This window comes from Mirounga angustirostris, unplaced genomic scaffold (assembly GCF_029215605.1).
Source record: "Mirounga angustirostris isolate CCGP_5_RB_7025 unplaced genomic scaffold, mMirAng1.0.hap1 SCAF_9, whole genome shotgun sequence".
NCBI lineage: Eukaryota > Metazoa > Chordata > Mammalia > Carnivora > Phocidae > Mirounga > Mirounga angustirostris.
The window spans coordinates 125,536,995-125,609,083 of record NW_026991717.1 but is presented as its reverse complement, the minus strand read 5'-3'; the positions used below and the strand labels follow the sequence as shown (position 1 = coordinate 125,609,083).

The window sequence follows — 72,089 nt, the reverse complement described above, 5'->3', positions numbered from 1 at the left end:
TTTGAACCTCATAAACCAGTAATCTTGTTGTCAGTATTTCAAGGATTCTTGAAAGACTCATTAAGTAGATGTTTGGGGAGTAGTTGGCAAAGAAAATAGAGATGTGCATAGGATAACAGAGATTCATGTTTCAGTTCAAACAAGAGTTATAAAACATTAGTTTAAAGGCATTGTTGTAGTGTAGTGTAAATGTAGTGTAAATGAAAGAGATATGAAAATGGAAATAACAAATCATTATGTTCCTTAAACCTCAATGCATTTTTTAATAATATTTCTTTTTAACCCACTGAGCCACCCAGGCACCCCATGATTTATTAACCTTAAAAATGAAATCGTCAGTTATTTAACCAGTAAAAATGGGTTTATTTGGATATAGCAGAGAATCGCAATTTAGGAAAAGCAAGCTATGGCAAAACTATAGGCACATCTGGAGAACAAAGTTCAGGAATATTCTCTTACAGAGGTAAGGGGGCATTGGGAATGCTGTTACAAACAAAAACTCCCCTGGAGTAAACGGAGAGAGCTCGAATTGGAGTGGCTTTTCATTGGTTGGGTTGTGACAGTCTCTCATTGGCCGGGCTGGTCCTGGGGGAGGAGAAAAACATTTCTTCCTCTAGATGGGGTAGTGAAGTAGCTAAAATAGTACCCTTTGCAATGCATGTCTCTTCCAAGGTATGAGGTCTGTGATTTTGGCATGGTAGACCTCGGGAGAGCCCCCCCTCCTGGCTTCCCGACTCCCCTTTAAAAAGAAGCTTCCTTTCATTATTTTTCACAGATTAAATCACAGTATCTCTTAGTAGAGTTTTATGAAATAAAACATAAAAGGGCAGAAGGAGTTGTTTTGTCCATCTCAGCCTATGAATAATAATGCCATTGGCTAGAAATGCCGGGGGCACTCCGTTAACTCCCCAGAAATAGCCCCTCTTTATTTATTTATTTATTTTATTTTGTTCAGTTAGAATATGGACTCAGAAACAAACTGAGGGTTCCAGAGGGGAGGGGGTGGGGGGAGGGGCTAGCCTGGTGATGGGTATTAAAGAGGGCATGTACTGCATGGAGCACTGGGTGTTATATGCAAACAATGAATCATGGAACACTACATCAAAAACTAATGATGTGGGGCGCCTGGGTGGCTCAGTCGTTAAGCGTCTGCCTTCGGCTCAGGTCATGATCCCAGGATCCTGGAATTGAGCCCCGCATCAGGTCCCTGCTCTGCGGGAAGCCTGCTTCTCCCTCTCCCACTCCCTCTGCTTGTGTTCCCTCTCTCGCTGTGTCTCTCTGTCAAATAAATAAAATCTTTATAAAAAAAAAAACTAATGATGTAATGTATGGTGATTAACATAACATAATAAAAAAATAAAAATAAATAAAAAGTAAAAACAGAATTAGGTCCTGAAAAAAAAAGAAGAAAAGAATACATCATTAGTTTTTTATGCAGTGTTCAACTACCTTCTTTCCATACCAATGACTGGATGGACCTTCGCTGGTCTTTCTTATTATAATTGAAAGTTGCCGTTCAGCAACAATCATCAGGAAGATTTGACAAAATAAATGCTTATTATTTCTCAGATTTGGAAATTACATAGCACACCAGGGGCCACACAGTGAGGTTGTGAGGGTTGAGAGAGAGAGGGAAAGAGAGAGAATTACAAAGGTTTCCAGGGTTCTGCTTTTATTGAGGTTGAGGATGGGGGTCGAGGATTTCATAAGTTCACTCTTTATTGGTGAGTTGTTTTGAGGGAAAATGTTTTGAGGACATGTGGTTTGGAATGGTGAAATAGTGGACTGAAGTAATAACCAACTTTGGAGCTAATTACCATCTGCATGGGTTGATGGAAGAGGTAAGGGGAAGCAAGGGACATCACTGAGATAGTTTTCAGAAAGGACAGAACATGCTAAATCATTAGAAATGTTCAAGTAAAAATATATTTGAGTAGATCTTTTTGGACATCATCATTTTTGATGATTATTGCCATGGAAACCTCTAGTGTATTGATGAAGCAAAGGTAATGAACTATAAGGTGTATTACTTAAAATAGGCCCATTTATGCCATATGCTAACAGGAAAGAAAGAAAAAGAATGAGAGAGAGTGAGAGAAAGAAAAAGAAAAATAGCCCCCAAATTTCAGTGGCTTAACATAATAAATGTTTAGTTCTCACTCACACTGCATACCCAACATAGATCAGTGAGAGACCCTTCTCTGGTCTATGGCTCAAGGTCTTAGGCTGATGAAATTCCAATATCATACAACTTCACCATTTAGAACACAAAGCCTCAAACTTTCCTGTGTCAGGGGAAGAGACAACTTAAAGAATCCTAACATCTTGCTTATGCTTTGCTGCAGAGGTGAAATGTGTCACTTAAACTTCCAGTCCAATGTCCAGAAGTAGTTATATGGCCCTGCCTAATGGAAAGGTGGCTGGGAAATGCCAGAAAAGCACATGGATTCTCAGGGGACAAAACAATAATAGCTCTACCACAAGAAATAAGGGAAATGAATTTATGAATAACTAACATAAAGTTGTCGCTAGGGCTATGGAAATAATGAGATAACTTGTGATGAGACTGATGGTTAAGGAAAGAAGAGTCACATTTCCTACAGGAAGGACAGCCAAGGAAGGGAGTAGAAACAGAAAAATATGAAGTGGTGCACTTAGGAGAGACTCCGCTCAAGGATGTCAGAAAAAAGAAAGTTTCTAACAATGGGAGGGTTTCAGCAATGTCAAATGCAGTTAAGGAATAAAATTGTAAAAAGACAGAGAGGAGGCCTTTGGATCTCTCACCTGTAAGTTGAGGGGAAATATTTTAAAAGAAAACATTGAGAAGAGTCTTGAAGATGACATATGTATTTCAGACCACAGAGAAATACATGGTGGCAAGGAAGTGAAGACAGTGAATATAGTTTTCATTTTCTCTTGGTAAATACCCACAACAAATCCCAACAATCTTAGTCCTTAGATAAATGTCTTCACTTCTCTTGAATTCAATTGTGTTCTATAAAATGAGTAAGAGCTTACTTCTGTGCTAGCTTTCAACTCCAGAAGTAATAACACTAATAATAGCAGCAGCAACTATTTATTGTCAACCGTGTATTATGCTTTCCATGTGCTAACTGATACATAATTACATTCATATTTTATTTCTTTTTTTAAAAGATTTTATTTATTTATTTGAGAGAGAGAGAGCTCAAGCAGGGGAGGAGCAGAGGGAGAGGGAGAAACAGACACCCCATCGGAGCACAGAGCCCAACATGGGACATGGACCTATGTGGCCTGATCTCAGGACCCCAAGATCATGACCTCAGACACCCAACTGACTGAGCCACTCAGGCATCCCACATTCTTATTTTAAAAAGAGACTCATGAGATTTATATTAAATGACTTGTCCAAAGTCACACATTTATTATGTGGATGTTTGGATTACAGCCCAAGTTTGTCTACTTCAAAGTCATACATTTCTTTATCCATAATTGATGGCAGATTAGGTGCATGGCATAGATAAATTCTACCTCTATCGTTATCATATATTTGAATTATGATATCCTTTTTTATAAGTTGTCAAAATCTGGGTGATTGAACAACTACTTATAAAACATGTTTATTAGCAGATCAATGATAAACTCTACCATTTGACTCTGTCCCCTCCAAAGTTTCAATTAATGACTTTGATCAGCACAGGTTAGCATTGATAAGTGGCTATTAAATCTAGTCACTCTGTCTGTGAAGGGTGACTTAACAAAATTTTTAAGTCTAGGACTTATTGAAGCTGCATAAGTAGAAAGCAGAGTTGACCGACTTAACATTTCTGCTGAAAAAGACCCAGGGATTTAGTTGACTGCAAGCTCAGGACAGCCAACACAATCATGTACTGCTATTTATACTGATGTGACCAAATGCGTGGATAAAACCAAGTTAAAGGGTGTGGACAAACCCATTGAATGTATGTGAACTGAATAGAAAATACTTGGACTTAAAATACTAGGCATTGGAAGCCACATCACATGGAAAAAGACTAAAGACACTGAGGATATTTCATTTGGCAAAGATAAAGCTCAAAGAGTTGAATTTTCATTTTATCTTGGTAAATACCCACAAATCCCAACAACCTTAGTCCTTAGATAAATGTCTTCAATTCTCTTGAATTCAGTTGTGTGTTCTATAAAATGAACAAGAGCTTAATTCTGTGCTTGCTTTCAACTCCAGAAGTAATAACACTAGTAATAGCAGCAGCAATGACAATAATAACAACTAACTATTTATTAATAGTTAATAGAAGAACTTCTACTATGGTAGAAGAACTACCATAAGAAGATATTGCAAAAATTAGAAAATGTCTTCGTTTATTGAGCTTAAGAAGGCATTTTGTAACTTTCAACATCAGTCTTCTTTCTGTCCTCTGGAGTTAGATAAAATAAATCAGATGTGTAAATTATAGCTACCCAATGGAAATGAGCTGCCATTAAAATAACCAAAGTTTTTTAGAGTGTGATATAAATAAAATGACTATTTTATTTCTTTTCCAAACTAGGTCACTTTGGAGAGCAAAAAGGGTGTTATTAATAATTGTACTGAAAATACACCTAGACTTTCTCAGGAAAACTAGAATTCTCTATCTTAATGAAATTTCACAGCCACTTTATATGGTACATATGATTGCAATTATTAGCCTCTCTTTTTAAAGATGAGAAATCTGAGGTAAGAATTTACCCAAGATCACACTGTTACATGTGTCCATCAGAATTCAAATCTGACTCCAATGTCTAGGCTGTTCCATGTGGCAGCTCAAAAATTATAGCCTTCTTGGTAATACAATCTTTTCCTAGGGAATTATTTTCCTGAAGTCTGGAAATCACCCTTTTTAGAAAAAAAAAAGTGGTAGAAATTTTCACATTCTACAGAGGATTAGGTTTGAAAAATGCCACATTTTATGAGTTATGTCTAAGATGGGATTGTGTCAGCTTTAAGTACCAACTTGGCTGGGCTAGAGTCCCCAGATAGTCAATCATATAGTAATCTAGGTATTTCTGTAATGGTATTCTATAGATGTGATTAAAGCCCATAATCGGTTGCCTTTAAGTAAGAGAGATTACTCTAGATAAACTGGGGGTTGGGGGGCTGATTCAAACAGTTGGAAGATCTTAGTACAAAACTGAGACTTTCCAGAAGAAATTCTACTTGTAGGCTGAAATTTCAGCTCATTCCAAGACTTCCAGACTGTAAGTCCTGTCTTACAGATTTCAGACTTACCTAGTCAGCCCCACTGTCATATAGTTACTTGCTGGCAATAAATCTCTTAATATATATTTTCTATGGGTTCTCTTTCTCTGGTTGATACAGAGGCCATATACTCAAACTAGTGGAAGCAGTGAGGGTTCAGAAACAGAAATTAGTGAAGTTTCCTCCTGGTAGGTAAATGAAGTGATCAAAGGCAAGGCAGTCTGTGGTCAAGATTCAAGCACCAGTTAGGTGAAGGGACAGTCTCTAGTCTCCAGAGACAGAACTACTAGGAATAAGCTTTAGATGGCTGCCCTCATGCAGGGACTGAGGAAGATGGTCTCCATCTCCACCCAAAGTTCCTTGCCCTCATCACATCAGTAACATAGGCTAGACTTTCATCTGCTCACCCTTCCTTCCTTCCTTCCTGTGGACTCTTTAAAGCTTCTAGATCCTACTTTGCTACTTTGAGAGCAGGCCAGCAGTACAGGGGATTCAACATCTTTAGGGAGCAGTACTCAGCCAACAAGGGACAGGTGCTGGCACATTTGTCCCTCACTTCTTGGGAATGATAACTCAGAGACTTGTGTTTTACATGGACTCCCAGAAATTCCCAGAAATTAATGATAAGCACAGTATAAATAGGATCTGCCCTGATGAATCTTTCATTTAATTTTTCAGAAGCCTTCAATGAGGTTTCAAGGTCATGTCCTCTACGATATAAAATCCTAGAGCTGGAAAGCATCTCAAAGGCCACTTCTTCTCTTTCCCTTTTAGCCTCTAGTTTCTCCACATTCCCACAGTGGTGGCTTGATTATTCATGAAGGTTTTATTGGTCAGTCACTTTCCCAGTTCACTCCCCAATGCCTCTGCCAGCGCTTCCTTATTTTTCACTACAAAACAAACAAAATTATCTGTAATTGCATTCATATCTCCAAATCTGCTTCTCATAAAACTCAAGACAAAGAAAAGATGGGTTAGTAGAACAAAATTCTGGAATGAAAAGAGAATAGAAGTGCTCTGGTACAAGGAAGTCATAGAGAAGAATTCATAGCCATTAAGATGACACTGCTCTGAGGAATGGACATGGGCATTTTCCATCATATATTTCCTTACTCAAGGTAGCAGGTGCATATTCCTTCCATTTATTGATAGTGCTTAGTACTAATACTATTTTCAGTTCTGCAATGGAAAATATGAAAGTCCTGTAATCTGCTCCCATGAGTCAGTCCTGAGAGGGTTTCTCTCTACTGAGAGTATACCTGTAGGGTTTTTCCTTCTGTCAGGGTTTGGAAAAGAAGGAATCAGTCAACCAAGAGTGACCTGTGGTGGGAGCAACACAAGGGATGCATTCTATGGGTATGAAGCCTGGTCCTCAAGTAGTTTTCTTCTTTTTGAGAGAAAATATTGAAATACATCTATCAACATTGATCTTTATGGTACCTAAATAAATGCTACACTATTTGGAAATAAAATAGATTCACCAGCAGGTATAATTAAGGAAATCTCATTGGGGGAATCAGAAATTGAGGAAGGCCATGAAGGTGCACAGAATTTGGACTGACAGAGGAGAAGCTAGAACATTCCAGTTTCCTGTAAACACAGAAACTTGAAGACTGGCAGTCAAAAGAGCCAGTGATTTCTCTCATCTTCTCATCCCTCAATATCCAGCCAGATCTATTCTTAATCCCGCCATCAACCTCCAAAATGGAACTGCTCTTGGGGCGCCTCGGTGGCTCAGTAGTTAAGCATCTGCCTTCGGCTCAGGTCATGATCCCGGGGTCCTGAGATTGAGCCCCGCATCAGGCTCCCTGTTCAGCGGGAAGCCTGCTTCTCCCTCGCCTGCTCCCTTGCTTGTGTTCCCTCTCTCGCTGTGTGTCTCTCTGTCAAATAAATAAAGAAAATCTTCAAAATGGAGCTGCTCTTACCCCAGAAGAGCATCTATCTAGCCATATTATATTTTAAGTGCTTACTTTGTTTTAAACATAAGCATGGATATAGAAACCAAGGTCCAGATTTGTTACCTCAAAAAGGAATAAGATGAAATGTCTATGGGGTATTTTCCATTGTCTTGGTTTTCAATTTAATATGACTAAAGGACCATGGTTGCTCTTTATTTAGGAACCAGACGTGGAAATGAGAGATTCCTCTTCCAGCGTCAGCTAACTGCTAATCCAGGAGGAATTTGTCTGATTTGTAAACTCTTAACATAACAGTTAACAAATATGACTTGAGCATTTATTTCACAGAATTATTTTTTTTTTAAGATTTTATTTATTTATTTGACAGAGAGAGACATAGTGAGAGAGGGAACACAAGCAAGGGGGGTTGGGAGGGGGAGAAGCAGGCTTCCCGCGGAGCAGAGAGCCAGATGTGGGACTCGATCCCAGGACCCTGGGGCCATGACCTGAGCCGAAGGCAGTTGCTTAACAACTGAGCTACCCAGGCACCCCAGAATTAATTTTTGATACCTTTTCATTTCTGTCTTTTAGCTCCAGGGTTTGTACCTATGTAATTGTATATTGTTTTATCTTGATCAACTATCAGCAAACTCTTTCTAGCTTAAATAATCAGAAAAAGGGGAGGTTTGCTTTCCTGGGTAGCCCGAGTTATATTCCCATCTATACTCACAAAACCCAATAAATTAGTTTGTTATTATTAAACTACACTGAGCTATAATAGGATAAAAATGAATATAAAAGTATTCATATTTTCCTGATTTTTTTCTAAGAATTCTTCAAAAGTTCATAGAATTTGTGAATAATACTCTTCAATAGGGAAGCAAGTCATTTCTACATTACATATTTTTTTTAAAAATATGAGTTGCTCTTATGAGGTTGTATTTATTCATTAATATTTTCACTTTATTTTCCTTTAAGAGAAATCTTGGTGGAAATTAATCCCTGATGACAGGTCCCTGAAATTCAGGTAATGATTAATAATGATGAGAATCACTCTGGAGACCTTATATTGCTCATTCCATCAAGGGCTAAAATGAACTCAGGTCTCAGCTGTCTGGCTAATAATTCCATTCACTGATGGTTCTACAAACTACAGTTCCTAGGTCAAATCCCACTTACTGCCTATTTTGTTAGGATAAATGAACTAAGAATTTTTGGTTAAGGAATTTAAAGGATTAAAATTAAAGGAAGATGGTGCTTCATGACATATGAGAATTATAAGACACTCTGACTTCAGTGACCATAAATAAAATTTTCTTAGAACACAGCAATATTCATTTATTCATGTATGGTCTATGGCTGTTTTGGTTCTGCAACAGCAAAGTTGAGTATTTGTGACACAGAACATACAACTTGAAAAGCCTAAAATATTTACTCTCTGGCCCTTTACTAAAAAAGCTTGAAGACCTTGTTGTAGTGTAAGGAGCACTGAATTTGAACTAAATTCATGAGATCTTAGGCCTAGTCCTTGATCTGTTACATGCTAGACATGTAACTTTTGAGAAAGTCTTTAATCCTAGCAAGACTTATAATTCTTATTCATAAAGTGAGATGAATAGGAATGTGGAATGTAGGGAGAGCATAATGAAAGTGCATGTTAAACTGTAAAACAATGTAAAATGGAGGATAATATTCAATTAGGCACAGGCCTCCATTCGTGCCAAGCAATTCAAGCAATGATCATTTGGCCAAGACTTTTCAAAAGATGTATTTAATTTTAGAAAAGCAATTTGGATGGGGGGAAAAAAAGTAGAAGAGAAAATTTTACAGATTACAAATTCAATTCATTAATCCATCTAGCAGAAGTAAACTCACTACTTTTTTGATCTTTTCAAGGAATTTGCCATCAACTTATGGAGTGAAATGTGTATAAAGATGAGTTTCACCTTTTCACTTCAAATAGGACAGATATATGTGTGCATACAGACTATGAGACTGTGCATGTTTTAATATATGCAGATAAATGTACAAGAGGAAGAGTATCAAGGGGACCCACTTGTCCTTGATGCCTCAACTGGCCTTGTGAAATAATGAAATTTCTCCAATTAATAAAACTGTCAGTTCGAAAACAACCAGGTTGGAAATAAATCACAGGAAGATTCCTTTTACAGCAGAGGGCTGAGGGCAGGTCTGTATGTCTTTAAGTGGGTACTTAATTCTGTGTGTAAAGACAATTGAAGGAAGCTCCAGGAAGCCTGGCTGCTGGACCCTCAGGCAGCCTGCTGGCAAGAGGCAGACAGGCAGTTCAGGCATTCCTCATACAATCACAGCCTTTCCGGTGACATTCCACTTTGCAAAATGATGCCACTTTTGTCAATGAGCCAAGTTCCCAGCTCAAGAGCACCAGTCTACTTTGAACAAAGGGAATCATCTGGGGCAGGCCTGTTTTGATAGCCTGCCTGGCTCCTGGGGTGGCTCAGGTCCAAGGGAGGATGTGGACCACAATGCCTTTGAGTCGGATCCTTGGGGGGGGTCATAAAGGTAAAAAAAGATAAAGACAAGAGGATAAGTGTCTCCTGGGTTGGCTATAAACCCAAGGCAAAATTGCAGGATCAAGGACTCATCAGTGGGTCAGAGGTGACCCCTAGTGGGGTCTGCAGCTTTCTTCTGCTCAGTTAAAATAATCTCTGTGGTAATATATCTCAGGTGCTGTTTGATGAAGGCAAAAACAAGTGGGGGGGGGAGGGAAGAGAAAAAAATTAGAAATCAGTGAAGTAAGAGGTGGAAAAGAAAGAAAAAAAAAAAAGCTGAAGAGACATAATACAAAAGAGAAAGAAGGAACCCAAAGCAACACAAAGAAAAAGAAAGTCTATAACTGACCCTTTGAGAATTTTTGTTTGCCTTGGTGAAGGAGACATTGATTACTACCACAGAAATAAATAAGATCATCTCACTCTTCAATTTAAAATCTCCTAAGAGCCTGCCACTGAACTTCAAAGTGGAACTCACACCCTTGTGCAAAGCCTGCATGGCCTTGTGTGGCCCAGCCATCTCTCTCTCCAACCCTATCTTAATCTCTGTCCTCCTTGGTTACTAACAACACCAACTACTTTTAGGTTCCTCCAACAAGTAGGCACTTTCTTGCCTTAGGGTCTTGGTGTTCACTGCTCCCTCTGTCTGGAATCATCCCACACTGGCTCCATCTTGTCATTCTGTCTTGGCTTGAATGTCACCCACTCAGCGAGTGCTTCATTGTCGACCCAAAATGAAGCAGTGGTCCTCCCCCACCTCCATCCTTACATATTATGTTATGTCACATTATATTATATATTATATTAATTGCAATATGTTATTTCAAATGTAATGTATATCAATTGTGATTTATTGTACCAATTATATTGTATCAATTATAATACATGATGATTATATTATAAATAAAAATATACAATTTATGTTTATCTAATACTCTCACATAGATGGATTGAATTTTAAGTTTATTATTTGTCTTTTCCACTGGAATGAAAACTCTGAGGGCAGGGCCCTACAGCATGCCTATCATATAGCTGGTGTTCAGTATTCATTTGTTGGATGGATGATTGAATGAATTGCTCATGTAGACATTTTTAAAGGCTGGAGGTAGAAATGGTTTAGAGGTATTTTGTTCCAACCCTTTCTATATATATTTTCCTGCTGAAGAAACTAAAACCCTTAGAACTTAAGTGGCTTATACAAAGTCATACAGTTTATCTGTGGCAAAGATAGGCAGAACCCAATACCTTACAATATTCTTTTGATTAAGTACTGAGTTTTCAATTCCGGAAGTGACACCAGATGAGTCATTCTTTACAAAGAGAAACATGTTGCTGTGTAAGGATAAAGCTCAAGAAAGCTATGATGCACTTTGTATCCTCTCTCTAGATAGAATATAAAAGAAAAGAAAGGATGTTTAGCCAAAAGGAATTGAGACTTATATTTCTTTGTTATTTTAGACAGGATTTGCTAAATGAAGATGTCAGAAAATGACTGATGGCATGACTCTCAAATAAGTGGGTTCCAGGAGACTGGGTTCTTCTTTGTAGAGTCAGGAAGGACTACCCTTACATCAGCACATCTAAGTGGATGGAAAGACAGTATCTTGCTCTGAAAATTCTGTCATTTTAATAGGCTAAACTGTAGACATAATGAATAGATCCTCCATTTATCAAGTTGGCAAAATACTGACTCATGTTAAGGAAATTGGAACATCAAATGGCTGGGCTTCCCATTAACATTGAGGTTACCCATGCACAGCTAACTTACTTATTGTATCACAGTCCTGGAAACCAGAAGTCCGAGATCAAGACATGGGTAGAGTTGGTTCCTTGTGAGAGCTGTGGAAAATCAACAACAACAAAACACTTGTTCCATGTCTCTCTAGCTTCTGGCGGTCTGCTGGAAATTGTTGGCATTCCTTGGTTTATAGAAGCATAACCTTGATCTATGCCTTCAGCTTCACATGGCATTCTTCCCGTGTGCATGCCTGTTTCTAAATTTCCCCTTTTTGTGAGACCACCAGTCATATTAGTTTCAGACGCCTTTTAATGGTCTCAAATTAACTAGTCATATCTTGAATAACCCTATTTCCAAAGAAGGCCACATTCTGAGGTACTGGGTGCTAGGACTTCAATATATAAATTTTGGGGAGACACAATTCTACTCATAAAACAAGGTTGGTTTTAACGGCTCTCAGACTGACTAACACAGACTGACATCTCACTAGGAAGTTGCACTTACTTGTGAAGGTGGTAGGCTCACAAGTGAAGGGTAAGACTCCCCTTAACAAATCATTGATTTTAAGCCCACCAAATTTTCTACTATACCAAATTACCTTTATATTATAGACAACAATTCCAATAACTTCACTGAGCGTCTGCCTTTGGCCAGATACTGTGTGTAGGCATGAGAAATCCAGCCAATGACCAAAAATAATTTATAATTAAGTAGGATGCAGGGTGTCATCCAATTCCTTGCGTCTGACTAAATATATAAGTACAACCCACATTTTGGGGGATTATGAGGATGCCTGGGTAGCTCAGTTGGTTAAGCATCTGACTCTTGATTTCAGCTTAGGTCATGATCTCAGGGTCATGGGATTGAGCCCCCTGTAAGGCTCTGCACTCAGCATGGAGTCTGCTTGTCCTTCTCCCTCTGCTCTTCCCCCCACTCCCTCCCTCTCTCTGTCTCTAAAATAAATAAAACCTTTAAAAAATACTTGGGGGAGGGGCACCTGGGTGGCTCAGTCATTAAGTGTCTGCCTTCGCCTCAGGTCATGGTCCGGGGGTCCTGGGATCGAGCCCCGCATCGGGCTCCTGGCTCGGCAGGAAGCGTGCTTTTCCCTCTCTGACTCCCCCTGCTTGTCTTCCCTCTCTTGCTGTGTCTCTCTCTGTCAAATAAATAAATAAAATCTTAAAAAAAAAAAATACTTGGGGGAGGCTATGTTTACAACAAGTCTTTCAAAGTGGAAGTGTGTGTGAGAAAGTGTTCAGAGAAGAGGTAATGCATGAGCTGAATATTTGGGTAATAGAATAAACTGTGTCGTTTCTTTTGGAATTTTTAAATCTATTGAGGAATACAATACAAACACAATACAAATAAATTGAGAAATAATTTTCAGTTTTCACCAAAAATATGAAGTCAAGTGATCTTTAGTGTTTCAGCTCATTGTAGAGTAACTGTCAGAGTGACCTTGTATTTGGAAATCATGCGTTACATTTGTACAGTTTTCTGAGTCTGAAGTATCCAGTGTGCACGTCTCTGAAGCTGCTGCTGGCTAGGGTTTGTTATATTACTAAACCTGTTTTGCTCCTGTTCACTAAAAGTCTTTTCAACACTTAATATGCATTTATATCTAAAATCTCCCCTTTCCCTTTAGTGGAAACAGTGGAGTGTAATCCTGCAGGGAGACTGTTAAGGTTTAACCCGTATCACAAACATGTTTTATCTGGTCTAGCACACACTATAGAGCCCGGAAAGCTCTCAGCCATTTGTCTCTGTAGGCAGTTTGGAGTATTGAAGTAATAGGCCATCACTGGGTCACAAAGCAACAAAGAACACACCTCATCGGGATTCATAGATGCGTTTCAAAACCCTCAAGGTGCAAGCAAATATGGCCTAGTTATTTGAGATAACTCCAGAAGGCCTATGGAATGTTTTATAAGTATGTCAGGATTGAGTATGTATGAGAAAGAGCTCACACTGAGTTTCTTGAATCATATAGAGGCAGATGTGCGAACGACGGATAGTGTCATCCTAAAGGTAGAAGTCCTAGGGCTGCTCTTTACTTCTTTGGCACACAAGGCCAGTCATTTAATAATTCGAGTCGACTGTTCTCATCAATGAATTGAAGAGTGTGAACTAAATCTGTTTTCCAAAAGTTACCTTCCTCCAACAACCACATATGTTATTCCCACCTCCTGCCCAATAGGTATCAAAAATGGAAAAAAAAAGTTATCAAGTTCTAAATATTCATTTATTTATTTATTGGGTTGTAAGCTATATATTTAAGTTTTATTTTATTTTTTAAAGATTTTATTTATTAATTTATTTGGCGGGGAGAGAGCAGAGGGAAAGGGACAAGTAGACTCTGCACTGAGCAGGGAGCCCAATGTGGGGCTGGATCCCACCACCCTGAAATCATGACCTGAGTGAAAATCAAGAGTCTGGCACTTAACCGCCTGAGCCACCCAGGCGCCCCTAAGTTTTATTTTGAATAAAAAACCATATGGCTATCAATCAGAACTATTTGCTGAGCTCAAAATTGCTAGTATAAGGAGTATTACCATATGGAGTTCTATGATTTCAGTCAAAAGTAAAAACATCTTGTTAGCTTATATCATTGTCAGGGTTTTTGAAATATTGCAGAGTTTTATGGGCCCCGTGGATTTTAAGAACCAGCTAGGGATCCCTAGGATTAAATGATCTCTGTGGTCCTTTCCTTTATACCCAAAGATTCTGGAGTTATTTTCATGTTCCTGGTAAAGAAAATGAGAGGAAAAATAAATGTCAACTATTGTCTTGAGAAGTGGATCATGTATAGCACTCTCCATAGGTACCTTGGCCAGTGATATTATTTCTGGGCTTCTTACTACTGGAACGAGGTTTATATTAGGACATTAGGAGGCCACCTTCATGGTATAATTGGAGAAATTATAGTCAAATTACTCCACATTCAAAAAATCTTTATCCTTCAGAATGGTACAGGGAACTCAACATCCATTTTTTCCCCCAGAGATCAATGCTTTAGAGTGAAGCTATTAGCATATTCCTCTTGGATCATTTTTTAAATACCAAAATATTTTAATTTTCATGACACATTAACTATTCATCAACCTAAAGGTAGTTATGAAGCATCTATTGGGAGCCAGACTGGATTGGAACCAGAAACAAGTGTCTTCATCCATGCCTTCAGGGAGTTTACAATCTACTGATATTTGTAGATCAGCCAAGTGATAAGACATTAAGGAACAGAAAGAAGGAGGATGGTGAGGGAAGTGATTTGAGTTCCTAATGAAGAAGAGCTGTGAAAGGAAGTCAACTAGGAATGGGCTGGAGTGAAAGGGGCAGGGAAGTCATGACCAGGGAAATAAAAGAGTAGAAAGTGGGGACAACAGAGGCCAAGGACTGGAAACCAAACCAGGTGGACCCAGTAGGTCCAGAAGTGCTCATGATCAGTGCCTCTATATTACTTCTGAAGGCATCTGAATATTACTTATTCTCTTGTGCTAGGTTGTCACTGTTCCCTCGACGCAAGTGCAAGTCTCATAGATCCGCTGGCTGGAGCACACACTGCCAAAAGAGTGGTTCAATTAAGGAAATAACTTCAGATGTTTAATGAAATAAGCATTCTTTCTCCGTAATCCATTCAATGCACGTTCATGGAATTGTGTCCCCTGGAAGTTTTATCCACCTTACAGATTCAACCACGGTGTCTAGATGCTTATGTTATAAATCTAGAGAAGGCAAGCGACAAATTGCCTCATTTTCTCCTCCACTGGATGTGTTCAGAATTAACTAGGACTCTAGAAAATGAAGAGGCAGCATGGTTTAGTGAGGGGAAAAGGGTTTTGGATGAAAGTGAGGCCATCTCTGCCTTCATCTTTCCTCTGCCAGCAGATTATTGCCCAAGTTTTGAAAAAAGCAAGTTAATATCTATGGGCTTTAGTTTCTTTTCTGAAAACTGAAAGCGCTGAAGTCAGATTTCTAAGGACACATCGAGCTCTATCATTCTATAACACTAGTTATCTGAGCTCATAAATATTCCCAAGCATTTATGAAGGACCTCTTTGCCCGTGCAAGTATGCTAGGAATTATATCAAAACAGTCAGATAAAAATTTTCAAAAATCTCTGCTTCCCTGCATTCTAGGAATTTATTCCACATTGTCAGTGTCTATCAAAGTATACATATCGCAAGGTGAGACAGTTGCAGAGTCTACACTGATTAAATTCAGCTAACTATGAATCATTACAATGCACATAATATAGTTTCAAAAATGTGTGAGTTAGGAAAGTGGAAATGTTCCCTGGAATGATGTGCTAGGACAAGGTGGCAATTGAGAAAGTCATTCTCTTTAACCCCGTCACTCGGAGAGTAATGGTATGGAGGGATGTACATTCAAGAGCTGCTTTCACGAAGGTAAGACTTGCTGGTAGGAGAGGAACTTTTGTTAGGAGAGTGTATGGTCCTTGGAAGTGAACATAGAACATCCAGTCAAATGGCAGCAAGAATGTTTTCCGACAGGAATCGATGAGGCTAACATGAAGTAAAACAGAAACCATAATGGTTACTTCCAGTGTTATCATCGCATTAAGAACTGAAATTGAGAAGATAATTCTAGTTTTCAGATGACCCCCCATGGTCCTTAATGTCTGATTTCAAAGTGACTTGGATACATTACAAGAGAAACCACCTACCGAAGAAATTTTTTGACATAATACCTGATCTATAATATAACAAATTAACAAAAAATTAAATAATTAAAATAATACAGAATAGTACAAAGAAGAATGCAAAAATTTTCAAGCAATTGTCTTTCTGAAATCACAAAAAACTTCTCTATCTGAAATCAGCAAATGGAAAATAGAAAATCTAAAAATGTAATTTTGTGGTACACAACCTATAGTAAGAGTGAAGTCTAACTCCTCTGCTTGCTTGTTACATAGAAGATATGGCTGTCTCTATATTTGTGTATGTGTATAAATATGTATGCATATGCATCTAAGTTTATGCATACATGCATACACACACCTACTGTCAGTATGCATAATCTATGTCATGGCCCTACAGATTTGATGGGAAACTAAATATTCTAGGAAAAAGGTGTTCCAAAAAAAGTAGAGAGAATTATAGGGACAATTTCATGGATTAAGAAAAGTCCTAAGGAAAAAGAAAATACAGTTAGTCCTTGAATAACACAGTTTGAACAGTGTCAATTTACTTATAATGCAGATTTTTTTCCGATAAATGCAATACAATACTATAAATGTATTTTCCTTATGCTTTTCTTAATAACATTTTCTTTTTTCTAACTGACTTTATTGAAAGAATATAGTATATAATACATACAACATACAGAATATGTGTCTATTGACTGTTTATGTTATAGGTAAGTCTTCTGGTCAACAGCAGTCTCTTCGTAATTAAGTTTCTGGGGGATCAAAGGTTACACATGGGCTTTTTTTTTTTTTTTTAAGATTTTTATTTATTTGACAGAGAGAGATATAGCGAGAGAGGGAACACAAGCAGGGGGAGTGGAGAGGGAGAAGCAGGCCTCCTGCCAAGCAGGGAGCCCGATGTGGGGCTCGATCTCAGGACCCTGAGATCATGACCTGAGCCGAAGGCAGACGCTTAACGACTGAGCCACCCAGGCGCCCCTATACATGGGTTTTTGACTGCACAGAGCTAGTGTCGCTAACTCCCACTTTGTTCAAGGGTCAACTGTATATGGTTTCCTTGAGATGTCTTTTTTCTAATTTAATAATTCAACTTGTTTCAATAAACAATACCTCATGAATATAAGCAAAATGACTTGAAAGAAAGGATTTGAAGAAAGACCAGAGGAAAGTGTTAATTGAACTAAAATAAGAGATTTTGAACAGAGAAGTGTTCTATAGTGAGCTCACTTCTTTATAAAAGCTGTAGTATTCTCTTCCAGGCAATGGGGCAAAGGCACTTAGAGTTTCATCTGCTCAGAACTCTTCCTTCCTTGGGGATTAGCAGTCTCTTCACTTTGAGGAAGTTCTCCCAGTTCTAAATATGTGAGAATAGGGGGTGCTCATCCATACAAGATGTACCATGAACTCAAGTGGACTTTTGAATGAAAGTGGGCTAATCAGAATTGGTTTCAAGGATTTTCTTAGATGGGGTTAAAGGAAGAGGACAATATCTGCTGGTGACCATCAGAGACTAAGCATCAAAACTTCGGGGGGGGGGTGTGGTCCTCCGTGTATTTATAAAGCTAGAGTTTTGGACCATCAGTCCAGGTGTTGGTCACCATGATGAAATGTACACCACAAGGAGCCTTATTTATTTATTGTTTTATCACTGTCTTCAATGATTCTCTGCCTAATATTCATTGCCCTCCCCTTGACGATACTGTAAGCAGAACATAGCTCCATGACTTTATGCCAATTTTGATGAGTCTGCCTGAGTCCTATTTGGAAGTTATTCTGTGTTAATATTCTCTCTATGCTTTTCTCTTTGATCTTAAGTCTCATTTGACCCATAGCCTCTTCTCTCCCATCCCCTCCAGTTTTAGGACAGATGATAAAGGATTGGAGAAAGAGACTAACGCCTTTTTTCTTTAATTGGTGTTGTTGTTATTCACTCTTGGCTGGTAACATCCTCCTGGGGCACAAGTGTGGGTTGTGTTCAGGCCACGGCACAGGTCAGGTCAAGCGGTCCTCTAAGGTGAGATACCAGCCTATTGCTTCAGCCTATTGCTTCACAGACAGGAAGATCTTGTATCTCTCCCCTGCTAAACTGTGGGAGTGAAGGGTACACTATCTTCACTTTTTTTTTTTTCCTTTCCAGCACAAGCTATTCTTCTCTGGTTCATATATAAATCTGCTACTTTGGTTCATATACCAAACTCTTGAGGACTTTTGACATATTCTTCTAAAAATTCTGCCTCTGAGCTCATGGTGGTAGCACTAGGTCGGTCTCCAGGCTTCTGAATTCAGCAAGCACACAGCTTTAGAGATATGCCAATACACAACTACGATAATTTTCCTGCTGCTTGATAATACCAGTTTCATGAGGATGTGTGTGGTGACTTCAGGTTTGTGGCTTCAGCATGGAATCTGTGAAAATGAAAGAAGCCCATCTACAGAGGGAGCAGATTAAGCTAAACCACAGAGAAAATCAGGGGTGAGAGAAAGAGTGAATCTGGCTTGAGTTTTTATATCTCTTGTTCTGATTGTTTAGGACTAGCTTTACCTCGAACTTCCCAGGTGAGGTTGTATGAGGCAGGAATTTTTCCTTTCTGCTTCAGTAAATTTGTGTCTTTTAAGATAACTTTATATATTTCTTTCTGAGATATTATTTAAGTGTGATTTTATCCCGCATAGAACTAACATCAGATTAAAGAAAATGAGAGAGAGAGAGAGAACCAATATCCCCGGAAGTATAAATAGATTTTGACATGATGATTTCAATTTGGGACCAGAGCTTAGTATCTCTTCTTTTTAAAGCTTCTTGGTTTTTCTGTTTTTGTTTGTTTGTTTGTTTGTTTTTAACATATAGTGTATTATTTGTTTCAGAGATACAGGTCTGTGATGTTTTTTCTGAAGTAGAAAAATACTCAAGTATACTCTATCTTAGTAAATTTATATTTAACAATGGGTGTGTTCACAATATTTTATGGATAAAAAATTATAACTATCTTAGGGAGCCTGGCTGGCTTAGTTGGTGGAGCACGCAATTCTTGATCTTGAGTCATGAGTTCGAGGGAGCCCCAGGTTATGTGTAGAGATTACTAAAAAAATTTTAAAAATTAAAAATTAAAAAAAATATGTAGGAGAGCCTAGGTGGCTCAGTTGGTTAGGCGTCTGCTTTCAGTTCAGGTCATGATCCCAGGGCCTTGGGGTTGGGGTCCTGGGGTCGCACCCCACATTGGGCTCTCTGCTCAGTGGGAATGCCTGCTTCTCCCTCTCCCTCTGCTTCTCCCCCTCCCTCTGCTTCTCCCCCTGCTTGTGCTTTCTCAAATAAATAAATAAAATCTTAAAAAATATGTAATATATTTTCTATTAATAGCTGAAGCTAATAAATTATAAGGTTTCCATTTGTTTTAACACCCCCCCAACACACACACACACACACACACACACAGAAATCAAATACATCCACTTAGAGATCAGAAAGGATATTCTAGGTCACAAAACCATCATTGGATAAAATATACTTCAACATTCTTAAAGCATTCAGGGCAGTTAGTTATGTAGTCTGGTGTAGGGGGGTCTCCAGACCGCTGCCTTTTGTTCCATTAAATATATCAAAGAGTTTGCATACATTCAAATAGAGTTGGAGCAGGAAAGAAGGAGGAAAAACATTTTTCTCCTTATAATGTGAAACATCACTTTGTCCTAATAAATACAGATAGTATTTTGAAAGCCTGACCCCATTACATTGTGTTTAGTTTCACACATTTCCCAGATTCCAAGCTGTGGTGCAGAAGACTCCACAGTGCCCCTTGTTAGTTGTGAACACTCAAGTCCTAGAAGATTCTGTAGCATTCACATGGTGAATGTGTCCACAGATTTTTATCCCTGAAATATTTATTCAAATTTTAAATCAAGTGATCTAATGGACTGAAAACAAATGCTTTGAAAACAAAACAAAATGTAGTTCTATGTTAGAAAGACTACAAGTTTGATGCTTAAAGCTGTCTAAGACCATGGGGAAATCCAGCAACAGCTTCAAACCTCCTCTGAGGTTGTGTGGGCCATCGGACTCTCTCCCTATTGCATTGTGTTTGACTCCATAAGGGACCCTACTCAGCTATGAATGGCAAATTCTCATTTCTTCCTTCTTATCCCTCCATCCTTGTCTATACACACAGACAGCAGCTGATTACTTTGAAAATCCCAATCTAAAGCAAAGTAGATACTTCTTACCCTGAAGAGGACTGTATTTTCTGCTACCACAATCTATGCCACAAATATTTTTCCTCTCAAAGACAATTTGATTTCCCTTTGCTTCTGAGTTCCATTATGCTGACAAAAAAATCAAGCCTCTTTGAGGCTAAATCTTAAAAGTAATTGGTAATCTCCTCACTACGAATAATGTGACTAGATTTGCAATTTGGAGAAATCTGCTTATCAGGACACAAAAAAACCCAAACTATAAAACAATCCCAGGATTTTTTTTTTTAAGCAAAACACTTTTTCCTCACATTAAAAAGTTAAATCTAGCCACATAAAAGTGTTCTCATGGGTGATGGAGAAGTTAGGATACAGAGGTCATGCTTGGTTCCATGAGAGATGGGAAGTTAAAGTAAATAATACATGTAGAAATTTAGTGCTTAAAAGCTTTCTCATGGAAATATAAGGTGGCCTGTGCTCTGGGTCACAACCCTTTCTTTAATGGATCTATTAGTAAGACAAGGAATGCATTGTTACTGGGCGATGTACCTATTCGTAAAAAAAAAAAAAAAGTCTAGGGGAGGAAAATAAATTGCTTTTTATTTGATCCTCAAATCAAAGTAATGTTAATGATGGAAAAGGTCTTTGAGATCACAAAGTTTAACACCTTCCCTCTACAAATATTAAAAGTCAGCCCCAGAGAAGGGAGCTGTCTCTCTGTAAGGCTAGTTAAGTCCATCTAACTAGTAATATCACTTTTCCTTAAGACTCCTACCAAGTATGGATATATAGATAGATAGATAGATCATTTCTTCTTTTTTTTTTTTTTTTTAAGATTTTATTTATTTATTCATTAGAGACAGAGAGAGAGAGGCAGAGGGAGAAGCAGGCTCCCAAGGAGCAGAGAGCCCGATGCGGGACTCGATCCCAGGACCCTGAGATCATGACCTGAGCCGAAGGCAGACGCTTAACCATCTGAGCCACCCAGGCTCCCCGATCATTTCTTCTTTATCCACTCATCTGTTGATGAACACTTGGGTTGCTTCTGTATCTTGGCTATTGTAAATAATTGTAAATAATTTGCAATAAACATGGTGGGGGGCCTAAATCTTTTTGAATTAGTGTTTTTGTTTTCTTAGGCTAAGTACCCAGTAGTGGAATTACGGGATCATATGGTAATTCTATTTTTAATTTTTTTTGAGGACCCTCCATACTGTTTTCCACAGTGGCAATACCAAATTTGCATTCACATCAAGAGGGCACAAGGGTTCCTTTTTCTCCACATCCTTGCCAGCACTTGTTATTTCTTGTGTTTTTTATTTTAGGCATTCTGGCAGGTGTCAAATGATATCTCATTGTGTTTTTTATTTGCATTTCCCTGATGATTAGTGATTTGAGCATGTTTTCATGTGTCTGTTGGCTATCTGTATGTCTTTTTTGGAAAAATGTCTATTTAGGTCCTCTACCCATTTTTAAATGGATTATTTTGGTTTTTTTGTTGTTGAGTTGCATAAGTCCTTTATATATTTTGGATATTAACCTATTAATTGGAAATATCACTTACAAATATTTTCTCCCATTCAGCAGGCTGTCATTTTGTTTCGTTGATGGTTTCCTTCACTATGCAGAAGCTTTTTATTTTGGTGTAGTCCCAATAGTTTAATTTTGCTTTTGTTTCCCTTGCCAAAGAAGATATATCTAGAAAAATGTTTCCACAGTAGATGTCAAGTAAATTACTGCCTATGGTTTCTTCTAGATATTTTATGGTTTCAGGTCTCACATCCAGATCTTTAATTCATTTTGAGTTTATTTTTCTGCATGGTGTAAGAAAGTAGTACAGTTCCATTCTTTTGTATATAGCTGTCCAGTCTTCCCAACCACTTGTTTAAAAGACTTTTTTTCCCCATTGTATATTCTTGCCTCCTTTGTCATAATTGACAATAAAATCTTGGGTTTATTTCTGGACCCTCTATTCTGTTCCATTGATCTCTGTAAGACTTTAATTTTCAAAGAACCATTTAAGGTAATTAAAAATAATTAGTTGGGGAGCACCTGGGTGGCTCAGTTGGTTAAGCGCTTGCCCTTGGCTCAGGTCATGATCTCGAGGTCCTGGGATTGAGCCCCACATAGGACTCCCTGCTCAGAAGGGAGTCTGATTCACCCTCTCCTTCTGCTCCTCCCTCTCCCTCTGCTCTTCCCTCTCCCTTTGTTCCTCCTGTCTGCTCTCTCTCTCTCTTTCTCCCTCTCTCTCTCAAATAAATAAATAAATAAATAAATAAATAAATAAATAAATAAATAAAATCTTTAAAAAAATAATCGGTTGGGCTCTTTCTCTCTAGTTATTCCTCTTCATTTTCTCCCCTTTTCCTTTATCTTCTTTTCTTGAACAATTCCCATCCATAGCCATGAGGAAGACTTGGAGGAGTACAGTTGCACTATGATGGCCCAATGTAAGCAGAAAGCCCAATGAGGGTGAGAATAGTCTCCAGTTGGGAATGATGGCAGCCTAGAACATAGTGTTAGATTCCAGGCATCTGCATCAGAGGGCAACCTAATAAGGGTAGTAAGAAGAGTAAGAAACTGAGCAGGGTGAATAGAATGTCCACGTGTGGTATAGGGGGTAGCAGCAACAGTGGCTTGCCCCATGATGTTAGACTTTAAGTGGGGTAAGGAGTATGTACTCACAGAGGGGTGTCCTGAGAGAATCTTGGTGCCCAACTGGGTGAGAAAAATGTCCCTACAGAAGGGTTATCTAGCATGAGGAAAATTAAAAGGCTAGTTGATCTTGTGGTGTTGGATTGGAATTGGAGGTATAAGTGTGAACACCTAATATTGATATGCATATGGAGATAAAGAAATAAATATTGATATAAAGCTACATCCCTCTCTATTTATTTACATCTATATATTTATTGATAGGAAAAAAAAAGAGGAGAAACAAGGACACTCAGATGTAGGCACATGAGCCTTACACACAAATTTCATATATTTCATACACATATCCTCTACCTCTGACCACTGAGAGGGACGTCAGCCATGATACCTCAAAGGCAGTGAGCTCACCTAACACCAAGATTTTGATTTTTAAATATAACTGGGTCTACAACTCCTCAGAAAAATGGATTCCATGGCTGAGATAGGGAAAATGCAAATGAGTCTTAAACATCTTGACAGAATTTAAGGAAGTACTCGATAAAAGATAACTAGTACCAAAAGGCCAAAGAAGACATTTTGAAAGGCTCCTACTGGTCAACTTTGAACAATTTAAGTACCAAAATAAAGTTGGTAACAGATTATAATCCACTGAATAAATAGGAATACATGAACACACCTGATATAGATGGCTGGATAGATGATAGATAGATAGATAGATAGATAGATAGATAGATAGATAGATAGATATAGATTCATAGATGGAGACATAGATAGATACATAGATACATAAATGATAGATGGAAATTTTGGTGAGGACTGGGATATCTACATAGTCCCAAATTACCTGTCAACAATTGCTTATTAATTACAAAGGAAAATGAGTATTTTTTCAATGGAGATAACCGGCAGATGATTCTTTAATCAAGTGAAGCAGGTAGCATTATAAAGAATGGTATAAATCAATATTGTCTGCCATGATTAGATGCCATGAGAAAAACAAAGAATCACTTCAGAGATAATCCTGTTAAAGATCATAACTTAAACCAGTCCCTGTTGAAATAATAGACAATCCCAAATTAAGGGACATTCACCAAAGTCACTGGCCTGTCATCTTCAAAACTATCCAGGTCAGGAAAGACAAAGTAGTCTGAGATGCAGTTTCTGATTAAGGCAGATTAAGGGACTTGACAATAAGCTCAACATATGACTGAACTAGATCCTTGTGTGGTAAAGGCCATTATTGGACAATTAGTAAAACTATATATATTATAGGGCGCCTGGGTGGCTCAGTTGGTTGGGCGACTGCCTTCGGCTCAGGTCATGATCCTGGAGTCCCTGGATCGAGTTCCGCTTTGGGCTCCCTGCTCGGCAGGGAGTCTGCTTCTCCCTCTGACCCTCCCCCCTCTCATGTACTCACTCTCTCTCATTCTCTCTCTCTCAAATAAATAAAATCTTAAAAAAACTATATATATTATATAGATTTTTATACATTCATATTATGTATTTTATATTAGAGAGTTATTTATTGATTTTAAGGAATTTGCAGATAATTTGGGGATTCTGCACTCTGAAATATGTATAGAAGCCTGGCAGGCTGGCAACTCAAGCAACTCAACCAAGTTCCTATGGTTCTGAGGCTGATTTCCCTCTTCTGGAAAACTTCTATTTTGCTCTTAAGGCCTTTCAGTTGTTTGAATGAGGTCCATCCACATTACTCAGACTAATGCCCATTACTTAAAGTCAACTGATAGTAAATACTAATCACATGCATAAAACACCTTCATAGCAATATCTAAACAGTGGTTGACCCAACAACTGGGCACCATAGATTATATAAGATGGCATGTGAAATTAACATCCCATGTACTGGTGCTGATTTCCTGATTTTGATAGAAATTTTATGGTTTTTGGAGGAGAGTGTCTTTATTTGCTTGGAAATACACACCAAAATATTTGAGAGTAGGGGGTATTATGTCATCATCTTACTCACACCTGGTTCAGGAAGAAAAAGGACTTTGTTGTGCTTGCACATATTCTGTAGGTTTGATATTATTTCAAAATTTGAAAATAAGATAAATAAAACATTCAATGTGCATGTATGTGTTCAATTATACTTTACACACTGAGAAATATTATATAGTTTTTCAAGAGGGTTAGTTTGTAGGCAGGCCCACTCTGAGAATCAGAATTAAAAGATCTATGAAGTGTTGGGGTCCATATAGTCAGGATATTTAGGTCTGTTATTTAATATAATGATAACTAAAGGATTATTGAGAAGAATCAAACTTAATACTAGAGCATGAACATTCTCTGAAATTGGTACTTCATAGGTTATCTGTTCATTCTCAGGATAATTGTTTTCCAATTACTTTAGTCACTAACAACGTCAGTTCTGTGATTAGTATGTCAGGGTTAGGGCCATAAGATAATTCTGAACCCCACTCAGAATTAACATTCCATCCTGTGACTCCTCTCTCCTCAGGTGCCCCCCTCCACAGCTCAGGCTGTTATAGGTAGGGAGTTCTGCAGTAGGAAATGTGGGCATGCCTTTGTTTTTCACTTGGCTACCTCACCCCTTTCACGTGCGCACCTCACTCTTAATCTCTCCCTGTGTTCTGATGACTCCATGGTAGAAGATGAAGAGAGAAAAATGGGCTAGGTAGAGTTTAAAGCTGACTTTTTTTGTGGGATGCTTTTTGGTTTCCACAGAATTCCTCCCATTTTAGGGGAGCTCTTTTCACAAGGAACACACACTCTCGCTGGTTGCTTAGGGCTTCCCCTGGTGATCATGGTTCTCAGCCTTGCTTTCATGGGGTATTATGTTGTACCTCCAAGCAGCTTTCTTAGGCAAAAGCACTTGAAGGAGGCTCTAGAATGGCTCACTTGCTCCTACACCTGCCCCCTTTCTCTGTCTCTGTCTGTTTCATTTTGTCTTTTTCTCAATCTTATGTCTTTCCCTGTGTCTGTCTCTGTTTCTCAATCTCTCTCTCTCTTCTTTCTATTCCACAGGAAACTTTCATCGTGACCCATAATTGAAGCAAATATCATCTACTCTGCAGAATGGAGCTGCAGTTAGTCATGTGATTGTTCAGCTGTGACCCAGGCATCAGTTCAGTGGGTCCCCAAATTCCAGAAGACACAAACTAACCTCTGCAAGTGGTCCCTTAGATTTGAGGCGAGGGAGGTGAGCATCTCTTTCCTCTCTCCATGGAAGACAGTAAAGAAAATGCCAGGACACTCCAACAACTTCTAAGGATATTCTTTCACCAGTTTCAATGTCCCTAACCATTATACTTGAATACTTTCAAATCATTGAGTAGGTGAAGAGTCAAGTATTTAAAACAGAGTTTTAGGGGCGCCTGGGTGGCTCAGTTGGTTAAGCGACTGCCTTCGGCTCAGGTCATGATCCTGGAGTCCCGGGATCGAGTCCTGCATCGGGCTCCCTGCTTGGCAGGGAGTCTGCTTCTCCCTCTGACCCTCCTCCCTCTCATGCTCTCTGTCTCTCATTCTCTCTCTCTCAAATAAATAAATAGAATCTTAAAAAAACAAAACAAAACAAAACAAAAAAAAAACAGAGTTTTAAGCTAGCCTGTTAGTGGCAGTAAGAACTGCTATTTGCACAATATTCTTTTCTCCAACTCTTTCACGTGGTTCCCTCTCTCCATACCTTTCCACACACATGGTAGGATTGTCCCTCTAGTGCCTCTCTTGGACTGTATAACTAACTCTGGCCAATAAGTTGTAAGTAGAAGTGACCATTGTTACAGGTAGGCACATAAAACACAGATGCAAAACCTACCAGGGCCTTCTTTCTCTCTGACACAACTGACAAGTGTTCTGGATGAAGGTCTTGCCCCCAGCTTTGGTCTCAGAGTAGAGCTGCTGATGGAGAAGCCCCAGTCAACATTTGATACCCTATAGCTTGAGCAAGAAACATTCTTCTGTGGTTGAGCCACTGGAAGGAGGGTCACTCTTTATGGCAGCCTAACCTAACCTACCCTGATTGATTTAGAATTTTTGCACAGGGCCCCTCTTTGAAATGTGGGGGCACTTGCACTAATTTCTTTTTTTCTTCTCTTACAGTTGAGGCCTTTGCTGAAACTGAGGCAAAGAGTCCCACTGAACTTTCTGCAAGTACTCATCATTGTAGTTGACAACACAGCACCAACTTGGAGGTATAGTGTCTGGCTCCCAATCCTGAGCACACCATTTACTGTTTCTGTGCCCTTAGGCAAGTTGCTTGACCACTCTGTACTTCAGGGCTCTCATCTGCAAAACATCTCATAGGTTGTTATGAGGACAATTATAGTTAATATTTTTAAAGAGGTTAGATTAGTGCCTGCCACATAGCAAATTCTACATGCGTGCTTCTTAATAAATGGGATACTCCACTGAACTCCACATCTCTTCATTACTAGCCAGGTGCCATGAAATATCTCTAGCTTGATGCTCTTTTTTGCTCTGCTCACTGCTTTGCTGAGGTGCCAAAGTTTGTCCCTGTCTGTCTATCTGTGCTGAAAGGCCACATCCTGGAGTCAAGACATTCACCACTACTTGCAGAAAGTTCTTAATTTCTATATGCAAAAATTGCTCACATTTCCAATGTCAAATATTTCTCAGTTCTCATCAAATCAATTTCTATAACTCTGGCCATTCCAATTTCTATTTAGACAGATCTGCATGATGCAGAGTATAGGGAGCTTTCTTGCAGTATGCTCTGAAAAATATCAGAGGCAGCTACCTTATTATGAGAATTGAACCCAATTTTAATTTAGTGTTACTGTATCTATGATCCACTCTAGCTTTGAGCATATTAGAGGATAAATTGCTCTAGAATTTGGGAGGTGGAGGTGGTGTTAAAGTAGGTTTCTCAATTGTTTTGACAGTCTGAATAAAGTTTTCTTATTTTACTTTATTGAAATTATTGAAGTTATTGGAAGATCAACTCTCTGTGCATTGCTATCAAACATAAGCTCTTGCTGCATCTAACTAGTGCCGTTCCCATCTAACCATCTGATGGCTAATAACGTGTAGGTGAGGTAGGTATGGCTCTAGGATTCTGGGATTTATTAAATGTCATGGGAGCTAGCAGGAAATGAACTAGTAGAAAAATGGCCAGTCTCTTCTTGAGCATGATGCTCTGCTTTGGATACAGCATGTTACTTGTTTTTTATACATTTCACAATTCCACTTGTATTACAATGACTATCGGTGTCTCATAATTAGAACCCATATTATAATTGACAAAACTATTGGATAGTTTTTCAGTAATTTAAGAGAATTTTTTTCCAGGAATTGTTAAAATATTCTCTTTCTCCACTTTTTATGTAGGAACTTATAGAAATGTTTCTATGATATCTAAGGTAACCTTGGAATGAATCTACTCTTTTAGAGTATATATCTCCTTGAACATTTATTAGGACTCTAACATTTTATTCTGCTGTAAATTTTAGTTGCTATCCTATTCTTTACAACCAAATTTCAAGGTTTAATGTCAGTTCCTAATTTGACTTTAAACTTGGCAAGTTTTTGAGTGCATGTGGTCTCATATGAGCTTCAATTGCCCTCATTAATCTCTCCTGCTTTTGTTGAATTCCTTTGGAAGCAGCAAAGGCAGCAAGAGGTGTGTCAACATCAATTGTGATTGTTGTTTGTAGGAAGGAGATGTGCTCAGATTGTTGCTGAAAGCAAGCTCTATACAGCCTTTAGGTAAGAAACAGCACAGAAAAATCCATATGTAGGAGGTAAATCTCAAACAGGAGTTAAAGTCATTGCTTTGTATGTTTTCTGAATACAATAGTTCGTTTTATCTAGTATTATCATGTACAATACAATCAAAGTAAAGGTAAGTGATAGAGCTGTGTTTTATGAAAATATTTCAGCACTTTGGATTCTCAAATCTAAAACTCAGGCTTCTAGAAGTAAGATCCCTTGTCTGCTTTTGTTCATATGCCTGAAGTTCACAATATGTCAGAATCATATAAATTGTACCTGGGATTTCCTTTAGAAATAATTTTACATTTTAACCGTGACTAGAATAAAGACCTGGCATTCCATATAGAAATTACCCCAAATGCCATATTTATCTTACATAAAATCAATTTTTATACTATATAGCAAATATTAATCTATTAAACAAGGACCAACAATAACTAACCACAAACCTTATTCTAATGTGAGACTGCATTATAGTTTATGATACAAAATTCTTATTTTATCCTTTCATAAATCTTGCCTTATATTTAACACAGTAAATCAGAAGGATTTTTTAAATCAGAATTAAGGAATTCAGAACTCAATTTTTTGGGGGTAGAGTTTGACAAATATCTTTGGGGGAAATTGGGCAGAATTAAGAACATTCCAACCTTTATAGGTCTGATGCAATTCCTTTTCTGAGTTATTATAAATGTATCTTTAGAAACCAATGTCTTTCCAGGAGACCTTCAATTTCATCTGTCACCATCTCCCATGCTCCTTAGCTTCATTTCCTACTTGTCTCAATATTATATCTAAAATTTATTGAGATTTAATTCCATGCAGATAATCTGCTAAGTGACTTGTTGCTGACCCTAAGCCATCTGTAATCATCATTCTTTTACCAATGAGGACAGTGATCTTTGATAAGCTAAGCAACTTCCATAAGTCTCAAAACCTGATATTCAAGAGCAGATACACCTGTTGCCGAAGTCTAGGCTTTCACTGCTCTACAATCCTACCTGCTAAAGTTTCAGTCTTATTTTAATACATTATTTGCATAAAATCTGAGAACTGAGAACCGTCCAAATAAAACAACTTGTACACCTTCACATGCTTTAAACTATATGTTACGTTTTCTAAATTTATGAAATTAATGAAATCTGTTGTCTTTCACTAGTTTATTTTATACACTCTTCCCTCCTAGCATGATTTGGCTCTTCTTAAGTCTTACAAGACTGTGTCATGTAAACCTCATAAACTAATTTTTTTTTGTTACCCACAGGTTTTGGTGAAACCATTTGTCAGTTCCAGCCCAGTTGCCCAGCTCTACTGCAGACAGTTGAGGTTCAGGCACTTTGGGCCCAGAGCAAATCAATCACAGACAGAGAAGTCACAACCTCCCAGGCTAGTGTAAGGGCAGCTTACTGTTACCTCTTAGCTGAATCTCAGAGAAGACGTCCTGCTTGTGAGTCCCATTACCCCACTGTCTGAGCAAAGATTCTTTACACTCACCTATGAGGTGATTATTATTTCTATCCCCAATTTTTTACGTGAAGATATTCAGGCTTAGAAAAGTCATGCATGGGCGCCTGGGTGGCTCAGTTGGTTAAGCGACTGCCTTCGGCTCAGGTCATGATCCTGGAGTCCCGGGATCGAGTCCCACATCAGGCTCCCTGCTCAGCAGGAAGTCTGCTTCTCCCTCTGCCCTTCCCCCCTCTCATGCTCTTCTCTCTAATAAATAAATAAATAAATCTTAAAAAAAAATAGAAAAGTCATGCAGCTAATGTAGTAGGGTCACTTAGGTGGTACATGTCAGAGCTGAATTCCAGATCAGTTGTTTCTCAATTTGAATACACTGCAAAGAGCTCCATATGCTGCAGAAGACATGTTAAAACAGGGAGCAATTCAAGATCCGGAGAACATATGAGGAGGCCTGAAGCAGTAACCCTGCTCTCCCAGGACGGACCACCAAACCTATGAAGAGGGGATGGATAATCAAAACAAACTTCTGTCCACATCTGAGAAACTGCATGCTTACATTGACTATATGCATGGCTCATATGTAGCTTATATTTACCTTAATGCAGTGACTCATTACAGCCCTCTTATGGTTAAACTGCAATAGAGGACTGTAAGGATAATAACGATATTATTAATTATTCATGTGGAAAATGAAAAGGCTGAGTCGAATGCAATTATATATGGAAACAAATGATTTCGAAAAAGTGTGGAACTCTCTTTTTAAAACTTAAAATCCAAGCAGTGTTTGCCTTTGCCATTACATATATGAGTTTCTATTTGTTTATTTATAAAATAGCTATTCATGTGAAATCTACATCCTGTGGAGTGACTGCAGGTGCTTAATTGCTTGCCCGTAAGCAAACCATTACTGCAACTAAAACTCTATTACAGTATGCAGAGAAAATGCTATGAGTAGAAATAGCTTTTAAGTAAAGTTTTACACTCTATTTTGCAACCAATTCCCCCTCCATTTTAAATTAATTTATTTCTTTTAATGCTGCTTTTTTCTCAAAGAACAGGAGACATTGGAAAGTCCAGTTATTGTACTTTACTTATCATGCCTGGTTAAAAGTCAGAAGAAAGGAAAGCTGCTTTGCATCTCCCACTTTTCATATGCAGGAAAACAGAATGAACTTACTAATACACAAGCAGATTGTGAGCATGAATCAAGTGTATGTTAATTAATTATTAGGTGATGCTTGGGGTGGTAATATAGTACTTTTTGAAATATCTATATCTTGTACTCACTTCAGCAGCACATATACTAATTGGAATGATACAGAGAAGATTTGCATGGCTCCTGGGCAAGGATGACATGCAAATTCGTGAAATATCTATATCCTTTTGGTGCTTAACTCATCATATCCCTTTTCTATTCAAAATAGTAAACTGCTATCACTTCCTTGGGTTCACTTGTCAAGTATTCAGGTTTCAGTCTCTTTCTCTATCTTGGCACAGATAACAGAGGTCAACCACTTTATGATAATTATCTGAAATAGATTACATATATATATATATTTCTTATCTTGAGTTTTTAAATTGATGGCAATAAAAATAAAGAGGGAGAAAAGAAGAAGAGGCACTAGGAGGAAGTGAGTATCTCAAATTGTTTTTCTTTTCTAAGGAATCCACAGCGACAACCTCCCACCAAAGGATTTATAAAAATGCTTCTTTACTTGTCTGCTTATCTATTTTTTTATTTGTTTGTTTGTTTGTTGATTTTCCTTTATGAGGCAAAGGGGATTGTGAACATTCTCAGGCTAAACATAGTGTCCAAGGCACTAAATTTAGGTTTCTCACTTTCCTTTCTTTCCACCAAAGATCTTTTAATGAGACATGGTCTGAAAAATCTTAGTCAAAGAGAAGTTTGGCAGTGTGATTTAGCTTTCCTAAGGGATCCAATTTAAAAAAAAAAAAAAATATGAACAACAAGAAATGACTGGCTAATGTACCTAAAGAGACAAGTGTTTGGAGTGGGAATTGTTACTTGACCATCATCCTCTCTCCACTGTTGTGCCTCATCTGCCATTTCTGGCAAAGTCTCTGGCAGCTACTGGTATTACTGGAGACTCCATCAACTCCCATGGTGCCCTGTGAGGTCCCTGAGCACCTTCCATTGGAGCTCTCAGTCCCGCCAACCCTCTTTCGGATCCACCGAACTGTATTATTTCTCCACCTCCAGCCAAAACCCTTGGTAGTCTATAACTTAAACTTACAAAAAAGAAATGATGAAAACAGATAACAGATATAAGTAATAAGTAATAAAAACTAAATTGCACATAGAATTTTGGAAAAGGTCTGGCCTTCATGGTAATGCAAGAAATAAAATAAAGACAATAAAAATAAACAATATTTTACAGTTTTTTTCAATATCAGTTTTTAGGTTAATAAGAAACTATCCTGATAATCTGATGATGCTATAACTATTTTGATGGCAATGGGAACTGGTATAATCTTTTGATAGCCCAGTGTTCAGATCTTCTGATACAGGAATCCCAGTCTCAAAAACTCATAGAAAGAAAAAAAGGCTAACAGTCATTCATCATTATCTGTAATAAAAAAGGGGGGGGAAAAAGAAAAGGAAAAGATCTACAATGACAAAGTCTTACCTAATTTTTGAGGCATCATCTTGATTAAATATTATATACTTCACAATATAAAAAAAGTTATTTTAGAGTCACAGTTTCAAAGATCAGTTTAAATACCTATCTGATAGGCAGTATGCCAAATACATTCACATTTATATTGCCATGTAATTCTTAAAATAATCATATAAAGTAAAAATTTTCCAAAACTAAAACATGCACTAAATTTTATTGTAAACTATAACAAATAAGTATATACTGTTTGAAAAAAAAGGAATGAAAAGCCATCTAGATAAATAAAAATAACTTTGCTATGTGATATTAAGAATGTGATTTTTTTTCTCTCAAAATTCCCTTTAATATTCTTGCAATCTTATTTTTACAGTATGAGGAAAAAATAAGCCTAGAGAAATATAAACCCGGTAAAAATACTGTTCTTATAAGAAGTCTACAATGGTTATCAGACAAGTGTGGGTAATGACAGCAGAAACAGATGCTTATATAATAAATAATAAAAAAAAAGAAAAAATATACTTCTGTTTTAAAGAACACAACATAGCTCAGCTAGAGAATCTTCTTATACAATGTAGACAAATATAAATGGTTCATTTATTTATTTATTTATTTTCTGCAACCTGGTTGGGTGTGAGAACTTGAGGCTTTCTTTGCATTAATTGAAACCATCAGTTTAAAAAAAAAATAGATCTGGAGTTTTTTGGAAGTAGTCAATTAATTACCAATAACAAACATATCTCCCACTCAAGTTATTTACTAAAATTTTTTTAGTAAGATGTTACCCAAAGTTAAGTTCTAGTCTAAGCTTCTGGGTTGAATGGAAACAGGAACACTTGCCTTTTGAAATTCAGGAGAACATCCCTTTTTAGCATAGGATGTGACTTCAGGTTTTGAATGCAGCATCTTCGTTCTCATTTGGACCCTAAACAAGGCCAAACACCACGTTATATGTGGAAACCTGGTGTGGCAATTGCCAAAGTAGAAATCAGCTAAGAAAGTCATTTGAGAAGAATGTCGGATATTAGAAAATCAGAACCACCCTCTACTCAATGAAGAATAAATAAAAATGAAAGACCGTTTTTACAGGTTGTTCAGTTACAGCTGATGTTGGTAGAAAAGGCAAATATTAACTGGTAAGTTGGTATTAGGGCATTATCTATTCTTGACAACTCTCTTAAAAACAGAATCCTTTGGCAAAGAAATTTGAGAACAGTCTTTTCCTGTGCAGCAAATAGAATCAGAAAGCACTAGAATCAGAAAAGGTTATAAAGATTGTTGAGTGGGCAGTTCAGACAGAAATTTGTATTTTTGGAAGAGGAGAACATATCGGTTAGTAGAAATAGCAAGAGCCCAGAACATTACCAGCGTGAACAGAGGTCACTCAGACCTAGAGAGGCAGACAAAATAAAAGGGAGCCCCAAAATGTTTACATTCTTACGATGACACATGTAAGGACAACTAAAAGCAGAGGTGAATTTTGACATAATGGAACAAAAGCTTCATTAGAGATTAAACTGCACATTCTCTACTCCCAGTTGCTCTGGTAATGAGGTTGCTTCCAATATGCCAATGACTTTAAAATGAGAAATACTATAGCGAGATGAAGTAAACAGTAATTGGAAACAGAGCCACGTGAGCTCCACGGAGATTCTTTCTGAAAGAAATTTGGGGAAACTTTAGAGGGGTTTGCCTTATAAGAGTGTGAGATCATGGATAAAGGCTTAACTGTTATTATAAGGTTGTTTCTGGGTTCAGCCATTTCCCACCTAACCCTAAGTCTATGCAATTAATAAATCTTGTGGGTAAGACTTTCCCATATTGTCTCACTTAGTTTATTTATGGATATTACCACCTGGAAGCAATGGTGGAAAGTGATAGACCTGACACATTTAGCAAACAAAGCACACAAACAGAAAATAGGACAAATATGTTCCACACAATATTTGGATAAACAATGAAAAAAATATATACATCCTAAATACAGTGTGGAACATATTTATACTGAAAGAATTCATTGTTTATCTGAAATTCAAATTAAACTGGGTGTACTCTATTTTTGTCTGCCAACCCTGTAAAGGAGAAATGTATAGATGGTGTTGGAGCCTGGGGTAACCTAGGCATCCAGCTTGCTCTTGCAATAGCTGGAGGTTCAAATATTCTGGTGTTCACCCACCTGGAGCAAAATCAACAGAGGTCATCTGCTAGATAGCACTCAAATTTTAACAGAACCAGAAAAATCTCCAAGGTACCGCTTATGAAAGACCTTTCATAGATTCTGACTTGGTGAGTCTGGGGTAAGTCTCAGTAACTGTATTTTGACAAGTACTTCAAGTAGATCTATTATAGATCATTTCAGGCTACATTTTGAGAAAAAAAAAAATCTAGTCCAACCTTCCTTTTTTTTAAAATATAAGATAAATGCCCAAAGATATAAAATAATATTCTAATTTATCAATACTTATTGTACTATAAATCAAAACAGAGAAAAATAACTCTTTTGAAATAACAATAACACCATTGATGTAAGAATAAAAACACACTTAAAAAAATAATTACATTTTCCAAAATAAAAAAATAATTTAGTGAGAAGAATTGCTATATAGTTTTTCTTTACATTAGTGTAAATTTCTTCAATATATGTTTTAATAAGACAACTGGATTGTCATATCTTCTGCATTTGCTGCTTTAATATTTTGTTTTGGTTGAGGTATATGAAGAAAATTTGGCATCCCATGGATATGTAGTTAAAAAACAAAGGAAACACATCTTAAAAGCCTTTTAACTTAATAGTGAATATTCTTTTTAAGAAAATTAAGGGGCAGCAACATTCATATTAGCTCCAAAATGACTGTTTTACAATGTTTTCCAACAATCAATCTCTTAATGTAAAATGTGGAAAATGTTAAACAACACAATATTATTTTATAAGCCTTTGCCTAGAAATCAAAAAGAATCAAATGTATAAATGTTTAAGGGGAACATTTTAACAAAATAGCAACATTAGGTTTTATGAGACAAATATAACTAGCCCGTGAATGAAATATGAATATATATGTGTATACATGTGTACATGTGGTGTATATGTGTATACATATTCATTGTGTGTGTATGTGTGTATACAGAAGATGAAACAAGTTGTTTTTCTGTTTTATTCCAGCAACCAGAAAGTAGTCTCAGACTAGGTTCTTCCTAGATACAAGATAATCAACTTGGTGAATTTACAAGAAAATAGTAATTTTTAAAATATTTTATTTTATATCACAATTCTTAAAGTGCCTCAAATATGCTCTAAATATGATGGTTCTGTTCTAACTCAGTTTTTAAGGAAAAAAAAAAAAGAATCTGGATGTTGAAAGTATACAGAAAATAATACTTGTGGAAGAGCTGATTTTTTCAGATCTATTACCCTATGGCTCCCAAAACCTGTGAACCAATACACGTCTCCTTTCTGTCTTGGGAGAAATAAGGCGGAGAGAGAAGAAGAAGGAGGAGAAGGGGAAGGATGAAGAGGAGGAGGGAGATAAAGAGGAGGAGGAGGTTGGTTGGGGAGGGGAGAATAAGGAGAAGACTTCATAAAAATCACCCAGAATTAGTTCTGATAGATGATTATGTCCTCGTCTCTGTCTCCTAATTCATATTGCCCCTTTCAGGAGGTGACAAACCACAGGTAAAGGCAGATTTGTCACAAATAGCTAAAAGCCCTTTGCAGAGCATAATGCCCCCTCCTGTGTTTATTTATTTTCTCTAGTCATCTGCTATGCTTTGTTCCTTACTTCAGTCCTCTTTTATCTTCTTTCCCCAATCTCCTGTCTTATTCTTTCTTTTTCTTTCTTTCTTTCTTTCTTTCTTTCTTTCTTTCTTTCTTTCTTTCTTTCTTTCTTTCTTTCTTTCTTTCTCTCTTTCTTTCTTCTTTCTTTCTTTCTTTCTTTCTTTCTTTCTTTCTTTCTTTCTTTCTTTCTTTCTTTCTTCCTTCCTTCCTTCCTTCCTTCCTTCCTTCCTTCCTTCCTTCCTTCCTTCCTTTCTTTCTTTCTTCCTTCCTTCCTTCCTTCCTTCCTTCCTTCCTTCCTTCCTTCCTTCCTTCCTTCCTTCCTTCTTTTCTATCTATCTATCTATCTATCTATCTATCTATCTATCTATCTATCTATCCAGATATCTATTCATTTTTTCCTCAGCTCTCCTCTGTCTTTGGTCTGATTGTGCTTGAGGCACAGGGTTGTAATGGGGTTCTCAGTCCCTGCCACCTGGAGTAGCCATACTTGCTCAGTAAGGAACCATACACGGAAGGTGAGGGGCGTAAGACTCATAGCCATAAACACACTGACCAACCTTTTGTGCAACTTTGTGTATTATCTCAGCAAATAAGTGAGTCATCAAGATAATAAGCACACAAATCGTATTAATATTCCGATTTTAAATTATGTATATTTTTAAACAATCACCACTATTACAAATCAGAGAGAGACCAGAAAATTTTGTAGCTATAGAAACACATTTTGAAGATCACACATATCATAAATGGATAAGGTATGCACGTGAATAAACATATTTTGTGTAATATAATCATATTCCTTTTATCAGCCCTGAACAAAGAATAACAACTTATCTTACAGACTTGATCAAGGTTTGCATAGAAAGAAGATGCTAGAAAAAGGTGTGTTCAAGGAGTTCAAGGTGATGATATGGGGATCTTGATTCATAACCTTGAAAATTGCTGTTCAGGGTAACCACATCTATCCCTAGGACAGTGTTAATTTGTACAAACATTCTGGAAAGAATTTGGGAAATATATATTAAGAGTCCTAAAGATTTAGATATTTTTGACCCAATTAAAAACATTTTAAAAAACTTACCCTAAAGCAATATTAAAGTAAGACAGTTTCTATATGAGGATATTCACTGTGACATTTTTTTGTAATAGAGAGAAAAAGGAATAATTGTAAACAACTTAAATAACCAACAAAAAAAGGATTTTTTGATAATCATGAAATATCCAAGTGATTGAATATCATGCTTCCATTAAACACCAGGTTTTCAAAGATAGTGAAGAATATGAAATAGATATATAAATGTGTGTATGTATATATATATATGTATATGTATATATATATATATATATCTGAGTGTGTATGTGTGTGTATGTATGTGTATGTACGTATATTAGTTTAGTTAAAAAACACATTACTTAACAATGTAGTTTTTCATAGATAATTTGTGAGTGTGGGCATTATTTTGCATAGAACAGAAGACGAATAAGAAATATACTCCAATGCTAATAATTGATATCTCTGGATGGTAAGATTCTGGGTGACTAAAAGCTTCCTATTATTTCTACATTCTCAAATTATTTACATGAATCCCACATTGCCTTGCAATGAACAAGTAAAATTATACCCACATGGTTCTCATGTGTACAGCATTTACATTTCCAAAGTCCATTGCCATCTTTCATCAATGATTTCTGGTCTCAGTGCGGTTTGGTAAATGAGCAAGGATGTTAAACCGCTTTCAAAGTCACCCTCTTCAGCTGCACCCTTGGGGGCTTATTAAAGGTGATAAACACCTTTGGCCAAAGCTTATGGTCAGTAACATTCTCAGCAAAATCAAATGCCCCTGTTAACTTTGTTTTTTTTATGAGTATGAAACAGGGACTGTTCGAGAACTCAATGTGGCACCTCAGGCTGTCCCCACATTGTTCATCCTCATACTCGGTTTGGGCTTTTAAATGAGCCCAGGTATGTTTTAATAACCCTGGAAGTGGGAACTCTTTTGCACCATTCCCATACCCAGCCAGTTGCTGTGTATCTTGGCAGAGGCAAGCTTCTTTCTGAGGAAAGAGAAATATTTCCATTCTTTTATAAGTCATTCCAAGTTTCCTGTGATGTTATAAATAATCGGGCAAACAGCCGGCTTTATTCTGCTTAATTTGATATGGCAGATTTGAAATGTCAAAAAGTTCACTCTCAACATAAGCCATACAACTGGACTCTGCCCAATACTCTCCTTCCTGATGGGATCAACTTTATCAACGAGCTCACTCAGGAAGGCAGCTGAGACCCTGCCGCCTGGTCTTCGTAGGCGCTGACTGATAGAGAAGTCTGAGCTGGCCTCGCCTGCTGTGAGCATGAGGTCAGCCCTTCCTGGGTTTTCTCTGGGGGACAGGCAACTAGCCTGACAAACTTAGCTAATATACCTGTCATTCAAGAGCGGAGAGCAGGAGACTAGAAAAACAAAGTTGAAATTAATGTGTGAGTAATTGGAAGAAGAAGAATTCAGTATCAACTCAGGGTAAACATTTCTACAAAAGAGACATATTTTAGTCTCTCTGTGTCAAATGTCCTTTCACGACTAAGTTCAAGGGCTGATTTACACTTTGGAAGTCTGCAGAGAACTAAATTCTGGGCGAACAGATCAAGGTCACCTGACAACAGTGATGAAAGATAAAACCACCATAAAAGCAGATGCTTGGCTGAGATTTTTAAATCTGTTGAAAGAGCTAAAAGGGCATTTTGCCAATTAGTCTGATTTTTAATAGGATGTTTGTGTTGTTTTTATTCTTTTGCCCTGTATTTACAAATCAAACATGCTCTGATGAAACAGCTCAGTGTGGTTTTCCTTGATTCTGAAAAGAGTTAAAGAGAAAAAATAATTACTGAACTTGACTTAACGAGTTTGAATATTAAGCAATTTCCTTTAATAATACACTTGTTTAAAGTAAACTGTTCATAGCTCATCTGGCCTTATTTTTTAGGTTTGTACTTTATCCAAATCTTTTTCTTCCCAGTTTCTTGTTATTCTTAAGGCTGTTCATATTCCAATTAAGATCATTTTAGGAAATGTTTTCTGGAAATTAATGTATTGAGCTGATTAGAACCGGCTGAAACCAAATGTGAGAGCAGAGATCAGGTTTTCTAATTTAGACTTTGTTTAGAATGTATGTGTTTGCAATTTTCTTAAAAGCCAAAGAACAAAAACCAAAACAAAATAAAAAGCAAAAAAGGAATCCACTGTTTGTAAAAATACAAAAGAATTTGCACTTCTCAGTCCTGACTTGCATATTTACATTGCCTAATGAATGTTGCATTTGTTTTGAGTAATAGGCTGCAAATATTATGTGATAATTCTGTCCAAGGAAGAGGAAACCCATAGGGAGAAAGTGCATAACTACTGAGAGGCAGGCCAATCCCTTAGGCTTAAGGGATTGCCTCCTCCTTGTCACATGGCCCTTTTATCCATGCTTTCCTTTTTTTACAGAATGACTCTGAATACCTTACCGGAATGACTTTTCAATACCTTACCAGGAAGAAGCATCACCACCGCCATTCCAGATTAACACTTCATTTTTCTTTTCTTTACCTATACTGTGAAAACTTCATTTTTAAAATTATTTATTTATTTATTGGCAAAGAATGGGGGTTTTATTTTATTTTTTTAATTCAATTAATTAACATATAATGTATTATTTGTTTCAGGGGTACAGGTCTGTGATTCATCAGTCTTATTAATACCCAGTACTCATTACAACACATACTCTCCGCAATGTCCATCACACAGTTACCCCATCCTCCCATCCCCCGCCCCTCCAGAAACCCTCAGTTTGTTTCCCATGATTAAGAGTCTCTTATGTTTTGTCTCCCTCTCTGGTTTTGTTTTGTTTCATTTTTTCCTCTCTTCCCCTTCCCCTATGATCCTCTGCCTTGTTTCTTAAATTCCACGTATCAGTGAGATCATATGATAATTGTCTTTCTCTGATTGATTTACTTCACTTAGCATAATACCCTCTATTTCTATCCACGTCATTACAAATGGCAAGATTTCATTTTTTGATGGCTGTGTAATATTCCATTGTATATATATATATACCACTTCTTTATCCATCCGTCTGTCGATGGACATATGGGTTCTTTCCATAGTTTGGCTACTGTGGACAATACTGCTATAAACATTGGGGTGCAGGTGCCCCTTCAGATCACTACATTTGTATCTTTGGAGTAAATACCCAGTAGTGCATTTGCTGGGTCATAGGGTAGCTCTATTTTCAATTTTTTTTTTGAATGATTTTATCTATTCATTTGACAGAAGGAGAGATAGTGAGAGCAGGAACACAAGCGGGGGGAGTGGGAGAGGGAGTAGCAGGCTTCCCGTGAGCAGGGAGCCTGATGTGGGGCTCAATCCGAGGACCCTGGGATCATGACCTGAGCCAAAGGCAGATGATGAACGACTGAGCCACCCAGGCGTCCCAAACTTTTTGAGGAGCCTCCATACTGTTTTCCAGAGTGGCTGCACCAGCTTGCATTCCCACCAACAGTGTAAGAGGGTTCCTCTTTCTCCGCATCCTCACCAACATCTGCTGTTCCCTGACTTGTTAATTTTAGCCATTCTGACTGATGTGAGGTGGTATCTCATTGAGGTTTTGCTTTGTTTTTCCTTGATGCCGAGTGATGTTGAACACTTTTTGATATGTCTGTTGGCCATTTGAATGTCTTCTTGCAGAAATGTCTGTTCATGTCTTTTGCCCATTTCTTGATTGGATTATTTGTTCTCTGGATGTTGAGTTTGATAAGTTCTTTATAGATGTTGGATACTAGCCCGTTATCTGATATGTCATTTGCAAATATCTTCTCCCATTCTTTCAGTTGTCTTTTGGTTTTGTTGACTGTTTCTTTTGCTGTGCAAAAGCTTTTTATCTCGATGAAGTCCCAATAGTTCATTTTTGCCCTTGCTTCCCTTGCTTTCAGCGATGTTTCTGGGAAGAAGTGGCTGCACCTGAGGTGGAAGAGTTTGCTGCCTGTGTTCTCCTCAAGGATTTTGATGGATTCCTGTCTCACATTTAGGTCTCCCATGCATTTTGAGTCTATTTTTATGTGTGGTGTAAGGAAATGGTCCAGTTTCATTCTCTTGCATGTGGCTGTTCAAATTTCCCAACACCATTTGTTGAAGAGCCTGTCTTTTTTTCCATTGGGTATTGTTTCCTGCTTTGTTAAAGATTAGTTAATCCTAGAGTTGAGGGTCGGACTAACACATTTCAAACTGCCATGTGTTAAGTAGCTGTCGTATCTTATTTTTTTAATATTTTATTTATGTATTTGACAACAAGAGAGCTAGCACAAGCAGGGCGAGCAGGAGAAGGAGAAGCAGGCTCCCCACTGAGCAGGGACCCTCATGTGGGGCTCAATCCCAGGACTTTGGAATCATGACCTGAGCCGAAGGCAGATGCTTAACCGACTGGGCCACCCAGGTGCCCCTGATGTCATATCTTTATCTTCTTTCCTCTCCTGCCTATTCTCACTCCTGCCATCCCATCATGGGTACTTTGTATGGTTAGGTAGTGTAACACATCCTTAGGGATGCTATATCAAGGTACCATAAACTAGGTGGCTTAAAACAGAGATTAATCAGCTCACATTTCTGGAGGCTCCCAGTCTGAAATCATAGTGTTGCAGGGCCATATTCCATCAGAAACCTGCAGAGAATTATTCCTTGCCTCTTCCCAGCTTCTGGAGATTTACTGGCGATCTTTGATATTCCTTGGTTTACAGCTACATAGCTTCAATCTCTGTCTTTACCTGGAGGTCTACTTGTAAGGATGCAAACCATATCGGAAAGAGGCCCACATTATTCCAGTATGACTTAATTAACTAATTCCATCTGCAATGACCCTATTTCCTAAAAGGTCACATTCTGACAAACTGGGGGTTAGAACTTCCACATATCCTTTTTTGGGAGGAACACAATTCAGTCCATGACAGGTAATGTACAGGCAGTAGGTATAACTGCATATAATGTTACTTCACAAAGAGTTGGTCAATAACGACACATTGATAGTCTTGTTTATAAATTTTAAGCAAAAATTACTTCCTGTTTTACTTCCAAGGGGGCAGTCATAGCAAAAGTGAACACAATTTAAAAATTTATCCTTGACATTCTTTCTGTGTAAGCATTTTCTACTTTTTAAACTTTCCCAAAGCATAGGCAAATAGGAAGAAAGTCACCTCATATAATGCTCTCAGGTTTGGAATTAGTTGAGATGCCTTCTTTAAGAAGGGCAGTATAAAGTTTAATTGGATATGCTTAACTGAAGTATTAAATAGAGACATTGTTGGCCTGAACAGATCAAATGCCAGATAAAGGCAAATATAATAAAGATGTTGGGGTGCTTCTCCGGAACAAAAGAGATCATTACACATTTATGTTACTTAGGAAGGCAAAGGGCAGAATACAATTTACACTATGAAATGTTACATTTCTGAGTTTCAGGAATTCATTTTTTTTTTCCTTTTCATTTCATTATAGGTAATCCACTGGGCTACCAGTAGGTTATGATTAAATGTTGTCATAATTTTCTGTTAGTCTAATGGGAAAGTTTACTTAAAATGTCCAAGCCTTCAGTCAGCTCTGTGATGTTATCAGCATTTTTTGACAATAGAAAAATTAATATGAGTAAGTTTTTTATTCTATATAGGGTCAGATAGAAATCCCAAAGAAGTCCTAGAAATTTTGGACTGTCCAATTAATTAATTTTAACCATAATTTACTATTATATTCAAGGCATTGTTTGATACTGGGGTTACAAAGAAAAATACGGTAAAACACCTCTTTATTTTCCACAAATTATTTTTCCATAAATTTCATAGGTACATGTATAGCACTTTTTAAAATAGCTTATAATAAATGTTATACTCATAATACAAATGCAGTGATACTGAGCAAAGGAAAAGAAGGCTTGATTTGCACTGGATGGACCAGAGAATCAGAAGGTACAAAAGTTAGGATAGGTTAGGCTAGGCAACCAGACCATTCCAGTAGCTTAACACACACACACACATACACACACACACACATTCCTCATTCATGATACACATTTAGTGTGGATTAGATTGTACTCATTGTAGCACTTAAATTGCACTAGTGCTCTCATAAGCAACAAGACTCAAGATAAGAGAAAGATGGGAAATCACTCAATGACTCTTCAAGCTTCCATCCAGAAGGGTACATATCACTTCTGCTAAAATTTCTCTGACCACATCAATTCATGAGACCATGACAAAATACAGAGTGTGTGAGAGATGAGGGTGGAGGTGTAAGAAGTACAATTGTGTAGTGTGCCCAGAGGTTGGAGAATCTGGAAATAATTTACATACATCCAAAGTACTATCACTGTTGTCATTTGTAAGATGAGAGCTAGAATTTTAGAAAGTGGAATTTGGGGGAAAAGAAGTGGGAAAAAAAACCCTGGAAAACAGTTGATAGCAATTTTGTTTGGTAAGTGGCAAATATTTGTGTATGATCAAAAAAATATGAGGATAAATATAGTGGGGGAAAAATATGACAAGAGCACATTTTCACTGAGTCTTCAAGGGTCTCGTGGTAGTTTGGGATCTTCCAATGGTAACCTTAGGACTGAAAATGGGTGAAAAGTAGTTTATTGGGAAAGTTGTGATGGCTTTCTTGATGTGTCAGCTTGGCTAGGCCAGATTCCCCCAGTTATTCTATCAAAGACTAATCTAGGTGTTGCTGTAAAGGGAATTTGTAGATATAATGAAAATTCCTGATCAGTTGACCTTATATGGGAAAGATTGTCCTGAATGCATTCTCTTATTCCAGCCTCACTTGCTGCAGGTGGCCAAATCAGTTTGATATCAGTAAGTACTTACCTAGAACCAGCAGGAGGGACGAACCAGAGCCCAGAAATCACCATAAAATCCAGCTTCCTGTAAGTCCAAAGGTGCAACATTCCTGTGCAAAACCCAGGCATGTGGCAGCTGCATGCTGGTTGGAGGCACATGCTTAGTGCCCACTTCCATAAAAAATTAGGAAATATAAATTTTAAAAAACACAGTGTTTCATTTTCTCAGCAGCCTAACCTAATTATTATCAGCAGGTACAGTTGGCCAGTAGCTGTGATTCCACCCAACCCCCCTCCTTGGTTTCTAATAAAAAAGACATCAGTCTCTCATTTGTTTTCCCAATTTTTATTTGAATACTGCTGAAATACTCCACACCAGCTCCTCCTCATACCTTCTTTCTCATTTTATAAGCTTTGATTCACCTGTAAAACACACTTTTATAAAAGCCAGAGAAATAACAGCAGCCATAAAAAGCCCACACGCCTAACTAAGCATGGTCTGTGTTGTTAGTGATCCAGAAAAAGGCTCTTGCTCACAGCAAGCATTGCTTGGCAGCCCCAGCCTCTGCTTCTTTTCTTCTCCAACCATTGAGCTCACAAGCCTGGCAAGGTCAGAATAGCTGAATGCATTTTTTTCATAATCATTTGACAGTGTTTTCTTAAAACCTCCAGGTTTTTACAAACAACGTGATGGCCACAAAGGATTCGTCTTGGCAACTCAAAAATTGGTGCATGTTGTGTCTCAGGGGTCAGAGAAAGCAGGAAAAATAAAGGAAATTCATCATGCAAATGAACACACATCCTCACACACATCCATGTGCTTTTTGCATCTGTATAGGCCACATTAATTTCTATTTTATTTTTTCCTGTGGTCATTGATGTGATACATAGGGAAATATCCAGAGAATTAAAAGTTTTAAAATTCAATGCCAAAATGTATTGCCCTTCTAGTTTTAGCTAGAAAAGTCTTAAAGAATATACATGTGCCTTTAGCATTTATCTCTGCAGATAAAATGTCAAATCCTTCAACAAAGAGAGAAAACTTTTGTAAAATTCTAGTGATCACACTTTTATTATGGTCATATTTGCCTTCTATCCCATGCTTCAATGGTAAAAGATATGACGATTCATGAGAATGTTGGTATTACTGACATTTCAGGGAAATTGTTTGAGTAATGACATATGATATAATTCAGTCTTCTAATTCTGTTTTCTATGAAACTAGTTCTGTGAGATATTGTCAGGTTTTCAGTGAGATGAGGACTTGTAGTAAATAATTTAGCAAATGTTGTGTTAATGTGGTCAACTAGTTGCTTTTCTGCAACATTTCTCAGTGATTTAAGGTAGAATGCATAGTAAGGTCTCAAAGAGCTAGAGTTTCCAGAACATAGTTGAAAAACATTCTGAAAAGCAAGAAGCATTTGAGAAGCATTTGTCAGATTCAAAGACTCTCACATTTTTAATTCTAGCTCTGACCTCAAAGCAAAACTCCAGATGAATATAATCTACTTCTCATTAGACATCTGTTAACAGAGGGCCTTTGGATCTTGTTCAGCACCTACCTCCAGTGCATAATACAGTGCCTGATACACAGTAGATGGATATATTTTTGAATGTTCTTAAATCTCTGGAGACATAAAAATAAGTGTCAGTCTCTTTCATCTTCTTCTTTAAAAGCTGAATCTGAAAAACCAGAACTTAGTAGACACAAGTAAGTATTTAAGCTAGAAAAAATTAATGAACATATAAATTGACTTTTATTAATAGAGAAAGCTGAACATTCTAATGGACTTGCTCTAACTATATGATCAGATGGGGCCAATTATTTTGGTCCATTGGACCACTGATATGCTTTAAAGCCATATTCATAACAATAGTTTCTAAAAATGCTGTAAGTGATCATTGACCCTTGTTCTAAGATACCATGAACTTGTTTTTCTATTGAGGAATTAAGTTAACTAGCATGGTTGGAAAAGCTTTCCTACATGTCATTTTGACTCTTTTGTTTGGCAGATGACAACACATCTAAACATATCAGGATATAATTCATGGGGTATTAAGATTCAGAGTCATGGTTTCCTCCAGAAATACAGGTTTGGGTGGATGGGGGAATGCATTGGATATATTTCAACTTCTATATACATTCTTGTCACCAGTCTCCACGGGGACTGTAAAATAAGTTTAAACAAGATGATATATAAGTGGTAGTGTGTTTCTTAATTCATACTGAATGAGAAAGATAAGGGAATATCTGAAGGACTACCTGATTTGGAATCAGGTCTTTTTTTTTCCCCCAACCCAAGGAATATGAATAACACTAGTGGATAAAATTTTCAAGAATATAGATTTTAAGTCAAAACAAAAAGTTTAGAGCAACCAAACCATTCTCAAATGCAATAGTATTTCTTTTCTTTTTTTTTTTAAGATTTTATTTATTTGACAGAGAGAGACACAGTGAAAGAGGGAACACAAGCAGGAGGAGTGGGAGAAGGAGAAGCAGGCTTCCCGCTGACCAGGGAGCCTGATGCAGGGCTTGATCCCAGGACCCTGGGATCATGACCTGAGCCAAAGGCAGACGCTTAATGACTGAGCCACCCAGGCGCCCTGCAATAGTATTTCAATAAACAATGACGATAGCATTTCAATAAAGTAGTAGGATTTCTGTTGTTGAATTTCACATGGAAGTTGATTATCCATCTATTTGAGATTTTTGCAGATGAAAAGATGGAGAAGGTGATGCTTAAGCTACCTCTACAGGTTGTCCTGGCTGTAAGATGCTTGTGATACTTAAATTGGTCTAGTTGATTTCAGCAGTATGACCCGAGGTTGCTTGTAACTCTTAAAGCAGCCAGTATGGTGGCCCACTCAGGAAGTCTTTGGTATTCGTACTCTGTTTTAATATCAGGTTTAACAAAAACATTTCAAACAAAGGGAAAAGAAAGAAAGATGGGGGTGGGGAGAAGGAAGGAAGGAGGGAAGGAAGGAAGAAAGGAAGGAAGGTAGGAGAAAAAGAATTCTAAACACATGAGGGATAAAAGAGGGGTTAAAAAGTATTATAAGAAATCATTGAAATGTCATTCATAATATTTAAAATATGAAAAAAATACCCATAATATTTTAGACTGTTTATAATTTGAGGACTGTCACCTTTTTAACCATGTTTCCACTTCTCTTCCTCCTTCCCCTTACTTAGTTCTCACCACACTGGCTTCTTTGCTGCCTTTTGAATATTCCATCACTCTTTATTCCTGGGGCCTTTGTCCTAAGGACAAAGATGAAAGGGCATCTTTACATTTAGCTAAACTCTAAGCAAAGAACTTTGTTGTATGCACTTTAGAGAAGGATAGAAGGAGCCTGAGGTATGTATGTACACAGAATCCCAGGTAATAGAATAAAGCTTGACTTGGCTTAGGGCTCTGGAAAGAACAGGATTGGCAAATCAGAGGTAAGGAAGCTTTGGGGAAGAGGAATGTGGATGAGTATATGGAAGTGAGTAAAGCATTCACAGATCTTACAGTTTCACAGTAATGACCTTCAAAACTTCAGTGCAGCAGAAGTACTCTCAAAAGCCAGTTAGGCAGAATGACTCCAGAGGAAGTCAACCAACCTCTCTTCTTGGTATCACAAAGTCTAGCTACTGGGGCCAGAAATGAAATGGCTAATATGGAAAGGATGGATATGCATCCACTGAATACATGGGTTTCCCCTCATTAATTCTTGCCAAGCTGCAACCACTGCTGAATTCCTAGTCAAGCCTGCCAGCAGCAGAAGCCAAAACTGTGCCCTTGATAAGGCAGCACTGCCGAAATAGTTCAAATAGCCACTTAATAGCAGGTTGATTGCACTATATACTTTCTATCCAAAAGGAGAGAGTGATTTGTCCTTTCCAGAACTGATACTTCTCTGGATGTGTCAGTACCACTTTATAAATTTCCTGATTTTCTAACATTAGATTCTGCACATCATTTTCCTAGACCATGTGATCATGTTCATAGCAAAAGATACATGGAAAAATGTACTTTGCCATTGGATCTACTGCTCCAGAATATAGTATATTCTGATTAATGATATAGTATCATCCAGAAGCTGCAAGCTTAGTAGAATGATGAAATGAAGATCAGATAAATTGCCAGCTCCACAACAATTCCTTGCATAATTGGAGCAATACCAGTGGTATGCTGGTAAAAGTTTAACAACTGGCAAAACACATCAAAACAAAACAAAAGTTTTACCAGCTAGCTTTCCAATAGATGATAGATAGATAGAGAGAGAGAGAGAGAGAGAGAGAGAGAGATAAAACTGTGATTTGTACACTTGCCAAATTTTTGTAGTGTTGATGCTCCCACCATGGCTGATTTTAAGCCACCAATCCTATATCACTGAAAGTTATCAGTTGGGCAAAGTTTGGGGAGTTGAGAGGAGATGATGCAATCGACTTTCCTAATGCAGTACAATCTGGCTCCAGCAAAACCCTGGGCACTGTCCTCCTGGGTGCAGGGCTTATATTGAACCCATGTCTAATGGATGATGCCGTGTCCTCAACTGCTAGAAAACACAGATCCCCAAGAGTTTCAAGTAGTATTGGGCATTCTCACCAGAACTTTCAGAGTTTCATTTTCAGAATTTGTACTGTTGATCCTCATGACCATCAACTGAATTTAAGATCCTGGTTCACGTAGAGAAAATATTTCCAAGAAATAGCACAGGAAGTGTTCCACTGACCTTGCAGGTAAAAATCCCTCCTGTGTGGAAGATTTCTAGATAGATATTGACAATATTGTGCATTGCAGGAGGACTTTCATGTCCTGAAAAGTATTTATATTGATGCTCATGCTGTTCTCCGAAGACTGGTTTCTTAGCACGCAGAGGTGTTTATAATAAATGCCAAGTGCAAGTTGACATACACATTCAAAAGGACACTACAGTGTTCCTTTGGCTTTTGAGCTTAGGCAGCATGTCTCAAAGACTTCTCTGAAGTACTTTTTCATCTTGTCTTTGGTGTTCCAAAAGAAGGACTCAGTGGGGGAGGGAGATAGAAGGATTAAGTGGATTAATTTGTTTATTTCAAACAACAAACTCAGAATTTTGATGGGCTGATCCATGCACTAGGCAGAGGAGTTGGAATGATTCTTGTCCATGACCTGTAACCAGACTCAAAGAATGTGGCCAATGTCAATTCCTATCTTGCCTGCCGGGGACACTTTAATGTCTGGGGCAGCATACTGGTGTCACATTTTGAGGACCACCCAGGCAAAAAGCCTTCAGTTAACTGCTGAGGACTTAGTCTCATCATTAAAATGCAAAGGATGGCCTCAGAATTTGCCATATAGCTAAATAACAAATAAAACGTTCCAAGCAAAATAAAAAACAATCAAAACATCTCCATGCAAACAATAAACTAAAACTAAAATATTTTACCTGGTTGTTTTAAAGTTGAAGTTAGCTACCAACGGAACTCTTCAGGAAAGAGCTTGGTAGCCATCTTTTACCAATCATAGTGTCTTTATTTAATTAACAGAGACATATCTTCAAAAGGAGTAATATATGTGACAGGACCCACGGGTATTAGTTCCATTTGCCTTTGGCATGTGAAACAAAGGAAATGTTTTAATTACAGAGCAGGTTTCTTCAACGACAATGTAATGCACCTTGCATGAAAAAATAAAATCCAGATGTATTAAAGAGTTGAGTGTAATAAATCATTCAACTATAAAAATATGGGCATATATGTATTAGTTCATGGGACAGAAATTTCCTATATATAAAGTAAATTAAAAAAAATCAGAAAGAGTTTTTCTATTCATCAAAGAATAACCTATAAAAATAAAAAAAAACAAGAAAATCAAGAAATGACTGTAAAAAATGATGGAATGCAGATTAACTACTATACACACACACACATACACTCACACCACATATATATGTATATGAATATATACTGAACCACTGTTTGTAGGAGTACAGGATTAGCTTCTTGCAAACCTCTGGTCACAGCATTTTCAACAACCAATCAATTCATAGCTGTTTATGTGGGTTTCATTTTAAGGACACCTTATTTAATATGTATTATTAATTCATTAATACTGAATTAATGACCTACGACCCAACTCATGACTAAATAAAGTTTATGTAACACACGTACTTTCTCCAAGGTATCACAGCCTTCTTGAGTTGACCAGCTGTGCTTGGGGGCCATTTTAAACAGCAAAAAGCATAAAATTGCTGAAAGCTTTGCACTAAATAAACTGGAAAACAACACTTGCTTACAGTTGGAGAACTGAAACAGGAATGTAGAGTGTAGCCATGTTTAGCTTCGGCTGGAATGTGCAAGTGGGACAATCAAATTTTTCAATCATGAATGACTGTAAATGCTCTGCAAGTGCTGATTTTGGGATTACAAAGAACTTTTAGCAAATAGGCAAATTTGCAAACACGGAATCTGCTATGATTGGGGATTGATTAAAGGTGAATATATATATATATACATATATATATACACACACACACACATATGTGTGGGTGTGTGGGTGTATACACACACATATATAAAAGAATGAGTAGGGAGAGGGAGGATAAGGAGAGGAGAGGGAAAAAAGGAATTGTAACTGTGGAAAAGGTAATTCAAAGAAAGTTAGTATTTAATAAAAATTAATATGCAGTATTAGTAAATGTAAATCAAAGCTAACTTTCAAAATTAACCTAATTGTTTATACTACCATATGTTTTGAAAGTAAACTACTTATTTGAAAAAGGATAATGCATTATATTGTTATTATAATCTCTGAGGATATTCTTATGTGTCATTATATATTGTTACCTAATATGGTTATTTAGAAACTGTTATTAGGTAAAAGAGGTGCATTAATTGCTACTGTATTCATAATAGCAAAAATAGTATAATAAATCTTACTATTTAAGAATGGTCATATTATAGCATTGTATGAAGTGGAAAACTATGCTACCAATAAAAATCACAATAGGAAAGAATATTTAATAATCGGAGTAAATGTTCAATATCAAGTAAAGAATCAAAATAAAATATTCTAGGGATATATGTGTATGTTTCTGTATCTTTCTTTTTAAGATTCTATTTATTTATTTGAAAGAGAGAGAGAGTGAGACCAGTGAGGGAGAGTATGAGGGGATGGGGGAGGGCCAGGAGAGGCAGAGGGAGAGGGAGAAGCAGACTCCCCACTGAGCAGGGAGCCTGTGGGGCTAGATCCCAAGACCCAGGATCATAACCCGAGCCCAAGGCAGAAGCTTAACTGACTGAGTCACTCAGGTGCCCCTTTATATATATATATTTTTTTTAATCTAAAGAACTACTACCCATGTTTTACTTTATTCTGGATGCTTTAGTTGTTCATGATTTTTTTTAAAGATTTTTTTATAGTTTATAAATATTCTGTATTAATACTTTTTCTATAGTTTATACCTGTTTTATAGTTAAGATTATATAGAAACATTAAATTATTTAAAGCTAATAAAGTATTAAAAGTAATATATAAATTTTATTTTTTAATTTTTATTTATTATTATTTTTTTTCATGGACCAGTCTAATTTATTTATTTAAGCCATCTCCTGCCATAAGCAAAGGGATGGAAGATCAGTATACTGGCCATCATTTGATACATGTAAGGAAGGTGGGCTTAAGGCCCCATAGACTTTTCTCGTCCGTGTGCAGAGTCATGGTCCAAACCAGTGCTGTGGTCCCCACTGGGTGGTGGTCCAGGTTCTCTTTATTCATCTTCATAGCCGATTGGAAGTGGATTCACATGAGAGTTATGGAATAGAGTATGATTACCATTTCCCAGGGAAAGGGCTTGGACCTGATACGGAGATGGGGGTGGGCGAGGAACTCAGGTCTCGTTCTCTCCGTGATGCGACTTCACGAAGACATTCGGCATGCTCACACCCACGCCAGGAAGCGCTACAAAGTAGGTGAGAGCCTTCCACTGCGAGCTGAGCCCTCCTCGCCGTGGTCGCCACTGGACATGGACCGCCCCAGCTGTGCCCTGGACCGACCTAGCAGCCCAGACAGCCGGGACACAGCTGCCGCCGCCGCTGCCATTTTCGACCTGCAAAAGTAACATATACATTTTAAAATATTAGCAATATCTACTGGTAGCTATCATGCAAGAAAATAGAAATTCCCATACATTATCGATGAGTGTCAGAATATATAAACACTTTCCTTTTCTTATTTTTTAACAGCATCATTTTATTTATTTTTTAAAGATTAATTAATTAATCAATTTATTTATTTATTTATTTTAAAGAGAAGAGAGAGGGAGAGATGGAGAGAGGGCACGTGTTGGCGGAGGGGCTGAAGGAGAGGGAGAGGAATTCTTAAGCAGACTTGCACTGAGTGAAGAGCGCCATGTGGGGCTTGATCTCTGGACCCTGAGATCACAACCTGAACCAAAACCAAGAGCCAGATGCTTCACCCACTGTGCTGCCCAAGTGCCCCAATAGCATCCTTTTAATGCTAATGATATTTGGCTTATTCACCTATCCTGAGGTTTTGTCTTTTCAGAAATGGCTTTAAGTAGTTGTAGTGGGGAAAACAGTATGTCCACAATAATAAAATAGGTCTTCAGTAAGCACAATGTTTGTTAATGGATTCAGTATCCATCACGTAATCCAAACCATCCCCTTATGATTATAACCTTTTCCCCCTTGACAATACCCCAGAAGTCCCTCAATAGGGCAACTGGTTCTTAACACTTCTAATTACCTTTTACATGTCTTATATGTGATCTGTTTTGTGGCCCAGATTACAGTCAACTTTGGTTAAAATTACATTAGTGTGTTAATTAGCACTTTGCTCATTACAAGTGAGATTTATTAATAAAAGCTTAACATTTTTTTAAATCCTTGTTTATTTATTATCATAAGTAAATTATTTCCCTTTTCTCTTGATTTAAAAAAATTCTTACTCTGGGTGGCTCAGTTGGTTAAGCGACTGCCTTCGGCTCAGGTCATGATCCTGGAGTCCCGGGATCGAGTCCCGCATCCGTCTACCTGCTCAGCAGGGAGTCTGCTTCTCCCTCTCCTGCTTCCCCCTCTTGTGCTCTTTCTCTCTCTCACTCTCTCTCAAATAAATAAATAAAATCTTTAAAAAAAAAATTCTTACTGACTTCACTTCTCTTAATCTCTGCATACACAAACATATGTGCATACATACATAGATGCAGATATAAATATCCATTACCATATTTCTTTCTCTCTCTCTCTCTCTCTTTGGTATATGTGTATGTATGTATATATGTTTATATATATAAAATATATGTGTATATATATATATATAGGCTTCTATCAATTATATTCACATTTTAAAATATTTATCTTTACATTTTATCATAGATATTATGTAGATATTTTACTAATTTTTAAAATTATGAGTAGTATAAGACTTTCAGGAAAGTTGCAAAGACAGTAAAGAGACATCGTGTAAACCCCTTATCCAGTTTTCTTCATTGTTAACATCTTAAATGATCATAGTAAATTTATAAAACTAAGTACAGACACAGGTACATTGCTACATTTAGCACACCTGGGGGGGAGGGATTAAGTTGAATATCTTATAGGATACGAATATTTAGACATACTAATTGGAATTTTTCTATAAAAATAATTGTCTCTTCTACCCCATTTATGTATTTATTCAATAATTTATTTATATCAGTATGGACTAATATATGTTTATTAAATTAAATACTTTGGGTTTTAATTTACTGTTATGCTATTTATTTTGTTGCTGCAATTGCTCCACTGTTGGTCATTGGGAATTCTGTTTATAGTTTGGATTCTGTTTAGTTTGGATCCTGTGTCCCTTTGACAGACCCTCATTCTTCTTTACTTTCTAGTACTGAACAATGTTCCAGGCTTGTTTTACTTTTTACGTGCCCCTTATAATCAGGCATATCTTCAAGGAGTCCCATTTCCTTTTTTTGGAGAAGAGCATTTTATTTATTTATGTTTTTAAAGATTTTATTTATTTATTTGAGAGAGAGAATGAGAGAGAGAGCACATGAGAGAGGGGAGGGTCAGAGGGAGAAGCAGACTCCATGCCGAGCAGGGAGCCTGATGCGGGACTCGATTCTGGGACTCCAGGATCATGACATGAGCCGAAGGCAGTCGCTTAACCAACTGAGCCACCCAGGCGCCCATGGAGAAGAGCATTTTAGAATTAAAATTTCATCAGACAGAGACATGTAATATACTTATGCTACCAGCCCATGTTAACAAAAATATCTATAAGTGCATATATGCCTATCCATATGTATAGGTAGATGGATAGATAGATATGACATGTATGCTATGAATGAGATTATATTATTTCAATTTTCCCTAAGTTCTTAGGAACCTAAGACTGGTAATATGATTAACAGAGCATCAGTATGGTTTTACTCTTTTTTAAGTTTTATGTCAGTAAGTTTTACAAATCCTTAGGCTACCAAAAGGGAGATAACGGCAGAAGGCATATTCTTAATAACCTAATCTATGCAATATGCTACATTTCAAAGAATATATATTATTTAACTTCTTTAATCATTCAGTACATTGGTTGTAAGAGCTTATTCTGTACTTATTAATTTAGTTGCAAAAATCAATAACTTCATGTATCTAATAAAAAACGTCATTGTTTATTTTTTTTGACAAGGAATATTATATGTAGTAACAAAAATAATAGTATGACGTATTATATTTATTATACGTGGATATTAATTATCCAATTAATAGGTTGTGTTAGAGGGGAGCCTGGTTGGCTCAGTTGGCTCAGATCATGTGACTCTTGATCTTGGGGTTGTGAGTTCAAGCCCCATGTTGGGTGTAGAGATTACTTTAAAAAGTCTTTAAAAATATGTTGTGTAGAAAATATATTTACTATTAATATTAATATTAAGTAGTATCAGAAGTGTACATCATGTATTTGTCAAAGGAGGAGGCCCATTAATACTAGCTGAAGTAATAGCATTGGGAGAAACCTGTAGCTGATAGCCACAAGATTACAGGTCCATGCTTGCCTAGGAAAATGAGGATCTGCTCATGAAAATTAGATAATTACAAATCTGATAGCATGGGTTTGATGCCAGTTTTTGTATATAGATATAAATGCATATTTTGCAATAATTATGTGGATATATACTGTAAGTGCAACTTGAGCATACTAGATAATGTAACACTTTTAAAGAAAGTGTTTTAAATAAAGGGGGAAAATGAAGAATAATTAAAAAGATAGAAAAAAGGTATAGCGATTTATTTCTTCTTCCTAACTTCATCAAAATATTATTTACATACAATAATGTAAGGATATTATGATTAGAAATTTATGCATTCATGTAAATATAACCATAATCAAGATATAAAGCATTTCTATTACCCACAAAAGATCCCTCCTGCCTTAATGTGAGGCAATGCTCTACCTACTGCCCCATCCTCCAGCCTTTGATGCTCTCTGTCACTAAAAAGCAGATTTGCCTTTTCTAGAATTTCATATAAATGGAATCCTACAGTATATGTATTGTGTTTTGACGCTTCCACTGAAATGTTTGAGCCTTACACTCATTTTATCTTTCACTTTTTTCACTCAAGTACATCTGGTTCTATCTTCAATAGTATCCTTCTTCTGAAAACACCCAGACCATAACTTATCATTATAACCTGAAATATTTTTTAATACACAATGTTAAATTTCCAAGATAAATTTATATTATAGATTAATGAAAATTCAAGAAAATTCAAAGGTACAAATTACAAGGTGCAAAGCAAGTATGATATTAATTTTCTCCTTAGGAAATGGTTAATTTTGATTGACTGTAAGAAATTAACATATTTTGGATTTGTCTACCATCATTGGTAACAATGATGAATCTTCATTCTCAAGGGAAGTCACATTAGTGAGTAGAAAAATGAGTCAGCAACTTGGCTTTTTCCATAGTTTGGCTATTGTGGACATTGTTGCTATAAATAGGGGGTGCATGCACCCCTTCGGATCCCTACATTTGTATCTTTGGGGTAAATACCCAGTAGTGTAATTGCTGGGTTGTATGGTAGCTCTATTTTCAACTTTTTGAGGAACCTCTATACTGTTTTCCAGAGTGGCTGCACCAGCTTGCATTCCCACCAACAGTGTAGGAGGGTTCCCCTTTCTCCGCATCCCCGCCAACATCTGTCATTTCCTGACGTTAATTTTAGCCATTCTGACTGGTGTGAGGTGGTATCTCATTGAGGTTTTGATTTGGATTTCCCTGATGCCGGGCGATGTTGGGCACTTTTTCATGTGTCTGTTGACCATTTGGATGTCTTCTTTGGAAAAATGTCTGTTCATGTCTTCTGCCCATTTCTTGATTGCATTCTTTGTTCTTTGGGTGTTGAGTTTGATAAGTTCTTTAGAGATTATGGATACTAGCCCTTTATCTGATATGTATTTGCAAATATCTCCTCCCATTCTGTCGGTTGTCTTTTGGTTTTGTTGACTGTTTCTTTTGCTGTGCAAAAGCTTTTTATCTCGATGAAGTCCCAATAGTTCATTTTTGCCCTTGCTGCCTTTGGCTGTGTTTCTAGGAAGAAGTTGCTGCAGCTGAGGTGGAAGAGGCTGCTGCCTGTGTTCTCCTTTAGGATTTTGATGGACTCCTGTCTCACATTTAGGTCTTTCAACCATTTTGAGTCTATTTTTGTGTGTGGTGTAAGGAAATGGTCCAGTTCATTCTTCTGCATGTGGCTGTTCAACTTTCCCAACAGCATTTGTTGAAGAGAATGTCTTTTCTCCATTGGATATTCTTTCCTGCTTTGTCAAAGATGAGTTGACCATAGAGTTGAGGGTCCATTTCTGGGCTCTCTATTCTGTTTCACTGATCTATGTGTCTGTTTTTGTGCCAGTACCATATTGTCTTGATGATTACAGCTTTGTAATAGAGCTTGAAGTCCGGAACTGTGATGCCACCAGCTTTGCTTTCTTTTTCAACATTCCTCTGGCTATTCGGGGTCTTCTCTGGTTCCATACAAATTTTAGGATTATTTGTTCCATTTCTTTGAAAAAAGTGGATGGTATTTTGATAGGGATTGCACTGAATGTGTAGATTGCTCTAGGTAGCATTGACATCTTCACAATATTTGTTCTTCCAATCCATGAGCATGGAATGTTTTTCGATTTCTTTTTGTCTTCCTCAATTTCTTTCATGAGTATTTTATAGTTTTCTGAGTACAGATTCTTTCCGTCTTTGGTTAGATTTATTCCAAGGTATCTTATGGTTTTGGGTGCAATTGTAAATGGGATCAACTCCTTAATTTCTCTTTCTTCTGTCTTGTTGTTGGTGTATAGGAATGCCACTAATTTCTGTGCATTTTATATCCTGCCACTTTACTGAATTCTTGTATGAGTTCTAGCAGTTTTAGGGTGGAGTCTGTTTGTATTTCTTTGGTGTTGATTTTGATCTCTCCTCTTTCATTCATGATTTTATTTATTTGGGTCATTTCTCTTTTCTTTTTGATAAGTCTGGTCAGCGGTTTATCAATCTTGTTAATTCTTTCAAAGAACCAGCTCCTCGTTTCATTGATCTGTTCTACTGTACTTTTGGTTTCTATTTCATGGATTTCTGCTCTGATCTTTATTATTTCTCTTCTCCTGCTGGGTTTAGGCTTTATTTGCTGTTCTTTCTCCAGCTCCTTTAGGTGTAGGGTTAGTTTATGTATTTGAGACCTTTCTTGTTTCTTCAGAAAGGCTTGTATTGCTATATACTTTCCTCTTAGGACTGCCTTTGCTGCATCCCAAAGATTTTGAACAGTTGTGTTTTTATTTTCATTTGTTTCCTTGATTTTTTTAAATTCCTCTTTAATTTCCTGGTTGACCCATTCATTCTTTAGTCCAAGATGCCCTTCAACAGATGAATGGATAATGAAGAAGTGGTATATATATACAATGGAATATTATGCAGCCATCAAAAGGAATGAAATCTTGCCATTTGCAATGACGTGGATGGAACTGGAAGGTATTATGCTGAGCAAAATAAGTCAATCAGAGAAAGACATGTATCATATGACCTCACTGATATGAGGAATTCTTAATCTCAGGAAACAAACTGAGGGTTGCTGGAGTGGTGGGGGGTGGGAGGGATGGGGTGGCTTGGTGATAGACACTGGGGAGGGTATGTGCTATGGTGAGTGCTGTGAATTGTGTAAGACTGTTGGATCACAGACCTGTACCTCTGAAACAAATAATGAATTATATGTTAAAAAAAAAAGAAGAAGAAGAAGAAGAAAATAGCAGGAAAGGAAAAATGAAGGGGGGGAATTGGAGGGGGAGATGAATCATGAGAGACTATGGACTCTGAGAAACAAACTGAGGGTTCTAGAGGGGAGCGTGGTGGGGGGGGGATATGTTAGCCTGGTGATGGGTATTAAAAAGGGCACATATTGAATGGAGCACTGGGTGTTATACGCAAACAATGAATCATGGAACACTACATCAAAAACTAATGATGTAGTGTATGGTGATTAACATAACATAATAAAAAAAATAAACAGATTAAAAAAATGAGTCAGCAATTCTGAAAGCCAAAACATGCTACAAACATGATTTTTCTCTAAATCAAATGTAAATTCTCCCAAGCATCTAGCTACTGGTTTGGAAAAAATACAATCTCAGACATTGTTGGAACTGTTTTCCACAAAACTATTTATATCCCCTCACCTGTCCCCCATCACATCACACAACAGAAAGAGGCTATTCCCTAGTGCATGCTGATTTCCCTTCCAGAGCATTCCCTCTTTTTTTTTTTTACTTTTATTTTATTATGTTATGTTAGTCACCATACAATGCATCATTAGTTTTTGATGTAGTGATCCACGAGTCATTGTTTTTATATAACACCCAGTGCTCCATGCAGTACGTGCCCTCCTTAATACCCATCACTGGTCTAACCCATTCCCCCACTACTCCTCCCCTCCTAAACCCTCAATTTGTTTCCCAGAGTCCATAGTATCTCATGATTCATCTTCCCCTCTGATTTCCCCCCTTCATTTTCCTCTTCCTTCTCCTAATGTCCTCCATGCTATTCCTTATGTTCCACAAATAAGTGAAACCATATGATAATTGACTTTCTCTGCTTGACTTATTTCACTTAGCATAATCTCCTCCAGTTCCATCCATGCTGATGTAAAAGTTGGGTATTCATCTTTTCTGATGGCTGACTTTTTGTCACCAAATGTTATTGCTAGTGTTGGTCCTTTGCATTAACCCCTTTCTCAAATTTTAGGGCAAACTTTACCACTAAGGTAAGAGTTTACTACATGCCATTTTCAAGGGAGTGAATGTTAAGACCAAAACAATATTTCCAATCTTTCCTTACTCACAATTGCATGCCTTATCAATCCTGGCTCTGTCTCAAATCCCATTCAGAGTTAGTATGGGTTTTCTTTGAATTTGTAACTTATCACTCTTATCCAACTTTGTTTAAGCCATTGCTTACTGTAGTGCAACAATTGATCAATCCACTTGGAAGAATATAAGTAAAACTAAATTACCATACATTTATTGAGTAATGAATATTATAACTGATTGATTTTAGGTCATAATAAATAACACCATTACTCATATTTATGAAACATTCTTTTGGAAGAAAGTGGTCAATTTATATGGTAAGTTCTGCAGCATTTTCATTATACTTTTTTCCCTCAAAGTGTGGCATTTTGGGTCAGCATCAAGGTCAGCAAAAATCCAGTTTTTCAGGTGCTCCAAATAAATCACAATGTAGACAGGTCAAATCACATTGACATGAAGATATTTACTTGAACTATTCCGCTTTCAAAGATGTAAAAAGAGTCATAAAGAAATGAGGAATACAATTTTAGGAATTCAAGTTTGTCCCCAACTTTCCTTCAAATAAACCTTAGCTTTTTAAACTAAAAACTAAAAGAAATTTGTTTATACTGGGCACTTTAGTTGGTAAAAATCAACAATTTTATATAAATTAAGTAAATCTCAAAGTTAATAAATAAAATTACTTAAATTATATTGTTTAAGAAATCTGGGAAGAACCATTGTATTGACAATCAAAACAAGATTAAGTAGATCACAAATAACTGTGTTTTAAATGCCTAGAAAAATAAGATTATTTTAAAGATATCAATTATCAACTATTTGATTAAAGACAAGTCACAGGTTATTAAATCAAGAAAAAAATTTCTTGGTCATTAAACTGGGAAAAATTATCTTTTCTATCTGTCACGGGATTGTGGTGAGTGGAGCAAATTACTTAGAATGAGTAACAGCCCTTTTTTTTGTTTGAACAGATTCATTCCTCTTGTTTGTATTTATCTGTAACATGTAACAAATGCAAAATCAAATTAAATTTACATAGTTCAGAGGCACCTTGGTGGCTCAGTCTTCCTACTCTTGCTTTCAGCTCAGGTCATGATCTGAGGATTGTGAAATAGAGCCCCTCAAGTGGAAATCTGCTTGATCTTCAGCAGGGAGTCTGCTTGATTCTCTCTCTCCTCTTCCTCTGCCTCTTCTCCCTATTTTGTCTCTCTCTGACTCTAAAATAAAATAAATAAATATAAAAAAATAAATAAATTTACATAGTTCATTGAATTTTCAAATGTCAAAACAAGCCAAAAACATAATGTTACAATTCTACAAGTCATAAGCTATATTTATTTCTAAAGCCTATAGCCCCACACCGTTATAGCTTCTCAAAAAGAATGTGCATAATGTCTAGCAATTATAAATTTCACCTTCCAAGTTGACATTAAAAAATAAAGCATGCTGTCATACAAATTTTTTCCCATTTTGTTTTTTCACTTCTGATATAATAATAGGATGTCCTAATTAAAAGATCTGAAGTTGGCTTTTATCAAAGGCTTTGGTTTGTATTTGGAAACAAAAAGTCTATGTATATTAAAACAACTATAAGGTACCAGTGTGCAATTATTAGAATGGCCATAATCCAAAACACTGATGACATCAAATGTTGGTGAGAATGTGGGGCAACAAGAACCCTCATTTATTGCTGGTGGGAATGCAAGGTGGCACAGCCACTTTGGAAGACAATTTGGCAGTTGCTTACAAAACTAACATAGTCTTACCATACAACTCAGAAATCATACTCCTTGGTATTTATCAAAGGAGATGAAAACTTACACCCATACAAAACCTGCACATAGATGTTTATAGCAGCTTTATCCTTAATTATCCAAACCTGGGAAAAATCAAGATACCTTGATAGGCAAATAGATGACTAAACTGTTATATATCCAGACAAGGGAACATTCTCACTGCTAATACAGACCAAAAAACTCTGTGAAAGTCTTCGAGGAACCTTGAATTCAAAGGGGAAACCAAAAGAAGCCAATTTGAAAAGGTGACATACTGTGTGATTCCAACTCTATGGCATCATTCTGGAATAGGTAAAACAATGGAAGCAGTAAAGGGATCAATAGTTCTTATGGTGTAGGGGGGAAAGGAGGGATAAATAGGCAGAACACTGAGGATTTTTAAAGCCATGAAACTATTCTGTGGAAAACTACAATTGTGGATATAATTGTTAAAACTAATAGAATGGACCATACCAAGAGTGAATCCCAAAGTAAACTGTGGACTTTGGGTGATAATGATGTGTCAATGTAGGTTGATTGATTGTAAAAAATTACACTCTCATAAGGAATATTGATGGGGGAAGGTTGTATGTATGTGGGGAAAAGGGGTATAAGGAAAATCTCTGTATCTTTCACTCAATTTTGCTGTGAACCTAAAACTCCTCAAAAAAATATCTATTTTGGTTCAAATACTCTGTGTAATTTGGAACTTTGGTTTGTTTATTTATTTATTTATTTATTTATTTATTTATTTATTTATTTCCTTTTATTTATTTTTTATTTTTTTATCACAGTGCTTTTTTTTAATTCTTATGTTAATCCCCATACATTACGTCATTAGTTTTAGATGAAGTGTTCCATGATTCATTGTTTGTGCATAACACCCAGTGCTCCATGCAGAATGTGCCCTCCTCAATACCCACCAAGAGGCTAACCCATCCTCCCACCCCCCTCCCCTCCAGAACCCTGTTTGTTTTTCAGAGTCCATCGTCTCTCATGCAACTTTGGTTTATTTAAAAATAGGCATATTGTAGGGCCTCTAATTGTGCTCTTCTTCTACAATTACAACCAACCTTTTTTTTTTTTTTAGCTTAATATTTTACTCAAATCACAGAGAGATGTTTCCTGCTTCAGACTGACCATTTCAGAATTTTTTATTTCATTTCTCTATAACTTTATAACCAAAGATTGTGCAGTCATATAATCTCCATCTGAATGATTATGAGCATGACTTCATGTTCACATTCAAATCAAAGAAAATTTGGCTTTCATTCTTAGTTCAGATCCCCAGTTAGGCTAATCTGGATCTGTTCCCCAAACCCATTTTTTGCATTTAGGGTCAAAGAGGGTACTATGGGGATTATATTAAATTTCTCTGTCTCCAGAATTAAGAGTCATTATATACCACAAAGCCCAAATATGCTTCCTGGTTGTGTTAATTTCACATTAAGAGATAACCTTACTTAGGAGGCAGCATCCTTAAGTCCAAGCAATTTCAGAGAAAGAAGCGATGGGAACTACCCTCGGAACAAAACTGAAAATGCCTACTTACAGAAAAGCAGTGATATTATGTCACTAGATAGCACAAATATTTCAATTAATATTAGGGAACCAGAAATATAGATAAAAAGGGAAATACAAATTAAGATTTTACATATAGGGGAGTCTTACTCTCAGACAAGTTAAAAACAGTAGGCCAAATTAACCTTTTATGGGGAGGTTTTTCCTAGTTATATTTAAATGTAATATTTGGATTCAGGATAATCAGCACAGACTGATGTGTATCCTGTAAGACTAAAACCAAGATTTTCAACTATACTTCTCATTTATTTATTTATTTATTTATTTATTATGTATGTTAATCACCATACATTACATCATTAGTTTTTTTAATCTTTTTATTGTTATGTTAATCCCCATACATCATTAGTTTTTGATGTAGTGTTCCATAATTCATTGTTTGCTTGTAACATCCAGTGCTCCATTCAATATGTGACCTCTTTAATACCCATCACCAGGCTAACCCATCCCCCCATCCCCCCTCCCCTCTAGAACCCTCAGTTTGTTTCTCAGAGTCCATAGTCTCTCATGGTTCATCTCCCCCTCCAATTTCCCCCCCTTCATTTTTCCCTTCCTACTCTCTTCTTCTTTTTTTTAACATATAATGTATTATTTGTTTCAGAGATACAGGTCTGTGATTCAACAGTCTTACACAATTCACAGCACTCACCATAGCACATACTCTCCCCAATGTCTATCACTCAGGCACCCCATCCCTCCCCCCCACCACTCCAGCAACCCTGTTTGTTTCCTGAGATTAAGAATTCCTCATATCAGTGAGATCATATGATACATGTCTTTCTCTGATTGACTTATTTCACTCAGCAAAATGCCCTCCAGTTCCATCCATGTCTTTGCAGATGGCAAGATTTCATTCCTTATGATGGCTGCATAATATTCCATTGTATATATATACCACATCTTCTTTAACCATTCATCTGTCAGTGGACATCTTGGCTCTTTCCATAGTTTGGCTATTCTGGACATTGCTGCTATAAACATCAGGGTGCACATATCCCAGATCACTACATTTGTATCTTTGGGGTAAATACCCAGTACTGCAATTGCTGGATCATAGGGTAGCTCTATTTTCAACTTTTTAAGGAACTTCCATACTGTTTTTCAGAGTGGCTGCACCAACTTGCATTCTCACCAACTGTGTAGGAGGGTTCCCCTTTCTCCTCATCCCCGCCAACATCTGTCATTTCCTGACTTGTTAATTTTAGACATTCTGACTCATCTATACTTCTCTTGCAACTGAGCATGCTCACAGGAAGCTGGCATTCCCCTCTGCTTCTCCACACTCTCAAGTCTTTCTTTGGCAAGTCTTCAAATGGGGCTCTTCTGTCCAATGTGACTTTGATTAGGTTGTAATGCAGTCTAATTTGGGATTAGGTTAGCATACTCATTTGTCTCTTGCATTAAGCTATACCTTCCTATTTAGCCTTTATTGGTAATAATGGGGATATTTTGGTTCATCTGCTCTTCATTTCTCAATTCATTCAGAAATTGGCCAGGATCTTTAGGCATTCCAATATCTCTAAGGCCAAAGAAAGTGTCTCTAAGGGATAATTCTCAAAGCAAAAAGAAGAGATTTCTCTGGTGAGAATAGAAATGATTTCTCTAAATTGGAGGGAAAAAAAAGAAGATACTTTATGAAAGATATCACCATGATTGAGACTCTGCCAGGCTAGATGCTCCCAGGAATGTTCAAAGCATCCCAAAGCAGAAAAGTAGAGTGGAATCAATATTTTACCTACTTCTAGGATTGGAGAACAGGGAGGTAACAAGATTACAGAAATGGAATAAATCCTGGTGTGTCTAGAAAGATAGGATCATTCCCAGCCTTGAAGAAACCTTTGTGCCCCAGCCCAGCACAGATGCATTAGAGACCCAACTGCCCTTTTAAAAATGTTAAGGATGCAATAGAAAGATTTATCAGAGCTGAGGGGGACAAGCAGCTAGAAAGAAGCCATAGCTCACTTGTGGGTCATTATGCCTTTAGATCAAAGACCACATGGGACAAAAGAAGTTCTGGGGGCTACCTGGAGGGACAGGTTACCAAGAATCACACAGCAAAACACTCCACCTCCTGCAGTATCTTAAATCCATGAAAGTTCCTGGAATTTAAACAGAGTTCCTGACAAATGTGGGATATATTATAGTTTTCTTTTTTTTTTTTTTTTTTTTTTTTTTTTTTTTAAAGATTTTATTTATTTGAGACAGAGAGAATGAGAGAGAGAGAGCACATGAGAGGGGGAGGGTCAGAGGGAGAAGCAGGCTCCCTGCCGAGCAGAAAGCCTGATGCGGGACTCAATCCAGGGACTCCAGGATCATGACCTGAGCCGAAGGCAGTCGCTTAACCAACTGAGCCACCCAGGCGCCCTATATTATAGTTTTCTGAAATGAATGAAAATAAATGTATGATTTATGATTAAGGGCTTAATATGGAAATTAAATTAAGGAAAGTAAAGGTATTTTTTTCCTATACACCTGAATTTTATGGAAATAAATTCAAACTATTCTAGAAATATAAAATGAGCTTATTTTTATTCTTTAAAGCCTTATGTAATTTACTTTTCCATATACCTTCACAGAAATGGCTACTATGACCTTCTCCCTTTCCTTCCTACCAAAGTCTTCTCTTTTGGAGACAATCTTATTTCTCTCAATTGTTCCTTATGAGGCATGGTTTTGCAATCTCCCCATTACCTTTTTCTAAATGTATTTGTTTATATTCCTTTTAAAAAGAAGTGCCCTACATTTCTCATAATAATCCAATCTGGTCTAATAAATAAGGGTAGCATATGACCAGAATTTATTTTGTTTTAAACACTATACTTAGAGCATGTGTAAAATCTAAGATTAATTATCTAGGTTGCCACACTCCACTATGGATTCCCATTGATTTTATCATCAGCTAATACCCTTAGGTCTTCTCCTCTATAGGCTGTTAATAAATAATCCTGTACTCATGAAGATCTTTGTTTAAAAAAATAACAGTCAGGAGTTTATACTTATTACTATTAACATCTATTCTTTTAGACATTAATCCATGTATATATAGTTCCTTTCAACTGGCTAAATTAATAATTTGGTAATAATATGCTTCATCAATGCCTCAATAAGTGTATAACCATTTATTCCAAAAGGCAGCTAGTTGGAAAGAACTTGAAAGGAGGATGGGATTGAATATGGAATTAAACAAAGGACTGACTTTTTGTTGCTCTTGCTAACTTTACCATTGATTTTAGTTTTGTTGTTAGTAGGAGGTAAGAGTAAGTAGAACAGATGACTACAAAAACTTTTGCTTTACTAAAGTGCTGCAGCAACCAAGTAAGGACATAATGGTATCCTTTTTCATTATTGCCTAAGAAAACCCTTACATGAATAGAACATGTCAGAGCTGCATATGACTTTTGGTTCAGCAAATTTGGTGGTGTGGAGGGGGGACAGAAGTTTGGATTTATTAAAACTTGTGCCCAGAGTGAAGAGCTATTTAGTAAAAGATACACATCTAAAAATGTTTTAACTTATAATAAAGTATGTTTTCAATAACTCTGTTGAACTTTCTGGTTCTATAAAGACTAAATCAAATGGCTTCTTTACCCCATAGTATATAAGGACAATTTTAATGCTCACCACTAGCTTTCTCTTCTCCAGGATAAATATTTGCTATTTCTTAAATTTTACTCTTTAAGAGATCATTTCTACATCATTCAGTCTTCTGATTGCCTTTTTCTGGACGTTCTCCAGTTGGTGATTACCCAACTCCAAAATACAGAGAAGTGAAATACTTAATATATTTGAAAGCAGAACATTAAGTGCTCAACACGCAAATTTTTGAAAAATAAAAGCAGTCTAGTATAGCACATATCAGTAGTAGGTTTAACTCCTGTTGTATAAAATTCAGCCTTCTATGCATATTTTGTATTCAAATTGCCCAAATTAGAGTTTCAAATCATAATGTTACACATTCACCTCAACATTCTACTATTAAAGATGGAAGGCAAGGCTTGAATGAAACACACTAAAGTAAAATTAAAAACCTTGAACAAATAGCTATGCTGGAAAATAGATTCCCAATCTGTCAGACTTTGCCCATCTAAGTTTGGCCTTATTTACAATCTCCATGTCTACAAAATGGTATTTTCATGAATGACATCAATGGAATCTATTGAGAGATTTTTTTAATGAAAGCCAAACAAATATGACAACAGTGTTTAAATATCTCTATGACAGCTTTCAGATCTCTAAGAATGTGGTAGAACTTTTTCTAAAACTCAATCTGCCATATGGCCAAGGCTCATAGTTTGCTTTCTTTATTTCTAGGAAAACAAAACAAAACAAAACAAAACCCTATGATCAAATATGGTTATTTACCATTAGAAATATGTCAGGGTGCTACATTACAAAACCACTAAGTCACGTATTTATTAATGACAGGGGATCATGCATTGTTCACAAGAGCATAGGATCAAAATGGGAGCCATGCAAGTTCTAAACTATGAAAATGTTTAGAACTTCAATACAACAGCTATTTACTGGCTACAACCTTTTCTCCATTATTTCAGCCTTCTAATCCAAGATTAATTGCCTAATTAATATTTGTGTTCATTCTCAAAATGTTTCCCCAGATGCTTTATTCATGATCTTTTCTAATATAGCTTCAAGTATTAACTCTCTACAGTTTCTTTCCTACATCTCAGAGATGGACCCATTTTCAACACAAAACAAACAATCCCTCCCCTCTCAAAAGATTTCTCCACTCTTAATATAAATATACATAGCTTCAACATTTGGAAGTTAATCTAGCTATATCTATTAAAATTTAAACTCGTCATTATTTTGTGCAGAAATTCTATTTCTTTGTTATATTTACATAACTTATAATTATAGGTACCCCTGGAATGACAGTGTGAGGAGATCCAATGACCCATTCCATAGTGAAACAACTACAACAAGTGAAAATTATTTTAAAAAAAACAATGATTAGGGCACCTGGGTGGCTCAGTCGTTGAGCGTCTGCCTTCGGCTCGGGTCATGATCCCAGCGTCCTGGGATCGAGCCCCGCATCGGGCTCCCTGCTCCGCGGGAAGCCTGCTTCTCCCTCTCCCACTCCCCCTGCTTGTGTTCCCTCTCTCGCTGTGTCTCTCTCTGTGAAATAAATAAATAAAATAAAATAAAATAAAAACAATGATTAAATGTCCCTGAATATTGTCCTAAGAGCATACAGCAAATGAAGAAACATTTGTTTAAGAACACTGTCTAAATCTCAGTAGGAATAGCAAATCTGTGGCACTTGAGCCATGTCCTACCCCCTCCTTCCACCCAAGTCAGACTGATAGAAGCTCTAATCTGGCCAGGTGTAGCAAGAAGACTGGCCTTGTTCTCCTCTCAGTTCCAATATTAGAATATGGATTCCCACTGAGAGGAGCATAGTCAGGATTTAAGTATCATTCAGTAAGTATATTAAGTATCATTTACTTAAACTCTGAGTTGAAGAAGATACATCTTGATGAAGGCAGCTGAGAGGTGAGAAGCTCCCTTCCACCACCCAGCCCCTACTCAGAGGTTAGAGGCCCTACCTCAGCCATAAGAGTTTGAGAATACTGTGACCCAGCTTCCCTCAGTCTAGTTTGCTAACAAGACAGATGTTATAGGCGGGGAGAAGTAAGATGAGAAAACCAGAGGAAATCAGCCCTCATCAAATGCCCTGAAGAGTAAGTAGTTCAGAAACTTCCCAGAGAGATGCAGTTCATAAGAAAGGAGAACTCCAAAGCTTTCCTCAAAAAAAAAAAAAAAAAAAAATCTTAAAATTCAATAATAAAACAACAACACAATTTTTAAAAAAATTGGTCAAAGGATCTCAATAGATATTTATCCAAATAAGACATACAAATGGCCAATAAGAACATGAAAAATTGTTTAATATCATTAGCCATCAGGGAGATGTAAACTAAGACTTCAGTATATACATATACATATTTGCCTACACAGAATATGATTGTGTATAGCAACATTATTCAAAATAGCCACAAAGTAGATAAAATTCAAATGTCTATCAACTGCCGAATACATAAATAAAAGGGGTATATCCATTCAATGGAATATTATCCAGCCATAAAAATAAACTAAGTACTGATACATATACCTCATAGATGAATCTTTAAAATGCTATGCAAAATAGAAGAGGGTAATCCTAAAAGACCACATAATGCATTATTCCATTTATATGAAATGTCCAGTTTAGATAATACTATAGTAATAGAAAATAGATTAGTATTGGCCTAGGGCTAGGGAGGTTGGACAGGGAATGGAGAGTGATTGCTAATAGATGTAGAATATCTTTTTGAGATGATATAAGTGTTCTAAAATTGATTGCAGTGATGGTTGAACAACTCTGTGATTATCCTAAACATAATGAATTGTAACTTTTAAAGGTAAATTTTACGATATCTGAATTATATATCAACAAAGCTGTTATAAAATTATACACACAGATATGTTTACATTTGGTATTCATAAAAAATGAGTATATGGGTTGGTTAAAATGTTATAAAAATTTTAATATGAACAAGTATTGTGCATCTATTTTGAAAAAGAATGCATCTGAATGTATTGACATGAATAGAAATCCAAAATACCTTGCTTAGGATTTTCTTTAACTAGGCATGTTTCAAATGATCATAGTATAATAGTATTTCTGCTAAAAAAATCGTGTGTCCACTGTATCCATTGTTTAATGCTATATGAATTGAAAAAATATCTAGAAAAATATACTCTAAAATATTAACAGTGATAAGTTCAAGGAAGTGGGGTATAGAGAAATATCTACATATTCATAGAGTTACTAGGACAAAAACTGATGAGCACTTTTGAGCAAATAAATAATCAAAGTCTGAGAGAATAATATCTTGTTATTATTAGATCTGACTCATGGGAGTAGGTAGAATTTGTGTGCTGGAAGTAGAGGAAAAAGCTATGATACCTAATTCCCTCCTACTACATGCTAGTTACTTTTCCTAAGCAATTTGTTGAATTATCTCAGTTAACTCTACAGGACTACTCATATTTTACACATGAGAAAAACTGAGGCTCAAGGTCAGGGATGTTGAGTAACTTCTCAACATAATGAGTTACTTAGTTGGTAGCTTACACCTGATTCCAAGGTTTATAAAATGAGATTACAATGAGTATTAAAATTAGATATCAACTAACATGTTTGAGAGTCTTGAGTATGGAAGTCATATAAAGGAGCAGCATTAAATGAAGGTTATTTAATAAGAGTATGAGGAATGATTAGAAAGCAGATAATGGAAACAGGAAAACCACTTAGAGGTGTGGACTTTGCTATATGTAAGTCAGGTGTCAAAGCTAAGGAATATGACTGAGATGCAGATGAATAGGTAAACACATGTGAGAATTTAGACTTTGCAACTGCATATATCCATATATCCTATTTCTGACTAGTGTCATGTAGCAAAATGCTTTTTAATCCTGTTTCATCATTTGTAAAATAGAAACAGTATCCATCTCATCAAATTGTTTTGTTGATTGGATTAAGTGAATTTGATATTCTTAGCAAAACTTCTGACAAAACAAACAAAATAAATTGAACCATTGAACTATGTGCCAATGTTCTAAGGACTTGATGTGAATTAACTTTTAATTTTCAAAACAACCTGAAGAGGGGGTTGCAGTTATCTTTATTTTACAGATGGGAACTATGTACTTCTATTAAGTACAGAAAATTTAAGCAAATTAAGATGGGAACTATGTACTTCTATTAAGTACAGAAAATTTAAGCAACCAGAGGTTGCACAGATTCCACCTAAGTTTCCTGATTCTACTTCATTGCTTCTAAAATACTAGAAAGTTCTTAACTCATAGCTGCTGTTATGATAATGACAGTGATTATGAAGTTTATGGCGATGACAAGTCAACTGGAGAAAAAAGGCAAATAACAAGATATTTTAAATAAAGAGTAACAAGCTTTGTTTTAAAACTGTATAGAGATAACCCTAAAAAAAGAGTCCAATTCCAAGTTTCCATTGTAAAACTGGAAAGATATTGGCTATCCAGGCAGAAATAAGAATTAAAATGAGCAGTTAAATAATTTCGTGTATGGGCGCCTGGGTGGCTCAGTCCATTAAGCGTCTGACTCTTGATATTGGCTCAGGTCATGATCTCAGGGTCATCAGATCGAGCCCTCTTTTGAGCTCTGTGCTGAGCATGTAGATTGCTTAAGATCCTCTTTCCTCCTCTCTCTGCCCCTCCCTGCTTACCCGCTCACTCTTTCTCTCTTAAAAAAATAATAATCAATTAATTAAAAAATCTAGTGTATGAAAAAATTGATAATGGTAATGTGCTATGCAATGAAAAAAAGCTACTATACAAGACAATGGTATTTATAAAAACTGCTAAACATCACCTATGAAAGATTAGTTAATGGTTAAGATCATCATAATAACAGTTGGGTAGTGAGTTGAGAAAATTAAGGGACTAATCTATTGCTAGAACATCAAAGGATAAGTTAGTTCAACAGGGATTAAAGATTCAGCAATTATTTCCAAAAAATTTCCCATGAATCTGTTGAATTGTCAGTGCTTAGATTTCTTTATAAATTTTTGCAGTTTCATAATGGCATAGATATGAGTCTATCCATTCTTTAAAAAGTTGGTTTAGCAGGCGCCTGGGTGGCTCAGTTGGTTGGGCGACTGCCTTCGGCTCAGGTCATGATCCTGGAGTCCCTGGATCGAGTCCCGCATCGGGCTCCTTGCTCAGCGAGGAGTCTGCTTCTCCCTCTGACCCTCCTCCCTCTCATGCTCTCTCTCTCTCTCATTCTCTCTCTCTCAAATAAATAAATAAAATCTTAAAAAAAAAAGTTGGTTTAGCAAGTGTGCGTTATGTTGAGTTTCTTACAAGTTAGCCATTTTCAATCTCATTCTTATCCTTTTTTATGGCGTTCCGTGAACTCACAAATTACTCCATTGTTCACACTGACAATTTCTAGATTGCATAATGTGAATTTGTACCTTTGGGGTATGATAGAGAAACAATAATCAACTAACTTATTTACTTAAAATTCAGCTTCCA

The 72,089-nt window shown here is 36.9% G+C and overlaps 1 non-coding gene and 1 pseudogene across 1 annotated transcript; one reads left to right on the top strand and one right to left on the bottom strand.

Moving 5' to 3' along the window:
* Positions 1-31,346: 31,346 nt before the first annotated feature.
* LOC123862572 (U6 spliceosomal RNA) lies at positions 31,347-31,451 on the top strand. Its single transcript, XR_006795274.1, has one exon. It is a non-coding gene; the product is annotated as a U6 spliceosomal RNA (small nuclear RNA).
* A 20,480-nt stretch (positions 31,452-51,931) lies between these two features.
* On the bottom strand, positions 51,932-52,341 carry LOC123862478 (cytochrome c oxidase subunit 6A1, mitochondrial-like; annotated as a pseudogene).
* Between the last annotated feature and the right edge of the window lie 19,748 nt (positions 52,342-72,089).